At 40.3% G+C, this 72,089-nt stretch overlaps 1 protein-coding gene across 1 annotated transcript; it reads left to right on the top strand.

Annotated features, from left to right (window-relative positions):
• The first annotated feature begins 29,227 nt into the window (after positions 1-29,227).
• Positions 29,228-56,896, top strand: Abcd1 (ATP binding cassette subfamily D). Its single transcript, XM_071594221.1, has 11 exons — positions 29,228-30,212; positions 30,397-30,578; positions 31,698-31,870; positions 33,598-33,784; positions 35,609-35,721; positions 36,867-37,071; positions 39,848-40,094; positions 44,151-44,381; positions 44,898-45,023; positions 48,079-48,181; positions 52,569-56,896. The coding sequence occupies exons 1-11, from the start codon at positions 29,539-29,541 to the stop codon at positions 52,593-52,595; spliced, it is 2,268 nt and encodes a 755-aa protein (XP_071450322.1). The 5' UTR covers positions 29,228-29,538; the 3' UTR covers positions 52,596-56,896.
• The last annotated feature ends 15,193 nt before the right edge of the window (positions 56,897-72,089 follow it).

The raw sequence follows: 72,089 nt of genomic DNA, 5'->3' as shown, positions 1-72,089 counted from the left end.
GCAAAGGTGATTATTTTTTTATTATTTTACAGCTTTATATTGAGACTAAAATTAAAGCAAAACTTCATTTTTCATTTTTTTGTGAGAGGACGCCTCGGTAGCTTTACTGGCTAAAGCACTCGTCCTCGGGGATGCGGGTTCGAAGCCCGGTCAAGGTGAATGCTTTTTTACACTGTTAATTTGTTGCGTTGCAATGGACACTTAGCGGATGACTCCGTTAAAAGTTGCTGTCGCGGCATCTCCCGCAGTTTCTTGGGATTGATTTTTGATTTGATGTTGCAAGCCAGGTGCAATCATCCCCTGCCACACACCCTAGCGTTGGCATTCAGGAACCCATATAGAAATAGAAAATAGAGAGCTTGTCGACGACTGGATGACTTCATTAAAAGGAGGCGTAAGGAATTCGAGAGTGCCGCAGAGATTTATTCTGGGGCCATTACTCTTCTTGTGATATATTGGCGACCTAAGCTCCCACGTTAGCAGCAATCATTTGCAGACGACAAAGACTTTTACAAAGAAATAAGGCCACCGGCAGATTTCGGGCTCCTTTCTAAACATTTAGAGAAGACAACGGAGCGTTGGGAGGAACAAGGGCTAGAATAATACGTCAGACAATTTCCAGTACTAATGTTTTGGAACAAAAGAAAATATAAATAAAGCATACATTCTAAAACAGATGGGATCGTGTGTATCATCTCAGATCAGGTCAAATGCTTAGAGGGTGTTGCAGGCGGGCATCTAAACCTTTTATGGTGTAAACACAGAGGAATACTGTAGAGGCATTTCAAGAAGGTGGTCAGGTCTCATTGTGCGGGTTGTAGGAAATGAAACGAATGGGTAAAAGAGAGGGAGAGAGGCATTATTCCACATTAGTTAGGTCCCAGTTGAGCCGCGTCCGCAATTATTTGTTAATAATGAAAGGATGAAAAACGTTAATTGGAGAATAGGAAATGTTTGAGAGAAAATCGGCTAGATTTGTCGATAGTTGCTACGAGAAGTGAGCAAGTGCGAAGTGAGCATGTTGGAGGAATCGGGCTGCTGATCGGAGGGTCCCGGGGTTCGATTCCCGGGCAAGGCACTCTGGGCACCTGCAGCTCCACCCAAGCTGAAGTGATTTTTCGGGTACCAGATCTTCCTGGGAAACCATAACCGGCACAGGGAAAGGAATGGGCCCCCCTACCCTGATGTGTGAATTTCACACGCCGTATAGGGCTTAGTACTGGGTGATCTCTACCATCACCTACTAAACCGACCTTCGGGTTGATTACTGTGTTTATGGTTTATATATATATATATATATATATATATATATATATATATATATATATATATATATATACACATACACACATACCTGTATACGTGTATATCTATACTAAAAGGCAAACATTTAATAGTTTAGTCAGTTATTGCATGACGTTCATAGGCATGTTTGTGCGAATGTGTGCTAATGATTTTTGTTTGAACTGATATTATTTTGGAATGGATGAATGAACTAAAAGATGTGCACTGTCGGGCGTTTTGCTCACATCTTCGTTGAAGTCAAACTGGAATTAAAAAACACGGGGTTTGTCACTCGAAGTTATCATTTACACGAGAAGAAAGTTGTCCCTCTCTGACGAAGAAAAAAAGGAAACGCCATTTTGTGAATAACATGCATGGAGATTAATGTTATGCGTTGTTTAGCTCGGTAATTTATGTTTATGAGTTTGTAAGGTTTTATAATGGAGGCAACTGGTAAACGGAAGTACATGGAGGCTATTGAGACGCGGGTGTGGCGGGGAATGGAGAAAACAAGTTGGGCAGAGGAACGGTGGACGACAGCAGATTAAGTTTCAAATGGGGTGGGGGGCAAAAGAGGATGTAGCCGGGAATGATCCGAAGGGGTGGGAATACATGGGCGGAGTAAATGTTAGAAGGTGGAGTGATGTGTCGAAGGGCGTGTTTGAGGTTAGAATGATGAGGTAAGCAGGGTGGAAGAAGGGGCAGGAAATAAGTTCTTTGGATGGGCAGGAAGAAGGCGGGTAGGTGGAGGAAGATGCGAAGCATTGAATTAAGAAATGACATTTCGTAAGCAATAGGAAGTAAAGGCGTTGTGTAGCACTTAATAGTCGTCAGGGATGGTCCAAATCCTACTTTTCTTAGGTTTATTGATTCGAGATGGCCTATTACGTAGCAGCACAGTTTCCCCCAATTCCCACTTCCGCTGCCTCCCCCAATAGGGCCTCCTCTCTCTGCCCGTCCTCCATGTGCAAAACCACCGCCGCTCGTTTCCCTGTCCAACTCATTCTCCATCGATTCTTCTCCAGACACCCACATCTCAACAGCCTCCGCTCTTCTCCCTCAAAATGCCAGGTTTCGGTCGCTACATGCTCCATGCCCTCAATTTTACACTAATCTTTCCAGTGCGTCTTGACTTACCTTGACGCCAACCCTTGTCTTCTTGCAAATTCTTCTTTCGCCAAAGATATCCCTCATCTAGCGTCTACACACACACAACACGCCCATTTCCCTTAGAAATTTTTAAAAGAAACTACTAATGAATTATTTTCCAGGAAGAAATGCTTACTTTAACACCAACCAGCTGCCTTCGTCGACTTATTTCTTTTCGATTGAATGTTTTTATCTCGCTCAGAGATCGAATCCGAAGACCCCCGGCAGCATGCGAATGGGTTCCGCGAGCAAGTTCGTATCGGAATAAACATGCGGAGAAACCAAAACGAGCTCGCCAGCGAACGCCCAACGACCGACAATATCGAAGAGGCACTGGTGCGAAGGTGACAGTGGGTGCACGGCACCCTTTTGGGAACTGGTGCGGCGGGGGAATCCTTTTGGGGTCAAAACCTTCCAGTGTTCCGCGAGCGCCCTCGAAATCATTGTGGGGCCGTAAGTCCGAGTAGTGAGGCTTTGACGCTGGCGAGAGCGTCCTTCCTTGTTGGCGGGACAAGTGCCGCCTGACATGCGCCTCCTGACATGCTACCCCCACGGGTCCAACCGATTTCACACTTGCAGGGTACCCTGCAAGCCACCACCAAGATGCGTGGCAGGGATTGATTCCACATTAGAAGCACGCAGCGTCGAAATTACGTGTTGCTCTAATCAGTTGAAAATCGAAATGTTGATCGATTAAATTTACGTGCACCACGACATTCAATTGTTAATTACTTTCGAACGCATTCCAGATAAGTTCTTAGTAGTAAGGAGAACAATGAATTTAAGAGCCATTTCAAAAAAAGAGCACTCACCCGCACACTAGGCTACTAAACGTAAAACAATTATATTTCCTTGTCGCCGTCGTGGGATTTTTACTGTAAATCCTAGTCGTTTTGTGGAAAAATGACATCTTTAGGCTGTCGACTCCACCGCAACTGACGAAGGGGATTGGCGATACATGTCAACATCCTCTGCTCTATCCCGCGACAAGTAACTCGCGTCTCTCCGCAAAACAACGCCAGCATTCGACGAAATATTGGGCCTTAATGTGTCCGCGCGACATAACCCGCCGAATTCCAGACACATCCGCCAAAGCATGTAAGTTGAAAAATATTATTAAAGGGTATTGGAGGTGGAAGTTTGGGTGGCGCAGACTAAACATCGCCGGCCTCGGTGACGGCGGGGTAACGCCCTCGCCTGCCAACCTAGAGGGCGCGGGTTCGATTCCCGCCTGGGTGGGTTTTCTTTCACTTTGGGCATGGGTGTTTGTGACTGTCTTTAACTCAATATGTATTATGCGTTGTAATATAAGTTTAGTAAGGTGGAAGAAGGGTCTGTTAAGTCTCAATCTTGCCCCAATAGAGTCATAAAATAAAAAAAATATCAGTACATATCTTGGCTTCTCCGAAGAAATCAAAAATTAACTGCCTAGTTTTAAATAAACCCTTCTCCAATTCTACATGTGGTACTTCCTCCGTCCCTTCATTCCGCCCAACGTCCCTCTCTATCCTATTCCTCGTTCTCCCCTCCATCAATCCCACACTTCAACCCGCACCGAATCCACCTTTCCCGCCTCCTTAGGATTTCTCACAACCATTCCTCTCCTTCTCTCTCGCCATGCCAAGTACTTCAAACGAAGAGTAAAAAGCTCCAAAGAGTTTTTTCAATGCCCCCAATCGTAAGCACGTTACAATGCAATTGGCGGAATTTGTCGGCCCAATCGGCCAAACAAATACTAGATCGGCTGCGCAGATGCCTCGACGGGTTCCGAGGGGAGCCAACCACGTGAGAGTGTATCGTAATCGTCCGACGCCATCCATTGCTACCGCCACCAGTCTCCCGCCCACCCTCGTATCATCCTCCCCCGCGTGTGCGCGCTCCGCGCACCCCGCCCTGCACTCCGCCAGAGCATCTATCGCGGTGCACCAGCGCCTCCCCTCCACACTGCCCCCTCCCCACTTCCTCCCCCGTCGCACATCCCAATCTCCTCTCTCACTCCCTTCCGCGTTCCCCTTCTTCACTATGCGAGTGGTTCTCTTCTTGAAATTATGTGGGGGGTCGTGGTGGTGCGGTGGCTAACCTACCGGCTTCCCATCCAGAGAGCCCGAGTTCGAATCCTGTAGGAGACATTTTTCAGTGGTGTCCCGATGCCTACTTGAGGTGCTTTGTGGAGGGCACTTCGAGTAAGTACGTCGTCCGTCGGATGGGACTTTTAACTGCAGACCCCTTGGCACCTTTGCTCATTAAGAGTAGAATAATGCGCCAACGCCGGGTTTCTCTCCACCTTTTATCATTTCCAGATACCCAATGGCCCAGCAAATGACCTTAGCTTTCGGTCGCCTCCCCTAAAAACTACTACTGCTGCTTGAAATTACGTCTGCTTTTGAACTCATGAATGAACTCGTCCCGTCGACGGCAGTGTTTCGTCTACGGTGAGATAAGAAGTCTCTAATCCAGTCGGTCACTTTTTCGTTAATACCATAGCATCTTAGTTTGTACTGCAGATCAAGTTCTCCTCGGAGACTTTGTCGAAGGCTTCCTTGAAGTCTATAAATACTTCTATGCTCGTGATAATACGGTCGAGTCGCACCGTCGAGAAAGGGCACCATAGGGCTAGCATTGATCGATTCTAAGATTTCCCAGGGCACTTTCAATCCTTCTATGCTGCCACGACCCTCCAATAGTAGTCGATGCATGGCTTCTCCTCAAGGTTCATATAATTGACTGAATAAAAACGAGAGCTACGCCTGTTCAACTAAATTCAAACACATCTGAGAGCGATTGCTACAAGGTCGCTCCCTCCACACACAACATTGATCACCACAGTGGTGTTTTTTCTTCTGCGGGATAGCGTCATTGAGTTTGGGATAGAATTTCAAAATTTCTGTAAAAACGTGGTTATGTAATGTCAATGTAGACAACTGTATGGCATTCATTTTGGTTAGTGGCGCCTTGAGTAATTTTTTTGCCCATAATTCCTCGGGCCTTGGTTCAGTCACTGGTGAAAGAATGGCACGATTCCTCCGTTAGTGCAGTGTCATTTGCAGCGAATATGGGACATTTTCAAGCATGTAGATTTTCATTCAATGACATGCCTCAACTTAAAAAGTTTAGATTTCAGGGAAATAAGGAGGCTATACTCCGCAACATACGATAAGTGAAAATAACAGAGATATTCTGGGGTTTATGATAAATTTGGGCTCCCCCTAATGCTCCCGCCTGTCCGGCGAGCATATTCAATGCACAACAAATCCTATACTTTTTTCTTTACCTTATTTACGATATGTACCCTGCAAGCCTCCGTTAAGGTGTGTGGCAGGGGGTGAATACACACCAGAATAATTTGTACCTGAACATGACCCTACCATGGTCGGACAATGATATTCTTATCCCCTATCGTTAGTGGAATAAATGACATCTTAAATTTATCTGTTCTATCCTTAGTCTCTCTAATTTTATTGACATGATCTATTCTACTGTAGTACGATGGGGGTAATAATACATTTTCAACATCCCTGTTAAAGAGATCTCTTTCCAATTTATGCAAGAGCTTCAATCTGTAATTTAACCTTCGCTCCATTGAGTGATCCCCAGCCTAGCTGCTGTAATAATATTGATACGCCACTAAGTTTATCATTACAACTTTTTACAAATACGAGGGTCATCCGGAAAGTAGTACCCGTTCGTGCCGCATGAAGTGCTGACGACGCGAGTAGCCGCTGGACGAGGTCAGATAGCTTCAGTGGCTTGTCTGCCTTCTCTGAGCCAAGTTGCGTGACGCTAGCATTGCCTGTGTTGTTTCTGTGATATTTTACAATGTTTAAAAAAATTGAGAACGCCGCCAGTTGTGAAGTGAGGGCAGTGATTAAATTCCTCAATGCAAGAAACGTTCGCCCATGTGATATTCATCGCCAATTAAAGGAGGTGTATGGAGACAATGTAATGGACGAGTCGTCTGTTCGGCGGTGGTGTCGCAACTTCAACATGGGGAGGGGGAACACACACGACGATGAGCGTTCGGAGAGACCGTCTGTCATTACAGACCAACTGGTGAGCTCAGTTGACGAATTCGTGAGGAACGATCGGCGCGTCACAATTGATGACATCTGTGAGCATTTTCCCAATGTTTCTCGAACAATTGTTCATGAAATTGTTAAACACCATCTGCATTATGCAAAAATTTGTGCAAGATGGGTCCCTCGCGTATCTCAATGAGCTGGCGGCGAAGGACTATGCAGCAGGAATAGAGAAACTTGTCACACGTTATGACAAATGCCTTAATTTGCTTGGAGATTATGTTGAGAAGTAGTTTAAAGTATCCTCTTTCAAATAAAATTTTTTATGTTTGTTAATATTTACTTTTGTGTCTTTATTTCACGAACGGGTACTACTTTCCGGATGACCCTCGTATATGCCTCCTCTGCGCTGCACGCGATCCAATTCGGCAATCGTTTCAACCTCGCGAGGATCTCATATACTTATAACATTTCCTCTATAAATGAGGCCTAACCAGCGAAAGATAACATTTCTCTTCGACCTTTCAATCACATTTCCCCAATACTCTTCTAATAAATCCCAATTTTTTGTCAGCTTGTCCACGTATTCCCCTGTATGTGTGTCACCCAGGAGGGATCGTGAGTGAGAGTAATGCTTAGGTATTTAATCGAGTCTTTACATTCCATTTCGGTGTTCCCGATGCAGAAGGCGTTCGGGAGGGAATTGCTGATTTTCCAAAAATTTATCACTTCGCACTATTTTAACATTAATTGTTATTGCCAATGTGTCGCACCAGATTGGATGACGTGGCCATTAAATGTATTATCTCTCCAGGTTTGCTGCAGAGGAGACTAATGTGAATTTTATGCAGCGAATCCGTCTCCCATTTGTTTCGACTCCTTTCGCATCTCTTTTCGTGGCGACAGCTGGTTCCCTCGACGCATGGCGTGATCAGAGCGATACAGGGCAGCATCCCTTCCCCACCTTGACTTCCCCTTCCTCCCTGCTTCTATTTCTCCGCACTTCAGTGGACCGTATTAAACGCAGAATCAGAAGGACGACCTCCCTGTTCGATCGATCCCAGTCTTCCTCGTCACCCGGAAGAGAGCTCTCCTCACTCTCAACCCGTTCATCGACGGAAGTGATGTAAGTCTCCTGTTTAGTTCCAGTCGCCCCGCGAGTACGTGACTCTGCCTATCGCACGCGTCACAGAAGGCCAAAGTCTTTCCGAAATGATGTACGTTCATTGTGAAATAAATAACGTCAATCCACTGCAAGCAGTTATCTTGGTTGGGGTTTCTATGGAAGAAAATACCTTTTCTTCCGAATACTGTTCGTTAAAATGGAATGCTCTCAGTGTGTCAGCGCAAACTATCTCGTCGAAGGTCGACGGGTCAAAGATCAGTTAAATGCAGCCTAAGGGCCTTAAATACATCTGTTTTAGCCGTTGCCACGTCGACCGCCGGGAAAAGTTCGCCGCGGAGGAAATCGCATATGGGAAGCATTTCAAACAATTTAGGTTAAGTTTTTTTTCACGGGAAAATCACGCATTCCGCGTCGAGGCTAAAAAACTGTCCATTCTCGAGTACGGTGCGAGACCTGATTCTCCCGGCACATCGTGCCCCGCAAGCGTGTTCATCGGCGCTCGACTGCGATGGAAGAAGTCGCGTTTCGAAACGCGGCTTCCCGGTTTGGTTGCGACGAGAGAGGCGCACGTGCCCTGCCGCTCCGCGAGACGGCGAAACTCCGCGACGGGACTCCTCCGGCCGCACTGGTTGAGCGTCATCGCCCTGCGCTGGAGCTCCGTCGCCCGCGGGGTCGCCACCACGTCACGTTTCGGGCTGGCCGACTGCTTCGGGCTCCCTTCTGCCCATCCACACGCCCCCCTTCCAACTTCCTTTGCTCTCACCCGAGGCCCATTTCTCTCCAAATGTCCTCCTACGAATCTCGGGAGAACGACGTAATGGAACACAGCGGACCTTATGACCGCTTATGGGCGCGCTCGACTCGCATCGGCGGTTCATAGCACGCGTCCGAGTCATCTCGTCTCCCGGAAGCTTGGTCCCGGACTCCGGAAATTCCCTGAACGCAGATGCGCATGCGATGCCAGTGAATGGGACTGCCCGAATGGCCCTGAAGGGCACGAGTCGCCGCTGCTGAAATGCCAATGCTCCATTCGGTCGGCTCTTCCAATGATTAAGGACCGGTTCCTCCGACGACAATCAACGAACGATTGATCGGAGATCATGTCTCGGTTCGACGAGTGAGAAAGAGAACAAATAATGGGCGGATGAGGTTTTATCGCCTGATGAGGAAATTGATGTTGTACTTCATTACTTTAATTTACGAGACCACAGCAGACCCGTTGGGATATGTGTACAATTAATGCACATGTTGTTTTTCATGTGGTATTGTTCCTTTTAAGCTGCGCAGTTCGCTGATGACTTCTTCGTAGGGAGGAGAAATCGAAGTGATCCCAGCATCTCCAATGAGTCACTAATTATTTACACTTCCATGCTTCACAACGGTGACCCTTCCAGTCAATTGTGCTATGCTCACACGCGATGGATTGCAAATTACCAGGCGAGTCCAGAAAATGTGTGAAGCAAAGAAATAATTCCAGCTAATGGTACTTGAAAGAAATAATTCCTGCATTTCACTTAACATACATACGTAAATGGTACCTTGTAAGCCACCGCTAGGGTGTGCGGCGGGGGGTGATTGGGGGGACCAGACTTGACCCAAAACAACTTTCCCTCCTAGCGCGGATAGCGTTTTTCCGTGGCAAATTATCGCTCGTGGCAAAAATGACATATTTAATCCATCTCTTCTACACTTGATCTCTCTAATTTAATTGACATGATCTCTCCTGCCGCAACACAATGGCGGTAATAAAACATTTTCAACATCACTGCTAAAGATACGTCCTTCCAATGTATGCAAGAGATTTAATCTATATTTCATCTCATTTCATCTGTACCCAGCCAGGCTGGGAATCATTCCGTGAGTGATTCCCAGCCTGGCTGCTCTAATATTTGTAAGTTTATCATATTCCCTATCATACTACGGTAGGCGGGATTATGTCAATAAAATTTGAGAGATCAAGTCATTGTTACCAAGGTATCAAGGAACGTTGTTTCCACGCTCCTTTAGGCCTCATTTAGAATACGCGTGTAGCGTATGGGATCCGAGTGAAAAAGGTCTCATTCGGGAAATTGAGAAAGTTCAACGCCCGTTTTGTTAAAAATTCCTACGATAAAACGCAAAGCGTCACCGAAATACTTATGCAATTGGGGTGGGAATCATTAGAAGAGAAACGATTCAATGAAAGATTGAAGTTACAAAATAAATTCAGATCCGCATGTTTCATCACCGAGGTCTCGCAAATTATTCGTTCTCCTACATACATTGCCCGCTTGGATCATGCATATAAAATTCGGGGAATAGATGCCAGAACTAGCCGACTCAAGGACTCCTTCTTCCCACGGGAGGTATGGGATGAGAATCAATATTAATGGGATGAGAATCAATATAATCATTCTCTCTCTGGCCCTCAACCTGAGCGGACCTGCCTACTGAGCGCTCCTGATAACCGGTTTGACCCTCCAGAGACTACCTGCCTGCCAGCTTGATTCTTGGTGCTTTTGGTTTTAGTGAAGTGTAGTGTAGTGTCAACGTATACGTCTAGCATAGCGTGGGGTTCTTGGCATGAATCTCGGTCTCTGGCAGATTTTCCTACACAGCACGTGTCCCATTCAATTGACGGTAGATTTGTATCACCAGCGATTATAATAATACTATTGCTATGTCTGCTGCTGAGAGTGGATATTTGTTCGTCGAGCTGGTGTAGAACATCTGTGTTGGAATCTGGGGGTCTATATAGTGAACACACGAATAGGCTTCTGCCGTTGCAGTCTTTAATGTTGCACATCAGCTCATATAGCTTCTTCCTCCCATATTTTCCTAAATATTTAAGTAGTTCCGCAGGAATCTTGTCTACCCCTACCACCGTATTTAGTTTAATCTCCCTCAATGCACTTTCTACCTCAACGTCGAGTATGCCTGGAACTAAGCTATCTTCCTCTGCGTCATGTCCCTTTTCTATGTCGAACCTTGTTGGCCGGAGTTCTTTACCATGCAATTATTCTTTATATTCATTCCATCCCTCTTGGTTCTTTTATGCGTCAACTATTATATTACTCGATTTATCTCTCACTAAAAAGAGACGTTTCAGGCGTGATATGGTGGAATATCATGATTAATTAAAAATAGCAATTTGCCACAAAAATATTTTTGTGGAAAATTGCTATTTTTAATTAATTATCTCTCACTGTTTGAACAACTTTTCATTTTTTACTTTCCGATTGTGATTTAACATTGCTGCAGAGTGCACCAGTTCACACGCACACTTCTTCTGCAAACTCTTTCCATATCCTCGCACTGCGTCTTTCACCATGGTTCTTATGTTCTATTTGTTACATGTCTTGATTTAAAATTTCACTCCTTATACTTCCTTCTACCTGACTCAGTATTTACCTTCCTCCATTTCCTTCCCTCATCTATCTTTCTAATCATCTCATCCGTGATCCATGGTTTCCTTGTCCTTTTCCTATTAGCAGTCCCTATAGTTCCTTTTGCGGTCTTTGATATCCTTTTTTAATATATATATATATATATATATATATATATTCACATTATCCCTCCAGAGTACGCGGTTCATTTCCCTTCACCTATGGTTTTCTCTACAGCCTGCTGATACTCCTTCCTCTTCAACCATTTAATGCTTCTACATGCTTTTATTGTTTAATTCTTTGTACTTCATTTTGCCTAATTCTGTATTTATATTCTTCCATTTTCGCCGCTCATCCATCTTTGTAATCATCTCATCCGTGATCCATGGTTTCCTAGGCCTTTTAGCGTTAACGGTTCCAATAGTGTCTTTTGCGGCTTTGGACAACCCTTTCTTGAAACTTTCCCATTTTTCTTCGATAGTACTACGCTCTTTACCATCCTCCATGAGTTCCTCTACTGCCTGTTTGTATTCCTTCCTTTTCAAACCATTTAATGCTTCTACATTCCATTTTCTGACTCGCCGCCCCTGCCTTATCTTTTTGAAACGGACTCTACATTTCATAACAACTAAATTGTGGTCAGAGTCCGCACCCGCTCCCGGGAAGCTGTGCGAATTTATCACACTGTTCCTAAACCTGCGCCTAACCAGAATATAATCTAGCTGATACATTTCTGGGTCAACTGGCATTTTCTATGTATACCTGCATCTTTTGTGGTGTCTAAACCAAGTGTTGGTGATGACTAGCCCATGTCTCCTGCAGAACTCATCTGCTTTCTCCCCGCGGTCATTCCTCGTGCCTAAACCATAGTCCACCAACTCATCACCATCTCTCCCTTAGCCATCCGTCGCATTCTAATCCCCCATCACTATCAAATATGAGCCGAGCCGAGTCCCGTATTTTCCAGGACACATATTCTCTGTAGTATCCATCACTTTGATCTTGGGAATGATAATTGAGGTGGTTTCCCGTTGCCTTCCTCAATAGTGTTTTTAACGTGACACCATCACTTACTGGCCGCCCCACTGGGGTCAGACGCCATTGCAGCCGCCTCACTGAGGAACAGACGCTGCGTGGACTACCTTTCGTCTGGCTCCTAACCTTCGACCTATCTGGCATGGGTGACCCTGCCAGGAGCGATTATCATTACCAGCAGAGCTCTTGGAGTCATCAGAGCGCATAAGCCCTTCCACCACGTCAAAGTGGCAGTCAATGGGAAGGCCCATGTTCGTCCACAGAGAATACTGCCGCGTTTCACATTTAAAAGAGGATTGGAATTTATTTTCAGAGGGTGAACTATTTTCAGCGAGTCGATGAAGACTAGAAGTGGGTTATTTCTTCTTCAAATGCCGCGTTATACTGTAAATGACATAAGCTGCAAAAATAATGCAGTGTGCCCAGACATCTAATGCAGGTAATATGAGTGGTTGAATAATCCTCGTCAAAATTTGCAATAAAAAACAATGTTAAGGAAGCCATTACGTTTTGCCGCTGCGGAAAAGGTATATGAAGCGCTATACAATTTTTCACAGCCCTGACTATCTTTGCTAAATTTTCGGTGACCAAAGAATATTAATTCATTGGTTCGCCAGGGGGAAGAAGAATGGTGGCCAATAAAACTAATCAACTCCAGGGTGCGTGATTGGGCGTTCATCGAAGGGGGTTCTCTTAATCAATTATTGCGAGAAATCGTCGAATTGGAGGAGATGCAATCAAAATGACATTATTTTATTCCACAATTAGTTGCTACCATCCAGCTGCAATCTCAATTGATAACGAGTGACCAAGAATGATTCTTCTCATTTGCGCAGGGCACACTCGGGTGTTCCTCGCAGATGGGAGGGAACACTTCCGCGGTCCCTCATCCATTCCTGGCCAAGATTGCACCGTTTTTCGAAAGAGCAAATGGTTTGCTGTTTCCGCCCTCTTGGCGCCATCCCGTCTTATTCCACGCGCTCCCGTCCGCAAATTCACTTCGGGAGCGATCGCCATTTCCCGTTCTCTCCTTTCGTTCCTCCCTCTACGCATGCAATCATTCAATCATCACCTCGCCCTCCTCCATCCAGCATCAGTCATGAGAGCGCCCCACCGCCTTCGAAGGATTCCCCTCCATCATCCCGCTGCCAAAGCGCTGGCATAAGTGTATCTTGATGGGGACTACCTCGATGGTGATAACGTTGATATACCCGACGAATAAATAAAACCCTTTCCAAAAAAAAACCCAAATTTCTGTTGTTTATGAAAAACACCTCGTACACACGTTCTAGCTTACTCGGGCAGTAAAGCATTCAACATGTCTACTTTTCAGGGAGGGAGAGGTTCAAAGCGATCAATAATTCAATCGGAATGGGCCTGTTGCTTTGAGAAACGAGTCCAAGACCTTCCGCAACCATTCTCATCCATTTTGTTGCGGTTCCATCTTTGCGAACCGGATCTGGTTAAATAGCCATTCCTCATTCGCCATGCTCGTCTCCTCCCCCCCAGGGGGCCCCGCCGAGCGGTTCCATCCTGTCCAGCTTCCTCGCCACCCATTCCCCCTCGCAACTTCCTTCCGCATGCTGCCTTCTAGGTCCTTCAGCAGGGGGGAGATCATCTATGGCGACCACTGCATCGTCCGATAATAAACGTCTATTATTATTGACCACGGAATTAACGTCATCAACGTGTTTGCACTTTGTAGTACCCTGAAAGCCCCCGCTGGGGTGGGTGGAAAAGGGGGAGGAATAAAAGAGGTTCCCATGCACCATTCACAACCAGGAAAAAATTTAATGAACATTGCCTTTCGATAATGAACTTCGAGTCGGTTTTGTTCGCTTGGCTTCGCAAGGGAAAGAAGGCCAAAGATTGAGCTCCAGCTAGCCTAAACACGGGGGAAGGGGTAGTCCAGGGGAGGGCTGACGGACCGACCAGATGGTACGGGTTCGATTCCCGGACACGCCTCTCTGTTCACCCCCGCTCCAACCGAGTCTAATTATCGGGTAACAGGTATTTCTGGAGATATACAAGGAGTGGGTAAATAAGGAGAAGAATTGCACTCATCAAAGAGGGTTTAACCAGGAGGAGGAAGTTGATCACCGGTACATTGAGTAAGGGTGTTAAGAAAAGGTTCATTTGACATGGAGTGTAGTTATGTACGACACGGAAATATGGTCACTGAAGGAGGAGGATAGATATTAGTAGCAGATTGGAATCTCTTGAGGTGTGAGTGTTGAGAAGGATGGAGAAGGTGAAGTGGGCAGAAAGGGAAAAAAACGAGGAAATGAGGAAGGTATGGTGAAAGGGGAGGAGAGGGGATTATTGATAGATAGATGGAGGTCTTTATTTGGACGAAATTAAGACCTAATGGTCCCTTCTTCCATTTAACCCATAATGGGATTATTGGGAGAAATCCTAAGGTGGCAGGAAAAATGGATCAAAAGAATAGTGATTGGCAAAGGGATGTCAAAGACTGTAATAGAGGGGAGAATGTTAGGCAAACGAGGAAAGGGAAGGAACAGGATAGGGATGTTGGATGGGATGAGGGGAGGAAGAAATTACTCAGAGATGAAGAGGGACCTGATATAGAGTAGGATGATGGATTTTGTGTTTTGTTAGGAGTAATAAAATTTTTGTCACCTACTGCATTGGGAACACCGAAATGGAATGTTTAGACTAAATTATTATTGCAACTAAGCCTTACCCTCACTCACGATCCCTCCTGGGTGACACACATACGGGGAATATGTGGGCAATCTGACAAAACATTAGGCTCTATTAGAAGAGTAGTGGGTGAATGTGACGAAAGGGGTAAAGGGAAATGTTATCTTCCGCCGGATAGGCCTAATTTAGTATATGCTGCTAGTATATTATGGGATCCTCACGAAGTTGGATTGATTGCCGAATTGGATCGCGTGCAGCGTAGAGGAGGCATATATTTGTAAAACGTTGTTATGATAGACTTCGTAGCGCATCCAAAATATTGAAGGAGCTAGGCTTGGATTCACTCAATGGAGCGAAGGTTAAATTACAGATTGGAGCTCTTGCATAAATTAGAAGGGCGTCTTTTTAACAGTGATTTTGAAAATGTGCCATTACCCCCATCATACTACGGTAGAAGAGATCGTGTTAGCAAAAGATCAAGTGTAGAACGGATAGATTTAAGATGCCATTTTTTCCCCGAACTATAGGGGATCAGAATAACACTGTCCGTCAAGGTAGGCGTAAAAATATTCAGGTCAAAATTAGTTTGGTTCAAAACTAGTTCGATTCACCCTCTACCACACGCCCTAGCGACGGATCGAAGGGTACAAAAAAATACAAAAATGCAGTCTCGATGGGGACGGGCTCGCCGTACGCACGCAGTTGCGCGCCATCGCCTGAAGCCGAGGTGTCGAAATCAACTAGCTGCCATTCGGCAAGCTGCTGATTACGCCACCCGACTCTCAGTACAATGTGTCTTCTCAAGTCAAGCACTGAACAGCGACACATGATAAACGCACCGCTTCATAAGACTTCGCTTCCCGCTTGTGAATTCCTGAATGTCGGCCACCTGAGTGTCCTCATTCGTCGCGCCCTGAATTGCGTCAGTCGCTCTACTCTTGTCAGCGACATTCATGATTTGCACAGTCGGGTGGTGATTGGCGGACCCGTCATGTCCAGTGGCGATACTGACGGTTCCTCTATGAAGCGCCGGCTGTTATGGATTGCGGAACAGTGCTTGTCGAGTCGCGGTGAATACAATGTGGCTCGGCCCTTTTGTCGAAATACTCGAGAATTCTGAAATTTTCACCAAATCATCCATGGAAAAACAAAGTTTCGTGCACATTAGAGGTTTTGATAATTTCTCTTCATACGCGCTAGTTTCCACTCGACCTATTTCCGAAAAAGTATGGTAAACATGGATTCCCTTGAAGGAAGATGGCATATTCAATTAAATACATTTTTTTTAATGAAAGAATATTCCAGCTTATAAAAACTAGTTTTTAAGAAGGTTGTTTATCAACTTTATTTTCTTCCTTCGAAAAAAATCACGCCTTCGCACGATACCTTGGAAAATTTAGTGGTTATATTGGTGTATTAGTATTTTTAGTACCCTACAAGCCACTGCTAGGGTACGTGGCAGGGAGTGAATACACGCAGGACTAATTTTGACCCGAATATTTTTACCCTTACCGCGGTCGGACAATGTTATTCTGATCCCTTATTGTTTTCAGGAAAAATGAAATTTTAAATCTATCTGTTCCACACTTGATCTCTCTAATTATATTGACATGATCTTTCCTACCATAGTACGATAGGAATACTAATACATTTCCAACATCACTGCTAAAGAGACATCCTTCCAATTCATATGCAAGAGCTTCAATCTGTAATTTAACCTTCCCTCCATTGAGTGATCCCCAGCCTAGCTGCGCTAATATTTCAGATACGCCACTAAGTTTGTCGAAACAACGTTTTACAAATCTACCTCTACACTACACGCGGTCCAATTCGGCAATCTATTCAACCTCGGGTGGATCTCATATACTTGTAACATGTTCTACATAAATGAGGCCTAACCAACGAAAGATAACATTTCTCTTTGACCTTTTCATCACATTTACCAAGCACTCTTCCAATAAATCCTAATTTTTTGTTAGCTTGTCGACATAAGTATTACCCTTATGTGTTTCACCCAGGAGAGATCGTGAGTGAGGGTAACTGCTAGGAATTTAATTGAGTCTACTCATTCCATTTCGGTATTCCCGATGAAGCAGGCGTTCGGAAGGGAATTGCTTACATTAAAAAAATTCATGAATTGGCAATTTATTATATTAAATTCTAATTGCCAAATGCCGCACCAGCGTTGTGTAGCATTAAGTCCGTCTGATAAAGCTGCCCTGTCCTCAGGATCACGGATATCACGGCAAACCACTGCATCATCGGCAAATAAACGTATCTTACTAGTGAATGCGGAGTCAATATTGCTAACGTAAAGTAGGAATAAAAGAGGTCCGATAATACTTCCCTGGGGAACATCTGTAGTTACTTCTTCCACATTTGAGCTTACTCCATCTCCACCACTCTTTGTGCCCGACCATTCAAAAAGTGTTTAATCCAACCCCAGATAATTTTATCTACGCCATATGCTGTCAACTCTGGGAGTAATTTTCTATGAGACACTGTGTCTAAAGCTTTCCTAAGTCTAGAAAAACCGTTTCCACTGGAACATTGCTCCTTCCCGAAGTAAGAATATCATGAACGAAAAGCGCAAGTTGGGTTTCGCAGGATTTACCCTTTCGGCAACCGAGCTGGTATTTCATCAATAGGTTAACCCCTGACTATCAAGGTGTATCACGATCAAACTAGCAACTATATGTTTCATGACCTTACACGAAATGGATATGAGGGAAATAGGTCTGTAATGGCTCGGTTCCTCCTAGTCTCCATTATTATATGTTGGTGTTTTATTAGCCGTTTTCCATTCACTGGGAACCTTGTGGTCCACCAGCGAATTCTTAAATATTATTTCTAGATACGGCGCAATTTCTGACGGTAGATCCTTAAATATATGAGGGAGTATTTGATCAGATCTGTAGGATTTATTAGGTTTAATATTTTTCAGCAAACGTTCTATTCCATTTTGAGATTTCAATATTGGGCATCGGTTGACGGTTGCATTTGGTAAGCTACTTATGACTGACATTCGGGGAGACATTCAACGAAGACGTTTCGAAAGAAGGAATTTAATAAGTTAGCCTTTTCCAAACTACTGGATACTCTTTCGCCTTTACCATTTTTGAATGCATTAGCAGTTGACTTATTTCCCCGAATCTCTCTGACGTACGACCAAAATGCTTTCCGGTTCTCTGTCAAATTTTCCGCGAATATTTCCTTTTGAATTCGCTTAACGCTTTCCGAAATTCCTTCACGGCAGTAGCCCTATGTACTGTATCTTTTAATCATAATTAATCTCATTCCTTTTGTCGCTAGAGGTATAATTCCTAACATATAAAAATCTTTGGCTTGACATAGCCATTGACGCCGTAACGATTTCCTTAAATCCGCTTTGTATCTTCTAAGTGTAACGGTATATTTTATAAATTTACTTCGAATGTACCTTGCGGTGGTTCGTGGCGGCACGTATCCTCAGTATTTCGGTGATTACTAACTTTCTTAACATTATCAATTTTCCTCCGTAACACGAATTTTAAGGCATTATAGTCCCCTCCTTTAAACTTGTCAATTTTTCTTTTAGGCTTCCTAATTCGGACCCCATATATGGAAAACTTAGCAATCACCGTCCTTTGGTCATTCATTCCTTTTATATTTTCTATAGTTGAAACTTTTTCGGCAATATTCGTGGCTGGAAAATCAAGAATATTATCGCCCCTGATTGGTGAAATGATAAGCTGATGCAAGGAGTTCAATGTCAAGGAATGTAATTGAGACTCGCAGGTATCTTTGTCTTGGAAATGAAAAATAGTAACTTTGTGATTCCACTGAAAAATATTTACTGCGAGACGACCCGGGTTTCGACGTTCAACGTCATCTTCAGGTGATGGTTCATCTTCAGGTGACTGAAGATGACGTTGAACGTCGAAACCCGGGTCGTCTCGTAATAAAAATTTTTCAGTGAAATCACAAAGTTACTATTTTTCATTTCCAATATGAATCGATTCCATAAAGTTACGCCGGAAACTATCAATGATATCTTTGTCTTTACCCACCCGTTTTAAAACTATATGTGTTCCAATCAATTGATGGGCCATTGATATCTCAAACGACATTTTCCGTCAAAATCATTGTATTGGGATAAGAAACCTACAGATTTACTGATCTAATTCTAGTATTGAATTATCTTTGTCGTCCGGCGGCCTGTAAATTGCGCATACATTAATTCTTTTGGATTGAGGACTTTTAAAAGAGCACCAAACGCTTTCCAAACCATTACACGGAATTATTGTACCTCAGCCCTGCTGACGCCAGAATTTTTATCTGCTCGAAGTACATGTAATATAGCTTTTAATATCTCCTTTTGCGGGGAACACGCGTCCTGGCTCAAGTATATTAGGCAAGAATTGATGCTTGCCTTATTTCAAGTCAAAGCGATCTGATAATTAATTGCTGAGACAGAAACACTGGGGTTTTTATTAAATCTCACGAAGAGTTATGCACGCTTGAAGACCAACTTCTATTATAATACAGTTGGACATTAATTTGCACAGGCCATGAATATTGCTTTCTTCCCAATCGAAGTGCTTTCTTAACTACAGCTAACATTCACCCTACCCGCCATTAATTCTCCATTAATTACATGTTAATCGACTACATTTCAAGGATAAAGTTGTTTTAATGAGTAACATTATAAAGGGAATCTCATGGCATAGATAAATATATCCTCGACTTTGCAATGATCGCGTTCAATGGGCAGTCCTGGATGGCGTTTGTATTTTTTTGTATTTTCTATTTAAGTAGCCTGCAAGCCACCGCTAGGGTGTGTGGCAGGGGATGAATACCCGTCCGACTAATTTTGACCCGAATATTTCAGATACCTTAAGGGCCACGCATTCACCGGCGAAGGCCTGCATCGTGACAAAAGGACCCAGTGAAGCCATCCTGATTATTGTGAAAATGCCAAAATTTTAAACAAGAACTAGGTTAAAACAATGAAATAATGATAAATTACCATTTCTAATTTAATTAATAATAATTCCATTGGCTTAGCGAGCGCTTCTTCATCGCGCAAATTTATGTCACTGACCTGCCTAACTAATAAAAAAAATCCACTGCCTATTTATTATTATGCGCGAAACTCAAATTTAGTTGAAGTCACTTCGGGTGTTCCCCAGGGAAGTGCTGTCGGGCTTCTTTTATTCCTTCTTTACATTAACATCATTAACTCCGTGGTCAATAGTTATATGCGACTGTTTTGCTACAACGGGGTGGTTAATCGAGATTTCCGTATTCTTAACGATAAAGTACCTTAAGCAGGTGACCTAAACGCTATTAAACGTTTTTAAATGAAAGAAGTAACTTCGTAATTCCGCACGAACTTCATTTAAACCACGACCTAGGTTTTGACGCTGGACATTATCGTCCGGTTGCCTGATTATAACGTCGAAACATAGGTCGGGGTTTAAGTGAAGTTCGTACGGAATCACAAAGCTACTAATTAAACACACACACACGAATTTATATATTTTAATATGAGGTAATCTACCGGTTAAGGTAGGTTTTAATGAATGGACACAGCTACTAAATATATATTTTGTGACTCCTAATAAAACACAAAAATCCAGCATCCTTCTCTACATCAGGTTCTTCTTCATCTCAGAGTACTGCCTTCCTCCCTTAATTCCGTCCAAAATCCCCATCCTGATACTTCCCTTTCCTCGTTTGCCGAACATTCTCCCCTCAATTACAGTCTTCAACATCCCACTGCCGGTCGATACCCCCTTCAGCCACTTTTCCTGCCTCCATAGGATTTCTCCCAACAAACCCCTCTCTTCGCCCACCATACGAAGTACTTCCTCATTTGTTTTCCTCTCTGCCCATTATACCTTCTCCATTCTTCTCCAAACCCACATCTGGTGGGCGAGGAAAGGGGATTGTTGGGGGAAATCCTATGGAGGCAGGAAAAGTGGATGAAGGGGGTATTGACCGGCAGCGGGATGTTGAAGAATGTAATAGAGGGGAGAATGTTAGGCAAACGAGGAAAGGGAATATATATATATATATATATATATATATATATATATATATATATATATATATATATATATATATATATATACATATATGTATACATATATATATGTACTCGTATGTGTATATATATATATACATATATATATATATATGTGTGTTGAGTAAATGCCGTAAAGTAATTGCCATCTTCGTTTTTATATTTACTTTAGTTCTCCTAAATACTTTTCATAGTAATGTTATATACACTTTTTTATAATATAAATAAAACAACGTTATCAATCTGAAGCTGTTTTTTATCCGTTGTTTTACACAGAACAGGTGGTGCGTGGCAGGCCTTTCCACTCTAATCCCAAATCTTCCTGCCCCCTTCTTATATTGATGCTAGCAATCTTGTAATCTACTACCTTGAACAAAAAGTTCCCGGAATAACCACCGTGTGGCGCTCCCATCGTTCCGATTTGAGTTCTGTTTTTTTTGTTAAATTGGTACATCTGTTGTTGATATTCCCTTTAAATCTTAGTGTCATAACTTGACATTTGCAAAAGTTACGTAGCCAAGAGTACATCTATCTCTGTGTGTGTTGGCGATTTTTTACAATTTCAGAAATGGATTTAAATTTGCAACAACGAACTTGTATTAAATTTTGCGTAAAAAACGGATTTAGTGGCGCACGGACGTTGGAAATGTTGGAAAAGTGTTTCGGCAACGATTCTCTAAAAAAAACGGTCGTTTACCAGTGGCACGAGCGGTTCAGAAGTGGTCGTGAGTCAATCGAAGATGATGAACGCAGTGGCAGACCATCGACATCGAAAGTCGGTGAAAAAATTGATAAAGTAAAAGAAATGTTGGTCAATAACCGCAAATTAACCATCAGAGAAATAGCGGAGGACTTGAACATTGCCTATGGATCCGCCCAAGACATTGTGGTTAATGATTTGGGTTTCCGTCGTGTAGCAGCAAAGTTGGTGCCTCAATTTCATGCAAAAAAGAGACCGTGTTGACGTCGCAAAAGACATGATTTGCGAGGCTGAATCCGATCCCACATTCATCAAAAGGATCATTACTGGAGACGAGACGTGGGTTTATGAGTACGACACGCAATCCAGACATCAGGCAAGTGAATGGCGTTCACCAAATGAGCCGAGACCAAAAAAACCACGTCGTTTTCAGTCAAAAAAGAAGGCAATGCTGACGGTTTTCATGGATTACAACGGTGTAGTGCATCATGAATTTTTGCCAGAAGGCCAGACAGTAAACAAAGAGTATTATTTGGGCGTTATGAGACGTTTGCGTGAAGCAATTCGCCGAAAGAGACCAGAAATGTGGGCAGAAAACTCGTGGATTTTGCACCATGATAACGCACCGTCGCACAGTGCTATCATTATTCGTAATTTTTTGACGAAAAATGCAACAAATACCATCCAACAGCCACCGAATTCACCTGATTTGGCTCCCTGTGACTTCTTTCTGTTCAATCGAGTTAAAAAACCATTACGGGGAACGCGTTTTAGCAGCCGAGAGGAAGTAATGGAAAAATCGCAGGAAGCACTGATGGACATACCGAAAACCGAATATAAAAAATGTTTCGAGGATTGGATCAAGCGCTGGCATAAGTGTGTTGCAGTCGATGGGGATTACTTTGAAGGGGACAATATAGATTTAGATGTCTTGTTAGAGTGTTTGAAGAGGTGAGCAAAGGGAAGTACAAGAGGGTCATCGTCGGCAGTGGCAAGGACTCGGACTCATGGGACGAAGGCGAATCGAAGAAGACCCGCTCTGTCCAAGCTGCTGGGCTCGAGTTTGGGCCGGATGGTCAGCCTCTCATCAAGGGTTAGCAAATATTTTTGGTGTTTCGTTTTATCCTCCAGCTCAATCATGCAGGATTATGGAGAAGCTTCCTTCCGCTGCTGCCGCAACTTAATATATTCTTGGATGAATGACCTTGATGAAATATTTTAATTGGTGATAATCTTTTTTTTCGTGGTGTTACTCAGTTTGGTTCAGAAACACATGTTGAGTAACAGAGGGATAGTTTTGGAGGGCTTTGAGATGTGGGTGTGGAGGAGAACTGGGAAAAATAAAGTGGACTGAAAGGAAGACTGTGATGATTTGGCATGGGATAAAGGAAAGAGAGAAGGCAGGAAGAGTGAATGCAAGAGATTACATAGAGTATATTTATAAAAAATTGGCAATACTACCTTGATCAAAAATTTCCCGGAATTTATTCAGAAAATTAAAAATACAAGTTTATTCATCTAAATCTATATTGTCCCCTTCAAAGTAATCCCCATCGACTGCAACACACTTATGCCAGCGCTTGATCCAATCCTCGAAACATTTTTTATATTCGGTTTTCGGTATGTCCATCAGTGCTTCCTGCGATTTTTCCATTACTTCCTCTCGGCTGCTAAAACGCGTTCCCCGTAATGGTTTTTTAACTCGATTGAACAGAAAGAAGTCACAGGGAGCCAAATCAGGTGAATTTGGTGGCTGTTGGATGGTATTTGTTGCATTTTTCGTCAAAAAATTACGAATAATGATAGCACTGTGCAACGGTGCGTTATCATGGTGCAAAATCCACGAGTTTTCTGCCCACATTTCTGGTCTCTTTCGGCGAATTGCTTCACGCAAACGTCTCATAACGCCCAAATAATACTCTTTGTTTACTGTCTGGCCTTCTGGCAAAAATTCATGATGCACTACACCGTTGTAATCCATGAAAACCGTCAGCATTGCCTTCTTTTTTGACTGAAAACGACGTGGTTTTTTTGGTCTCGGCTCATTTGGTGAACGCCATTCACTTGCCTGATGTCTGGATTGCGTGTCGTACTCATAAACCCACGTCTCGTCTCCAGTAATGATCCTTTTGATGAATGTGGGATCGGATTCAGCCTCGCAAATCATGTCTTTTGCGACGTCAACACGGTCTCTTTTTTGCATGAAATTGAGGTCTTTTGGCATGCTACACGACGGAAACCCAAATCATTAACCACAATGTCTTGGGCGGATCCATAGGCAATGTTCAAGTCCTCCGCTATTTCTCTGATGGTTAATTTGCGGTTATTGACCAACATTTCTTTTACTTTATCAATTTTTTCACCGACTTTCGATGTCGATGGTCTGCCACTGCGTTCATCATCTTCGATTGACTCACGACCACTTCTGAACCGCTCGTGCCACTGGTAAACGACCGTTTTTTTTAGAGAATCGTTGCCGAAACACTTTTCCAACATTTCCAACGTCCGTGCGCCACTAAATCCGTTTTTTACGCAAAATTTAATACAAGTTCGTTGTTGCAAATTTAAATCCATTTCTGAAATTGTAAAAAATCGCCAACACACACAGAGATAGATGTACTCTTGGCTACGTAACTTTTGCAAATGTCAAGTTATGACACTAAGATTTAAAGGGAATATCAACAACAGATGTACCAATTTAACAAAAAAAAACAGAACTCAAATCGGAACGATGGGAGCGCCACACGGTGGTTATTCCGGGAACTTTTTGATCAAGGTAGTATATGTTCCTTGCACGAACTATGATAAGATTGACGGTCATTGATGTAGCCGTTCATACTGACTTTTTCGTATCATATCGAGACCATGAAAATTCTTCCGACTCTACTTCTCCATTTGAGCAGTTGCTGTACACTCAATTAGGTCCATAGCAATTCTTTGCCACAATTTAATAATAATTAATAATTCTCAGGGATTTCTCCAGGGCACACAGCTCATCCATTTGTCAAGGATTTAGGGGCTGTCTGATGTCACTGCATTTCACGACTATAGGCGAACCGACAGTAATGGTGCGTGAATATGCACTTCATTTTCGGGTTCTTTTCTGCCTTTTGTTATACAATCATTTGAAGTCTGACTCCCATTCCTCTTTGCCAACAGCTCTCCCTTTCTCCCATTCCTCTTCAATAATTTTAAGAACTACCAACTTTATATACTGCTGTTTCTCCATTCTGAATGTTAACGTGACTGCATTTCTTTTCCCAAAGAGCATTCTTTTTTTTAGCCATGTCCATACTTTTGTACGTATCCTCGATCTGCGTCGGTGTACGCGGCCTTATCATTGCCTAGTTTCGTGCTCACTTGTAATTATGCCCTCTCTTCTCCATTTCTCTTTCCATCTCGAGTATTCCCTTTTTCTCTTGCAATTGCTTTTCCTGGAAGACCTTTCCTTTTAACAGGTGATGGTCAACTGACATATTTTGACATCCAGCACGTTTTCCCTCGTGTTTTCTTTTGCAATGAGTTACTCAATGTTTGATTTAAGATTTATAGTCTGCCGGACCCGTGAATATTTGTCTATACAGGTGTATATTTACTGTATATTTTCACATGTATATTTTTACTCATTAAATACGTTGAAAATTCTTCGAATACTCTGTCCACATGGTGTAAGTTTAATTCCATTTTAAAATGAACTTTGGTCTATTGTGAGATCATTTTAAAAGTAATCTTAAAAATGAAATAATTTATTTTGTAATTCCACACACTTTGTGTGGAATTACAAAGTAAATTATTTCATTTCAATATGTTATGCAAATTCCATAAAGTTACGCCTGAGACAACAAATTTTTTTATTAATCTTAATTGCCTAAATTTTAATTTTGTCGATAATTAACCGCATTAATAAATTTTAAACTCGTTTAACAATATGCTATTGAACTTCACTTTACATGACGGAGATTACTTTAAAAACGGATTGGCCAAAGTCTGGTAACTTTCACCATTTCATTAGTGTGGGTAATAGTCTTGACTTTCCCGCAAGAATGAATAGGGCAGTGTCCTACCCCTGAGAGCATTGTTTCGTGAATATTTCAAGGAGGATATAAATGCAGTTGCATTCCATCGTCTGCACTTTCGGTTAGCATTCTACCACTGGTGAGCCCTTCGCCTGACCCACTCCACTGCACACACAACTTCCTCGGTCAATCATTGATGTTGCAGAGATGGGAATGTTTCCGTTTTTGCAGTAAAGCTGGGAGTAAATAACGCTCTCGCTATCCCGTTAATGGGCGAAAAAATTCTGGAAATTAGACAAATGGTGCTATTTAAAGTCGGAGAAAGAATATAAAAATTGGATCCTGCGCCATCAGTATTTACGCTCGTTGATTCGAAATAATTTCCAATTTAACACCGTTTCGCATTTTGAGACTTGAATCGAAATCATGCTTTTATTTGAAAATTTTCAGCTTTCAAGTAATTCCAAAATATAACATTTATTTATAGTCTTGCGGAGGAACGACTTCGGATCAACCAGACGCTAAATTTAAGGCAATTTTAAATGCTAAGGAAGCGACACTGATATGCCCACACACCCCCCACATGCCCCGTATAACCTGCTATCCGCCGCCGCGGCCTTCCCACATGTGATGCAGTAAAACGGCACTAAAGTCCCATTTGAGAACATAACTGCAATGAATTTGAATGCTTGCATGCATTCAGTATGGTAGGATATCAATTTGAATGCTCTATATATAATTAATTATATCAGCATTTAGAGGTCACAGAGAGATTAGTTTATCTGCTCAATAAAATATCGTCAATATATGAAACTACTTATTTCAAAAGATAGCATAATTAAAAAATGAGGCGTGGTACTAATGTGTGGGAAAGAAAAACTTTTAGTTATTCCAAACAAATATAAATTTGCTGAGAACGGTTTCTGTACAGCGTGTTATCATTTGTCCAGATTCGTTGCATCTAAACCGGTCAAGGTAAATAAAATATTTATTTACTTGGAATAGTATGGTGTTTTTCTCTTCCATACACTATGGAGATGTAAGATTTGGTGCTTTCCCGGCGTATTTTCTTCATGAAGATGTCTCGCAAAATTCCGTCATCCACAATTGCATGCGTTGTGCTAAAATTAATGCTAATTATGAGGCCATGGGTACATTTCAGCATGGCATTCAACCGTTACTTCCAAGTTAATAGATACTAGGCATAAATGAAACACTTGCATGCAATTGCTGCAGAATCATGGCTGAAATTTCTTAGCATAGAAACGATTTGAAAACGAGGAAGAAAAATGCTTTAACCATTAATTCAGCAAGTGCTCATTATCTTCGCCTGTGTTTGTATGTCACGGCAAGAATAGCATGCGTTTGCGTTTTTGCACATTGTTGAATAACTCTCAAAAGGAAGAAGCATGAGCATATTTTTTTCGGAATTTAAAAAATACAAACGGGAGAGCGTCTTAAGGTAAGAGTAAATGCGATGGCCGTTACGTTTTCCAAATATAATCTTAAGAGTGAATTTAGCAAACCCCAAAGTTCTCCTTTAGATCATCTTACATCTCCTGGGTAGCAGTAATCGAGGGAATATAGGGTAGGGTATGAGCTGTTTTCGAATTTGAAGAAGTAATCTTTACATATGTGTACATTAAGTTGGTAGAGGATTGCGTGAGCTTTCCTTCAGACTGCAAGAGCAGATTTCGGGAGTACGATGGCAGTCCGTCATCGCGGTTGGCTCGAGCAAGCTCCTCCTTCGACCGCTTGTGGTTCAAATGCTATGTCAAACAAGATAGAAAAAAGAATAGATGAAGAAACGGTAATCATCCACCTGATTGTCAGCTCCTGTCTGGCAGGGGCTTCCTTCCCTGCTGTACAGGGTGAACGACGGAAACCCAGTGCTCCGCAGCGCCATCCTCTGGGACAATTGAAAACTTCGCCGGATGCAGGAGCGAGTCTCGGGAACAAGTCGTCTTCAATGGTCGTTAGAGATAGAAATGCCTTGGACTGGATTAAAGACTTTTTGAATGGTCGCGTGCAAAGAGTAGTCAAAGATAATGTTTGCTCTAATGCAGGAGAAGTCATTTCAAGTGTCCACCAGGGAATTGATATCGACCTCTTTTATTCCTTCTTTACGTAAACGACATTAACTCCGTTGTTAACAACAAGATATTCATTTGCCAACGATGCGGCGTTTTGTAGAGATATCCGTAATGCCGTGGATGAAACAGCTTAAGCAGATGATGACCTAAACGTTACACAACGTTTTTGTGACACTTGACAATTAGAATTAAACTTTAAAAAGAGCGTAGTTATGATTTTTTGGAATAGGAGTAGTTCCCTCTCGGACGCCTAAAGCATCAGGAACTCCTAAATGGAATATGTGGGCTCAATTAAATACTTAGTACTCGCACTCAGGCGACTTCTCACGACCTCTCCTGGATGAAACACGCGGGGAATATGATGATAAGCTATCAACACAGTAGGATTTATTAGAAAAGTGTTGGGAAAATGTGATGAAAAGGTCAAAGTGAAATGTTATCTTTCGCTGGTTAGGCCTTTTATTTAGAATATGCTGCTAGTGTATGGGATCCTCACGAAGTAGGATTGATTCCCGAATTGAATCGCGTGCAGCGTAGAGAAGCTAGATATGTAAAACTAGATATGTAAAGCTAAATACAGGTAAGTATCCAAAATATTAGAGCAGCTAGGCTGGAATCCACTCTAGAAGTGAATGTTAAATTACAGATTGAAGCTCTTGCATAAATTGGAAGGGAGTCTCTTTAGAAGTGATGCTGAAAATGTATTATTACCCACATCGAAGGAGAGATCATGTAAAGTTGAAGAATACAGTTAGAGAGATCAAGTGTTGAACAGACAGATTTCAGATGTCATTTTTCCACGAAAAATTAGGGAAAATAATAAAAGTATTCGATCACGCTTGGGTTGGGGGGAAGCATTATATTAGGATGCCTCTGCAGGGTGCAAGAGATGTTTCAGTTTAAATCCTTGGGACACAAACGGGCACGTCAATGGACGGAGGCACAACAACAGCCCTTCCGATTGACATTATTTTAACCCGAACACAGAATGATTATTTTTCCAATTTATGTTGGCAATAGTTCCTCGCGACGAGCGTTTTCCTCGAATGACGAAATTTCACCAGCATGCGGCACTGAGAAAAGATCGGTCTCCTTCTACGGCGGCACTTCGTTTGAAACTTTCAGTAACACTTCTTAAACGGAAAATAAAGTCACTTTTACTGAGGAAGTCCTACTTAACACGGCTCCATGACGAAGCTAGGTCAGATAGAACGAGTCTCCTTTAAGGCTTTCTCTACTTTCTTATATCTTTTATGTCTTATTTTTTCGGCGCATGTACATACATACCTTTCTCATCGTCTTCATTTCTATCCAACGATTGCATGAATCGTGAGATATATTTAGCATTAGGGACATTTGGGCCAATTCGTTGATTTCTTTGTTGGAATATTTTAGTGATTGCACAATCAAAGGGATGAACTTTGATATACTTAGTCATTGCCATTTGAGTTTGGAGATAAGTTGGCAATGGCTTCGATAACAACATCATTTTTAGGCTTCCTAAAATTAACGGGACGAACAAACATGCGAAGGGCTGTTACGCGCAAATGATTGCAAAGTGAGAGAGCTAATTTTCCAGCAGGCGTACCTAAAGGGCAGAGGCGCTCCTTTTTCTAAGTTACATTTTTTCCAACTATGTCCCGTTATGACTATACCTATGCAGTCGATTGGCGACAGCGGGTGGCTGCAGTCGCTTGTCTCGACCGCAAACGTTAGGTCGACTCGTCCGGTCGGGTAGTAGTGGGGGCAGTAGGGGTAGGAAGGGCTTATCGTTCGGGTATGCCCTTGCCTGCTCCGTATCAGTGAGTGAGTGTTATTGTTACTGCTGTGGATTTATACAGCTATGGGGCGAAAATGATTACTCTTTGGCATCTTCATGGGCAAATGTTTCCTTTTTTGGTGCAAAAATTGTGTGTACACAAAATGGATCGTGTGTGTGTTTAGATTTTTGTATCACCCAAAAAAGATTATTACATACGCCTGAGGCGTTGTTTCTTGACGAATAAGGAAACCTACTTGCAAAATGCCGACTGTGATATCGAAATACATTGACACCACTGCTGCCAAGTACAATATCCCTAAGGAGCACTTCACGCGTAGTGTTGTTGTGGTAGCAGTATGTCTGTATGGATTGAAATTTGGTTACCCGTACCTGCAGCAGTTTTACAAGCCAGAGAAGCAGGGCGAAGGGAAAATTTCGTCCACAGCAAAAGATGCAGGAGAGTCCTTGAAGACAGCCCTTAAAGTGGAAGTAATCGATCCTAAGGAAGTTCCTTCCGAAATAGGCGAGAAGAACTGCAACTCGAAACAGCAGGATGGAGCAGAGGCGAGGTTCAAAAAATCTCCCAGTGTTAACAGAGAATTTCTAATACAGCTGCGTAAGCTTGTACAGGTGATTGTTCCTGGAGTGTGGACTGGTGAAATGGGTCTGTTGACTTTGCATACACTCTCTTTGGCTGCCAGGACATTTTTGTCAATTTATGTGGCGACAATGGAAGGGCAAATGGTGAAGCACATAGTTAGACGCGACATCAGAGCCTTCGCCGTGATGCTTTTGTGGTGGCTTGGAGTAGCAGTGCCAGCTACGTTTATTAATTCCACTATTCGTTATTTGGAAAGCAGACTTGCCTTGGCATTCAGATCCAGACTCGTGGCCCATGCCTATCGCTTATATTTCAAGGATCAAACTTATTACAGGTGAAGAAACATGGAGTTTGGTGATAATATTTTCCAAGGAATGTCGTCATCTTCATTTAGAGGCACAAAATTTTTGCTGTCTTGTTTGATACGCAAATGATCCCTTGGTTTGACTGAGTGCAGGGGACAGAGGTAGTTGGCATGTTTTTGTTCAAGATTTCAGCATATGTCTTTTTCATTTCAGAGCTTCAAACCTTGATGGCCGTATAGAAAATGCTGATCACTGCTTAACAGACGATGTAACAGCTTTCACAGCATCGGTGGCGCACCTGTATTCACATCTGACGAAGCCATTGTTTGACTGTGCTCTCATTGCCTTAACTCTGGCACGAACCTCCCACAGAATGGGTGCTTCTATTATTCCTGGTTTGTAAAGAGCGACGTGTTCAACCAATAATAAATAGCTAATTGTCATTGAAATAGTCACTGCATTAATATCTGAAATGATGATTCATGTCAACTCATTTTCAACATGTATTTGTGAGCCTCAGCACTTTAAGCTTTTATCTAAATGCATTTCCTATTGCATGTTTTTCCATTTTAAGATCTTATTATATGAAATCAGGATTGATTCTATGGGATTTTTGTTTCAAGTTGCAGAGTACAAATATCAGATAGTATGAAGTTTAAAGTAATGATCATTTAATTTTTTAAGCACACATTGAATAAAAGCTTCATTTCTCCTCGACATGTATATTGGAGATAAGAGCTTTTAAACAGAAGAATTAAAAACCTCATTGCACTTTTATCATCCCAGCCTATCATTAGTCTGCATTTGATCAATTTTGTTTGTTTTTTTATTTCTTGACATCCTCTGATTGCATCACTGACCCTAGATCACATTCATTGAATTTTGCCTGTGCCTTTCCTCTCCCACCCAGACTTCTTATTCACAATTCCAAAGTCCGGCTTTTATTCGCATAATGCTTCCTTTGTCCCCCCCGCAATTCCAGCTAGATAGTCCAATAATTGTTCGCCTCAGATTGCCATTAGCCTCACCCCCAAAGCAGGGCCACGTCAAGTTTTCATCTCTCCTGAATAACATTGAATATGCCAGCCATGCTGACCTGTTATTACAAAGATCAGAGCATGCTTATGAAAAATAAACTGGGAAAACTGATTATGGAATTATGGATGCGGGTAACCATAATAGTGGTCATTCTTGAAGACTTCTGTTTAAGTAAGCTTGTAATTGTCCGAGCCAAATTGCTGTGAGTGTTCTCTGGTAAGAACTGTGTACCCTAATCCCAGATCTTCAATTTGTGGAGGAAACACGCAAGAGCATGCAATATAACGCATGAATATGAATCATTTCTAATTAAGGCCAATTGTGAAGTGTTGTCTTGCTACACTTATTGTTTTTCAAACTAATTTAAAAATTTTCTTCTAATTTTAAACATGGGTAATGTTACTTCAGTGATTTCTAAGTCGACTTCCTGTGCAGTGGTACCTGTGGAATGAATGAAAGTTTTCGATTGTTTACAGGTCCCGTGCTGGCTCTTGTGGTCATCATGATCACTGGGCAAACCTTGAAGGCTGTGTCACCAAAATTTGGCAAGCTTGTCGCCGAGGAAGCCAATCGTAAGGGATATCTTCGTCACATACACTCGAGGATTATTGCCAATGCTGAAGAGATTGCCTTCTACGGTGGACACAAGGTAGTCACCTATAGCAAATCTATTTCATTTCCTTAACGTGGAGCCAAGTACATGTACAGGGGCCCCGTGGTGGGGCTTCAGGGAGGGAATGGAATTGGGGAGCAATGTATCAAAAATGAAAGTGGTCGCATTTGACCAGGAGAATGGCAAGTATGATTGCATAGATAGTGTATACAGTGGAATAACTGAATGAGGGGATGATTTTTTCATTACCTTGGATGGAAAGTTGATGGGAGAGCATTGAAAAATGTTGTTAAAACATGAATGTTTGTCTAAGGCAGCAAATATGGGGAAGGGTATGAAGAGTGCAGTACTACTTTGTGTGCACTTATAGTACTAGTGAGTGTACATTGCTATACGGAATCCAAACATGGGTATGTCAGAGTAAGGATTAATGTTGAATAAACCCTGTGGGCATTGGGTACTTGAGAGAGAGAGAAGTATTCATAAGCAGTAAAGATAGGAGAGGAATGAGTGTGCCATGTGTGAACTGAAAGTAAAGTGGTCAGTTAGCCGTGCAATTTAATGTTACTTCAGGTATTTCAATGCGATTGAAGTGAAGATGGGATGAATTGGCTTCAATTACTTAATGCAAATTTTGTAAAGATATCAGTCATGCTTCTTGCTCAAGTAAGCTAGCTGCCGACCAGTATTTTCAGAGCAAAACTGTCACAATGATTCCGGAGTTAAAATGCTGGTGAGGTACTAGCGTTAATATAATTATGAAGTATTTCATTCTCTTCCTGGATCAAAATCAATGCTCAGAGAGAAATTGTTAGAGTTGGAAATGTTCAATGGCTGGTGTTGTGATCCGACTTTGTTTTTTGGGCCTAAGGAAGTGCTTGACATTGATCAAAGTGCTAGGGCAGCACTAATTTGGTCTATTTCAATGGCTAATTGAAATGGTGAAATATGTTTTCACATAATTACGACCATCCATCTCACATTTATTGAATCAGTATGCAATTTAATTTTTGCCAAATTAAATCTCTTTGCAATTGGTTCAAAGTGCAAGTACATGGGATAATATTTAGATAAATTTAGTAAGCAATGCAAGGTATGCCGTACTCGTATTCTATTCCTGCATTTGTCCTAATTACAGTTCACTGCCCCATCCATTCTCATGGGGCAGTGAATGCTCTATCCTTGATTCATTATCGTTTGACTGTTTAGACCCTGAATACATCAAAACTTTAACATTCCTATGTTATCAAGCTTGATATGACACATGAAGACAAATGGATAAACAGGCCAAGAGAAATCATTAAGCATTCTTTGAAGTACAAAATTTATTAATAATGCAAGTATTTTCTTAGTTTTCCCGGAGGACTCTAAGTTGATGAAGCACGTTGAAATTCAGATTGCCCAGAAATTTGATCGAATAGTATGCTTAAGCCATAGTCAAACATGTCCAGTTCTAAGAATCTCTCCAATTGTCCTTTATCTTTCATTTTGTTGTTCAAAAGAAGCATTCCCCAGGGTCCATCCCCCCCTTGGCTGTTGATTGACACTCTAAATAGCAGGTGTTATCATTGAGTTATTTCACTGGCTAATTGGCATGCCCTTGTGAGCAACTGCTGCTCTGTCCGAGTGTGTTCTGCAATGCCATTTTTGGTTGATATGGAAGTTACTGGAGTCATTTCTGGAAACAAGGTTTCTACCTCAAGGAGGCTGCAATCTCCAAATGATCCTGGCAATGAGCTAAGTTCTCCTATTCTGTTGCACAGGTTGAACTTGGCTATCTGGAGAGAGCTTACAAGTCCCTAACGGCCCACATGAGGAAAATCTTCTCTCAAAGACTGTGGTATGTCATGTTGGAGCAGTTCCTGATGAAATATGTCTGGAGTGGCACTGGGATGATCATGGTGTCCCTGCCCATTCTGATGTCTGCAAAGAGTAAATCGGGAGACTCTGGTAAGCATCTTAAGTAGTATGTTGTTCTGATTTTTATGCAAGACAAATTATTGATTCTTGCAATTAACAGTTTCAGGTTGATTTGAGACTGAGTAGTATTTTCCATGCTTTTTGAATGGCAGTTTGTCAGGATAAAGCAATTGTGAAAATGGCCATTGAAATAGATTCAAAATTGTTTGGAGTGTTGTTTGTTTCACAAAAAACAGGGATGATATCATGTTGATGGATAGTTTAATGTTGATGTCAGGAAAATATGCATTTCATGCTTTCCATGGAGTTGAGACACGTTTGGGCGGTAATTAAATTGCTGCACACGCATATATTTAATGAGTGAAGGTGTAGTGCTTATACCTCGGCAACAGTTCCAGTATGTCGCATAAATGATCGATGGAAGTCAGGTGCTACTTACCACTGATTCAGGAATTCATAATAATTACAAGTAAGCTTTTGCATACAGGTCTGTTAATATAGCTCGTCACATTGTTTCCATGTAGTCCAGATTAGTATCATCAGTGCCCATTGTGTAGCAGGCTGAAAATGCTGAATTGTTGTGGGACTCTTTCAATTTGCTTGTGCAGTAAGAAAAAGGTGCGTGTTCAGCCCTCAGTGTTGATGGGTATTCACGGTGGAGTGTGGCCACTCCGGTTGGCCACACTAGCCCTGACCAAGCGCCCTTGTTGCTGGGCCAAGAAGAGACTCACGAGGTGTGGTCAAAAAAAGACAGGACTGATTTTATAACTTGTTTATTTGGACGGATACAGCTTAATCGAACTTGTTACCCTCAAAGTACATGCCTTGGCCAACACACTGGCTTGGCTGATGGCACGCCCTGGACAACGTTTCTTCCAGCTCTTGAACCCTGCCTGCCTGATCCCCCATAGGGATCCTCTTCAGGTCTGCCGTACAATTAGTTTTAATGTCCGAGTTGGACAAACCCGAGAGCAAACCCAGAGTTGTGACAGTTCTCTCAATGCAGCAACTGCCAAGAAACTGTCATAATTCGGGCTACCCATGTCTTAGCTTTTTCCATGTTGGTGATCCTATTTACACAAATAGTTAGTTTCCATATTTCCAAATAGTTTTTCAAGTATTTTGAAGTTTCCACTTCTTTAAGTCCTCACAGTCCCTCTTTTGTGTTGTGTTGAATCTTGTACTGCAGATTGATATCTTCCTGTTAGTTTTGAACACGTCCTAGTTGTGTTCTTTCATCACTCTCACCTAAATGCCCAATTTATTTCATGTCATATTCTCTACGTAGGGGATGTGGTAGTTCAGGGATAGAGCGTTGGACTAATGACCGAGGGCCCGGGTTCGATTCCTGGGCAAGCCTCTGTGGATTCCCTCAGCTCTCCACCCAAACTGGGTGATTTTTCCGGTGTTAGATCCTCCTGGGGAACCGTAACCGGTGCAGGGAAAGGCACTGGCCCCTCTTGATACCCTGCTGACGCGTGAATTTCACACATGTGCTGTGTAGGGCTTAGTACTGGGTGACTACCATCACCTACTAAACTGACCTACCACCTGAACCCCCTGCCATCACCCACCAAACTGACCTTAGGGTTGATTACTGTGTTTTTGGTTTTTTTATTCTCTACTTATTCTTTCACCAGACACATATCGCCCACCACAAACACAATGCGCTGTTTTTCTTAGATTTATTGATGCACAATTTCAGAAGCATTGCCTTGAATTCAATTCTTCATTTTCTCATTTGAACTTATCATGAATTGAATAATAATTGACAATTGCATAGAAAGTTTACTTTTTGTATTAGCATTTTGACCGATTGCAAGCTAATTCCATTTTTTTCCACCAAATTTTCAGGAGATGACAGAGAAGAATTGGGAGTCAGCGAAAGAACTCAGTATTTTACCACGTCACGGAATCTGCTAGTTTCGGGGGCAGATGCTGTTGAGCGTCTAATGTCATCCTATAAGGTACACGTTCAGGGTTCTTCAATTGGATGAAATAGTTATTTTCATGTTATGGGTACTGGTTGAGTTTCATTAGTGTTCCTGCACTTGGAAGTAATATATTGCTTGTCATGATAGCTCATTTCCCTCCCTGAAATGGAAATAAAATTAACTCTGTGCTTCCTTGCAAAGGAGAGGTTGGTATTCCTCTGGTGAATTGGATGAGATGGCAAGACAAATCTCCAGTCATTTTAAGCCGTCCAGATGGTGTGGAAGCTGTGTGAATGAACTGTAATTGATGGTTTCTGGCGTAACTTTATGGAACCGATTCATTATAAATAAATGAAAGAACTAACTTTGTAGTTCCACACGAACGATTTATTCACACGACCCGGGTTTCGAAGTAAAACTTTGATAAAACCTGATGATGAAGTTTTACTTCGAAACCCGGGTCATGCGAATAAATCGTTCGTCTGGAACTGAATGAACTGTGTTGTGCAGAGTGATATGTTGCTTTTAGCTTTTTGGTAATTCTCTGAAAAGTTTCCAATTGGTCTTTGCAATAAGCTTTTCTTGAATGTTTGCCTAAGTCAATTCTTGATTTAACTGCCTGATCGGTCACTTTTTTAAGATCCCAAGTTTTAAGAGCCCCATCTCCATCATTAGAGCCTTATGACCCCTTCCCATATAAATAAGTTCCAGAGGTGTGTGGAATAGGAACCGTCATTTGTTTTGAATGTCCTTGCTTTTTTCACCCTCATCTATTTTGCTCACTCGGAATTTCCTCAAATTCAGTTCGCAAAACTATGGACTCCGTAGCTATGCGAGTCCTTCAAGAGGCAACCAATTACGTCACTCGCATCTTTTGAGGTCACGCGTAACATTTTTCATTTTTTTTGACAAATATAGATGTATTAATCCAGCTTTATATGGAGGATCTTTTGTATATTTGATTTTCAGAAAGATGGATTCATTTAACACACAAATGCACAAATGAAACACTTTCTTCATCAGGAAATTCTTCCAAGGCTGATTTCCCCTGAAGTGTCCCCCAACATTAAGGATATTCACCCAGGAGTTTAACGCCATTCTAATGGTTTGATTCTCTGCTCTCCGTGTGGTTAGAAGCCCTCGGATAAGGCTGTCCTACGTGTGTGTATATATTACAGGAAGTGGTGGAGCTTGCTGGCTACACGGCAAGAGTGGGAGAGATGTTGGACGTGTTTGAAGAGGTGAGCAAAGGGAAGTACAAGAGGGTCGTCGTCGGCAGTGGCAAGGACTCGGACTCATGGGACGAAGGCGAATCGAAGAAGACCCGCTCTGTCCAAGCTGCTGGGCTCGAGTTTGGGCCGGATGGTCAGCCTCTCATCAAGGGTTAGCAAATATTTTTGGTGTTTCGTTTTATCCTCCAGCTCAATCATGCAGGATTATGGAGAAGCTTCCTTCCGCTGCTGCCGCAACTTAATATATTCTTGGATGAATGACCTTGATGAAATATTTTAATTGGTGATAATCTTTTTTTTCGTGGTGTTACTCAGTTTGGTTCAGAAACACATGTTGAGTAACAGAGGGATAGTTTTGGAGGGCTTTGAGATGTGGGTGTGGAGGAGAACTGGGAAAAATAAAGTGGACTGAAAGGAAGACTGTGATGATTTGGCATGGGATAAAGGAAAGAGAGAAGGCAGGAAGAGTGAATGCAAGAGATTACATAGAGTATATTTATAAAAAATTGGCAATACTACCTTGATCAAAAATTTCCCGGAATTTATTCAGAAAATTAAAAATACAAGTTTATTCATCTAAATCTATATTGTCCCCTTCAAAGTAATCCCCATCGACTGCAACACACTTATGCCAGCGCTTGATCCAATCCTCGAAACATTTTTTATATTCGGTTTTCGGTATGTCCATCAGTGCTTCCTGCGATTTTTCCATTACTTCCTCTCGGCTGCTAAAACGCGTTCCCCGTAATGGTTTTTTAACTCGATTGAACAGAAAGAAGTCACAGGGAGCCAAATCAGGTGAATTTGGTGGCTGTTGGATGGTATTTGTTGCATTTTTCGTCAAAAAATTACGAATAATGATAGCACTGTGCAACGGTGCGTTATCATGGTGCAAAATCCACGAGTTTTCTGCCCACATTTCTGGTCTCTTTCGGCGAATTGCTTCACGCAAACGTCTCATAACGCCCAAATAATACTCTTTGTTTACTGTCTGGCCTTCTGGCAAAAATTCATGATGCACTACACCGTTGTAATCCATGAAAACCGTCAGCATTGCCTTCTTTTTTGACTGAAAACGACGTGGTTTTTTTGGTCTCGGCTCATTTGGTGAACGCCATTCACTTGCCTGATGTCTGGATTGCGTGTCGTACTCATAAACCCACGTCTCGTCTCCAGTAATGATCCTTTTGATGAATGTGGGATCGGATTCAGCCTCGCAAATCATGTCTTTTGCGACGTCAACACGGTCTCTTTTTTGCATGAAATTGAGGTCTTTTGGCATGCTACACGACGGAAACCCAAATCATTAACCACAATGTCTTGGGCGGATCCATAGGCAATGTTCAAGTCCTCCGCTATTTCTCTGATGGTTAATTTGCGGTTATTGACCAACATTTCTTTTACTTTATCAATTTTTTCACCGACTTTCGATGTCGATGGTCTGCCACTGCGTTCATCATCTTCGATTGACTCACGACCACTTCTGAACCGCTCGTGCCACTGGTAAACGACCGTTTTTTTTAGAGAATCGTTGCCGAAACACTTTTCCAACATTTCCAACGTCCGTGCGCCACTAAATCCGTTTTTTACGCAAAATTTAATACAAGTTCGTTGTTGCAAATTTAAATCCATTTCTGAAATTGTAAAAAATCGCCAACACACACAGAGATAGATGTACTCTTGGCTACGTAACTTTTGCAAATGTCAAGTTATGACACTAAGATTTAAAGGGAATATCAACAACAGATGTACCAATTTAACAAAAAAAAACAGAACTCAAATCGGAACAATGGGAGCGCCACACGGTGGTTATTCCGGGAACTTTTTGATCAAGGTAGTATTCCACAGGATAAAATTTATTAATGCCATGGTTTGAATGTTACGACGTCATCGTCAGGTAACAGTCATCAGAGTCCAGAGTATATATGCTGAAAAGTAAGTAAGGGCAGGGGGGTGGAAAAGAGGGGAAGAGAGAGGGGCAGCAAGGGCGAGTACGTGCATCGATGGCGGAAGGGAAGGGGGTGAGGAAGACAAAGTAAACAGGTGCAAAGTCCTTCAAAGTCCAGAGAGAATGTCTTAACTGGATGGAGGGTGACTCCTAGGTCAGGGAGGAAAACAGGTGAAGTTGGTGGGGGGGGTTGGGGGGTTGACAACTATCACAGGGGAAAACCAAATGAGATGAGAATAAATGCAATAGAACAAAAGTTATCTAGTTTTTGAGAAAGAGGAAAGCTAAGTTAAATATTAAATTAAGGGGTCATAAACTGGAGTGGGTGGATATGTTTACAAACTTCAGAAGTGTTTTGGTTGAAAATGGTTCATAGTAGGGACATAAGAAAAGAATTTGCACTAGGCAAAGAAGCTTTCACAAGAAGGAGGGAATTGATGACAGGGACATTGTGTAAGGATGCTCAGAAAAGGCTCATTAAAAATTTGATATGGAGCGTAGTTATGTACAGCGTGGAAACATGGTCATTGAAGAAGGATGACAGGTGTGGATAGGAGGATTTTGAAATGTGGATGTGTAGAAGGATGGAGAAGGTGAAATGGGCCGAAAGGTGGAATACAAATGAGGAAGCACTTGGTATGGTGGGCGAGGGGAGGGGATTGTTGGGAGAAATCATAAGGAGGGGGGAAAAATAGGTGCAGGACATATTGATCGGCAGTGGGACGTTGGAGACTGTAATTGAGGGGAGAATGTTAGGCAAACGAGGAAGGAATATGATTGGGATGTTGGATGGAATTCTGGGTGGAAGGAAGTGTACAGAGTTGGAGAGGGGCTTATTATAGTGTCAGCTGTGATGTTGTATTTTGTTACGAGAGATGGTGTAATACATGTACTCTCGTATGGCATTTGTCCAGTCAACCATACGTTGACCGGTAGAATACTGATAATGCCACTTAGAATATGTTGACTCTTCTTCCAGGGAAGGTGAAAGAATCAAGTATAGGAGGTGCTATCATATTGGAAAATGTTCCTGTGGTGACTCCAAACTGTGATGTCGTGGTTGCATGTCTGAGCCTCCAAGTTTCCCCTGGGATGCACCTGCTTATCACGGGGCCGAATGGCTGTGGGAAATCATCTCTCTTCAGGATATTGAGTGGTCTCTGGCCTGTTTATGCTGGCACGTTGATCAAGCCTCCAGATTGCTCCATGTTCTATATTCCTCAAAGGTAATGCAATCACCCATCATCTCTCATTAAAAAAAATTTGTTGTCTCAGGCGTAACTTTGTGGAATTTGCATAACACATTGAAATGTAATGAAATAATTGACTTTGTAATTCCACACACTTTATTTAAAAACACGACCCAGGTTTCGACGTTGAACGTCTGATGATGACGTTCAACGTCGAAACCGCGGTCGTGTTTTTAAATAAAGTGTGTGGAATTACAAAGTCAATTATTTCATTACATTTCAATCTCTCATTAATCTGGACTGTATATTGTGAGGGTTTGTCTGGATTATCTATGGTTTTGGTACACATAATGCCATGGAATATGTTCCATCTCTGATTTTTTGCGCCATTGAATGCCAATGACTTAGGATATGATATCATCAGAATTATAGGATAGGACTGGACACAGGATGTGTCTTTTTAACTGTCAATGCTTAGAAATACTCTTCTAACTGCTGTCAAACTGCCAAGGCTGCACCTCAAGGGCCCACCTTATGGCCTCTATTGTTTCCAATTGACATAAATGATCTCCCAGTGGCCTTGCATGTGATGGATTAAACATTGAACTGTTGCTATGTGCAGATGATACAAATTTCATATTATCATCATCCTCTAGAAAAGGTTTCAATAAAAATGCCAGACTAGATATTGTAGTAGTCTGATGACAATCATTTGACCCTCAGCATAATTGGAAGCCACATGGTCTGTTTTTCACATATTAACAATCAAATGGTCAAATCAAATTGATGCTTATTCATGGGAAATTAATTGAGCCAGTGCTAAACTGTAAGTTTCTCAGTAACTTACCTAGGATCTAACCTCTCATTGGGACAGCAAATTAATGTTTTACATCACAAACTTAGTAATACCTGCTGCCTTCTCTGACAGCTACAGCACAGAGTAAGCAATCTCTTGAATTTAAACTCAGGTGAATTGGAGACATGCATTATTTGGGTTAGATAATTCCCTGGAGGGTCTTCACGGCTTTCCTCTAAAATATGCAAGTTTAGCTTTGAGGATTATTTCTCACAAACGACATGATTCCATTCCTCAAGTCCAATTTTCATATATACACCTACTTCATGTACCACGTATTTACATATTATCTAAATTCTTTTATGTAAAAATAGCTTGCAGGATTTTCCTAGTCAATTCAGTTCTTCAAGATCACTTTCCCAGAACAAGTCATTACCTATCCGTACTTTCAATTACAATGAAGACTTGGAACCCATAGTCAATTGGATCTGAGACTATACAGCAAATTACCAGCAAAGATTAAATGTACGAACGCATTAAACCCCCAAGTTCACGTCCACTTTTTTCTTCGTTGTCTCGGGCAACTGAGTACTGGGGTACCCACTTACCATTTTTTTATTTTTTGTCTATTTGCATGACTCATATATATTCAGTGGTAAATTTTTTAATGAATGAATGTACCAAATGTATTTTAATGTGATATTAACTTCTACCACTTTAAGTTAAAAAAATGAGAGTGACTTTTACGAGACCAGAGCAGGCACCGATGCAAATACTTATGACCTGGGAATGCTTATGATTGATGAGCAGGGACATTATATCAGACAGATGCACTATTCACAATAGATATGTCGAGCATCATCAAACAGCACACTAATACAAAGGCCAAGAAAGTCTCTGCAGAATACAATGCAACAAATCTAGATACTCAATGGTGTTGGAACCCTGTTCCCATTCAAGAAATGTAAGGGTTAATTGGTATTTTGTTTAGCGCTGGTGTCAATAACGTATAGACCTCAATCATGTAAGTGAAATGTGGAGCCCAAATCTGTATCTTATTTATTAAGCAAAAATGGTAATCAACAGGTTGAATAGCATCATGCATTAAATAAGATTTGACAATGCCAAAATATGTGAGCGCCATAGAAAACAAAATACGGCTGCTCCATTGCGTAGTCTCTGTATGATGATGAATGCTAATTTAGTGTTGATGTACAGGGTGTAGTGACATCACTTCCTTTTTTGAAGGGGTTTTTCCGTATGAAAAAGGAAGTTGTGTTGCCACACCCTGTATAAACCATCAGAGAATTTGACGATCAATGAGCAGCTTTATCCTTATCGAGGCCGTACGAGATTTACCCAGTAAACACCATCAAAACCAGCCAAATATGGTGTACAAATTTGGTTTATTTGTAATGTCGAAAATGCATTTGCTTTGCAAGGTAACATTTACACCACATAAAAGCTAATGCCGAAGAAAAAAAAATCAAGGAGAAAGGGCTGTCGGAGAACTTGCAGGTCTATTCCGTGGAACTGGCAGAAAAATATGCATGGATAATTATTTTACCACCCTACCACTTTCTAAATTCTTGCCTCCATGGAAGCTAACGATTATTCCAAAAGTAATGACTCTCTACCAGTCAAGAGCGGTATATTCTACACTATTTCGAATTCAGACAAAGTAATGCTCTGCTAATATTTGCCAAATGAAAATAAATCAGTAATTCAATTATCAACATGCATGCAGATATGACTGTTCCCAATGACGTCAAAAAGAAGACATGCAATAAATAGTGAATACATATCATAAAAATATGAAGCTGGTGTTGATAGAATGGACCAAATGATTACCAGGTATACTCTGCAACTTTGCTCATTGAGATGAGCGCAAGTCATGTTTTTCATTACACTCAGTATTAGTTGTCTGGCTTCATACATTACTTTTTATGAAAATGATAGATTGTTGCCTCAAAAAACCAACCAGCAGTGTAAATTGATGAGACAGCTGTGCGAGGAGCTTGCAAGACCAGCCATTGAGAACAGATTTCATAATGTGCGGGGGACACACCATAACAACACTGAAATTGCAAGGGAATGTATGACCTGGTGAGGATCGTTCCTCTAGCTGGTTCGGGTCATTGAAATCCCAGGGATACATCTGGGAGGATCAAAGTTTAATGGCCGCTGTTACATTTGTGCAAATTAATCAGTCAGAAAAAGAAGGCAAACGAACAAACGTTACAGTCAACATCCGATTACTCTGTGAATTTCTTAATTGTCAGCATCTATTCATGAACTAGTGTTCATTAATAACAAACTACTGTGTAAGTCATTGTCGAGTGTCACCCTCCAATTATTTCAATCATTAATTAATCACTATTAGCAATTATGACATGAAAATTGCATTCTTTGAATGTTGGCTATCGTTTGTGGCTGGGACTTCACAATCTTTAAAAGGTTCTAATGTCCATAGAATAAATACTAAAAATTTGTTCTGAGCATTTTCTGCTTCAAAAAGAGATAAATAGCGACCATTAGGAGGTGCAGGGTGGAATTTGCATTTTTCAATTAGTTTCTATCACAAATCTACCATTTTAGGTACTCGGGTATGAACGCAAGGGTTGATAATTTTAAATTAAACCTGAAAAATGTATTATTCTGTGAGTGCCTATGTAAGTCCCAAAATATAAATATAATTCTTTGTATGATTCAAATGCAGTATGACTGTTTGCTAACCTTTTTCTCTCTTCGCGTCCACTTCACTCACCTCATATCATGCATTTTTTCCCATTACTTTGGTCCCTGGGTGAATGAATATCATGATTGTGATTACTTTGTCTTTGTCTCGTTTCTGCCTGCCCTTATAAGAAATAATGCTAGGCCTGGTGTAAGACAATGTTTGAGGGGGGATTATATTGGGACTGTCACCAATTATGTTTCTTAACTATTACTCTATTTTCTATTCATAATATTCCTTGCAATGTGCGATGCTATTCTGATGACTGGTTCCTAGCCGTAACTCGTACATACTCGTCCTTCATTCTTACTTCGTTGTGTGATACAGTGTTTCAAAGTCTGGATTTCATGTGAACACCAGTCTACTGTATTCCAGTCCTTGGATTGGTATTAGGGTATAACCTTCCCCTGGTTAATTGGAAACAAGTAGGAGGCTTGAAAATCATCAATTCAGATTTGTGCATGGAAGAAGTAGGTGAGGTTGCGTGGTGGTCTCATGATCCGCTGCCCCATCTGCCTAACTCTGCAGCTCTTCTCATCTCTTTATTTGTGGATTTCAGGCCATACCTTTCCCTTGGCAATTTGCGGGAGCAGGTGATATACCCCGACACGGTGGAGGACATGAAGGAAAAAGGCTTAACGGACGATGATCTGGAAGTGTACCTGGGCAAAGTGTCCCTGAACCACATTGTGGCACGTGAAGGCGGTTGGGATGCCGTGGCCGATTGGCGGGATGTCCTCTCTGGTGGAGAGAAGCAAAGGATGGGAATGGCTCGACTGTTTTATCATCGGTAATGAGAATGCATTTGCTTTGTTTTCCATTCGGGAGTCATTGCTTATTTAACCACAGGCCTCATTTTGGCATAAAATGCCATTATCCAGTAACATTTTAAATTTAAAAAATATCATTTGCCATATTCAGTTCTCATTACTATTGATGTGCTTTTATAATAACTATTGAGCCAATTTCTATAATTTCATGGTATTACGTGTATATCCATCCATCATTTTGGGTACTTAATGTCCCAGTTATTATTAACTTCAGAAACTATTAATGGTTTGTCATACATTTTTATAAATTTAAATGATTTTCATAGCATGCATTTTATATTGCATTATAAAATATCTTCTGTATCTAATATCTTCTGTAAAATTATGTTTTTTCTAAAATCACAATTTCATTTTGACACATGATCTTAGCCAAAAAAGAAAAGTCACCTTTCTTTAGTGAATATCATTGCTCTTGCTAATTTTACTATTATGTAGGCCTAACCTTTTTAATCTGATGTCCCCTCTCTTCTCTCTAGACCACGGTTTGCATTATTGGATGAATGTACGAGTGCTGTTAGCATAGATGTGGAGAGTGCCATTTACCAGTCAGCCAAAGATGTTGGCATCACTTTGCTAACGATAACCCATAGGCCTTCCCTTTGGTAAGTGTTTCATTGTTTATTATTTATGTATTTGATTATTCCTTCATCTTTCATTTAAATAACATAACTCTACATTCCAAAATTTTCTGCCAATACTGCAAGTTTATTCTGGAGTTGTCTGGCATTACTGTGCGGCCATGAATTGTAATGCCTTTGTGGTGACCTTACGTACCGTGAAATCTGCTGCCATTACTGCTACCTACTAGTTGCAGTTTTGTCATAAAGATATGAGCGGGAACATCAGATATTGATATTGATAGAAATGAGCTCTTACGGCTAGTAATATATAATAAATTTGAAACTCCAATAGCCGTAAACAGTTTACCTTTCTAAACAAAGTGAAAATGAAATTAAATGGCTAGCGCCACAAGTCAAAAAGGGGTAAAGGTAAAAAAGGATAATGAGGTAGGTAAAAGGGGTAAAAGGTAAAAAGGAGAGGATAAGAAAGGTGAATACGAATACGCGTATTTCGGCCACAAAGTAGCCCTCTTCAGCGTACTGAAGGGTAATCGTCACTACAACACAAGTCGAAGTGAGAAAGGGTAAGGGCAATCCGAAGAATATATAGTGTTACATGTGTGGGGGAGGAGGGGGGGTGGTGAAAAAGACAAGAGCCAATGGACGAGGCTGATAGTGGAGGAGTTTTGGAGGAGTGGAGTACCTTTACCCCTTTTTGACTTGTGGCGCTAGCCATTTAATTTCATTTTCACTTTGTTTAGAAAGGTAAACTGTTTACGGCTATTGGAGTTTCAAATTTAGGGAACATCAGATAATGGCAGCCATAGCAATGATCTGGCTATATCAAGAATCGTGTAATATTTATAACTTAGGCTTAGGACCAGGTTTGTAAACAATAATGGAAATCACCTTGAAATGAAGGAAATCAATTTTAAAAATTGATTCCATTTTGTGAAGAATATTGAAAGCATTGATCAAATAATAACTTTCATGTAATGACTTCTTCCTATGAAGTGTATTATAGTAAATGAGAGTATATAGGATCATTAAATAACAAGTAAAATCAACAAATAAATGAAATCGCGTGATATTCCCTGGCATTCTCAATTAAATATTAAAGTTAAATAGTTTCATGTAAAAGGTGCTGAGGTAGATGTGAAAGTATAGCCAATATTAAGATGTGCCATTATATAAATTCTTTCATTCATTTCCTTCTAACCTTTCGCGCATTCATGTGTACCCTGTTATATTTCTAAGGGAATGATGTAAATAAATAAGGTGTTAAATTATGAATGTGCAAGTATTTTTTCATCCATGTCTTGACAAAATGGAACATACTTGCAAATGGTTAGAGTAAGTTAACTACTAATATTAAAAGGATAACAATTACTAATCTTGTGTAGTACTATGTTACTAAGAATAGTGAATAGAGTGATTTGAACTAACTTTGTCATTCATTTTGGACCATACAGCTTCTATGGTGTCAAAATTAACAAGTTTACCTCTTCCACTTGTTCAATATGGCAGTTGTTGGTTTCCTGTGCTACAGGGAAGCAGCGTGTGGTGCTGGGCAGCAGCAAAGATGCAAGGAGATATTCGCTTCAAATAGAGTGAAGATTATCAATGCAGTGGTTAAGTGTTTTCAGTGATGTTGAAAGGTTGCTTCTCGTATGCATAAATGAGAAGCAATTGCAAATGAGATGCCATTTATGAGAATGTAATATTTGAGAAGGGAGAAGTGATTTTCACCAACCTCGTTAACAAGATGTCAGGATCATCAATGGCCATTGAGAGTATTTAAGGGGGTTAGAGCAGGATAAAGGAATAAACCATGGTTGAAGAATTTGAAGAGATGATCCCCCATCCACGGCATTGTGAAGCCACGAGCTGTGAGTCCAAGGCAGCAGAGAACTTCATTGGTGGCTTCAAAATGCTCGTAGATTCTGAGGGTCTACCACAATATGTTTTTATTTGTGGAGGTTCTCTTTGGAAAGAAGATTCCGAAGCAAACCTAAATTTGTGCGCATAACAGTAGATGAGAATGCTGTGAAGTACACCGCCAGGCAATGAAAGGTCAGCCCACGCACACATTTTGCACAAATGGGAGGAGCACTTTGAAAATCAACTTGTTTACCATTCAGGAACTTCTCGAGCCTCCAAGAAGTTCTAAGCCCAAGACAAAAAGGCTAAATGAGATGTGGAGATCACGGGAAACTTTTGCATCGTACAAACTGTATGAGGCATTGCCCTAATGAGGCAGTGGCAATGCCGGTTGTAAATTTACTTCACCATCATTCTGAGTCTCATTTTTACCAAATTTTAAAGCATCGAGGAAAACAAATGTCTCCTCAACAGCTTTCCAGTGGAAAGGAATTAGGAACGGGTCAAAAATAATTAACAATGCATTTTCATTCTTTTGTGCTTTTACAAATTGAGTTCAAATTCACTGTTCCCATTCCACAACAGAAGAAAGGTAAACGCGATCTATGATCCTAAACAATGTATACATATATTAATTTCAGATTCAGGCGTGGTGTGGTGGAACTGTTCCATGATAACAGAGACAAAGACTTACAATTTTCCACTTAATACTAATGAACAATAATTAGTGGAAAATTGTAATAGTTTTTGTTTTTGACATAATGTATACATAATTTTCTTTGAGTAAACCTTTTGCATGATGTATTTTTTTAGGCATGGAATGCATTATTGTATTTCAAATTAATTTATGCTTAGAAAGTTGTTTCACAAAATGAGTCTTTTGCTTTATGAGAAAGATCGTGGAACGGACAATGCTTTTATTATGAGGTTCCACTGCTCTAAAACTTCACCTTGTCTCACAGTTTTCACTAATTTTTTCTTTACTCATGTCCCTGTCATCTACATCGCCCTCTTTGTTCAGCTTCTTTGCCCAACGCTATTCTTCTCATAATGTGATGTCAGACACTATAGATATTTGAAGTGTCCTGCCGACTCTAACTTATGAATCCCAAATTACATGTGTAACTAGGCCCTCGGCATTAAAAGAAAGTGATTTAGTTTCGTTTGAACACTTTCAGTAATGCATTTAAAAAATAATTCCCTTGATTACTTACAGGAAGTTTCACACTCACAAGTTGCAGTTTGATGGTGAAGGTGGATGGAACTTGGAGCCAATGACCTTTGTTCCAGAGAGCAACCGGCAATCTAAGAATGCCAAGGTGAGCTGTAAATATGCATAGAACTGTGGCCCACCTCTCCCTACACAGTCTCGCTTCTGTGGAGGTCACACGTGCATAGATGTAAATATATATAATATTCCTGCATGGTACGTATGCAAATTTCTTACATTCATCCAACTTTCCTATCACGGAATTTTAATCTACCGTGATGGAAAGCAGTCTCTTGAACTGAATCTCTCCCAAAAAGAGGTAAGAAGTTAATTAAAAGGTGGATGGGTATCTAATTATTATGTTGGTTTTGATGCTGACCTACCTCTATTTAATTGTTAATGAAAACGATTGAGTTATTGCTGTGTGACTAATAGCACTCATGCTTGAAGTATGGGATGACCAGAAGCCATAATACAGTGAACCCCCCTCAGGGTAATAATGGTCATGTTCTCTCAAGCCGTCATTGGTTGTGAAATCTCGCTCTTTGAAAAACAAATCAATTGTAGACGACTGAGTTGTTCTTTGACGGCAAACTCCACAATGTATTTTAAGAGGATGAGGCAATAACCTACCTTTCGAAAGCAATTTCATGCTTAAATAAGTGGGTAATGTTAATCTTTTTGTAAAATGGATATTCTATTTGAGTTCCTCGTCATTTTGAAGCTTATGAGGGTAATCCCAGAAGTACCCAACCCAACTAAGAAAACACAAAAATTTTGGAAAATAATGTGCTCCTATAAATTTTTCAACACTATTTCCTTTCAGCTCTGTGAAACACTTTTCCCAGCGACATTCTATAAGTTCGATACCCTTTATATAATAAGAACTGTCTAGCTCCTCAAAATAGCCATTAACTGCCGACATCACTCTTTCAGAGTTGGAAAATCTTTGACCACCGAGCCATTTTTTCAAGTTTGCAAACAGAAAATAATCCGAGGGGGCTACATCTGGAGAATAGAGTGCATGAGGTAGCAGTTCAAACTTTAATTCATGAATTTTAGCCGTTGCAATAACGGATTTATGAGCTGGTACATTTGTCTTGATGAAACAACAATTTCTTCTGAGCCAAATGCGGCCGCAATTGCTTGTTTAATTAGCTTAAATGTTGCGTAATACTTGCCGTTGATAGTTTTTCCTTTTTCAAGATAGTCAATGAAAATTATCCTTTGCGCATCTCAAAAGGCGATGCCATGACCTTGCCTGGAGATGAAACGGTCTTGCGAACGAATTGACTTTGTTGCCGTGAAACTTTGCCAGACACTCAATTGAAACATCTTCACGACACTGGTTTTGCTCGAGTGTGAGCAAACGCGGCACCCATCCACCACACAGCTTTCTTATGTCAAAATTTTCAGTTAGTATGCCATGTACCACACTTCATGAAATGCCTACAATGTCTACTTGCTCGTGCACTTTCAGTCGACAATCATCCTGTATCACTTTGTGTATTTTCTTTGCCGTTTTTGGAGTCGTCACCTCACCTACAGGCCGACCAATGGGGTGCTCATCTTGACAGCTCGTATGGCCTCGTATAACTAACTCTGCTACTCAATATTTTACTGTTGTAAACGACAGAGCAGACTCGGCCAGAGTAGAATCCAGTTCAGCCTTTAATTTGGTTGGGCCAAGGCTTTTCCAAATAACATTATTGCATCACATAACAATGGCCAATTTTCTCCATTTTCACAAATTCACTGGAAACGTTCACTAATGATGGCTGCCAAACAAATACTAAACGAGGTGGCGTCTTCAAACTTGAAACATATGCCTTATAGATTGCATACTTTCTAATAGTGATAATTTATAAACAACTACCACCCTGAATTCATTGGATTGACTGAATATCAGCAGGCTAAAGAATATCAGCAGGCTAAACAGAAAATCATAAATGAGGGAAAAGAGCTGAATACTATCAAGGATAAATGGAAAAATATCCCAAAGGGAATATCAGAAGCCGCAAAGGAAACTATACTGACTGTTCATAAGAAAAGGACGAGGAAACCGTGGATCACTGATGAGACGATTAGAAGGCGGATGAAAGGAGGAAATGGAGGAATGTAAATACCGAGTTAGGCAGAAGGAAGTACAAAGAGTTAAACAATAAACTGAGGGGTAAACGAACAGATCGAAAGAAGGGTGGAAGCCTTTTGCTTATTCGCCTGTTTCGTAGATTTTGATTAGGCATTAGAGAGGCTAAATTGGGAAAAGCTAATGAATGTATTGCAGAAAATAAGCATAGATTGGAGGGAAAGGAGGCTAATCAGCAACATGTACATGTCTCAGACTGCTCAGGTGTGAGTGGGGAACAGGGAGTCTGGATGGGCAGTGGTAGTAAGAGGTGTAAGGTATGTTTACCCATTATCACCAATGCTGTTCAACATTTACGTGGAGGAAATGATTAAAGAGGCATGGGAAGAACTGGAGGCAGGAATGAAAGTCTGAGGGAAGTTCGTAAATCCGGTTTGTTGATGACCAAGCTCTAATTTGCCATTCAGCCAAGGGGCTGCAAGCATTGCTGAGTGAATTGGAAATTCAGTGCAATAGATACGGGATGAGAATCAATATTAATAAAACAAAGGTTAGGTGATTTAACAAAAAGAAAAGGGCTAAGCTTAACATTAAAATAGATGGGCAAAAAATAGAGCATGTGGAACAGCTTACGTATCTAGGAAGTTTTTTGGAGCTAGGCAAAGAGGCTTTCACAAGGAGGAGGGAGTTGATGACGGGGACTCTGAGTAAGGATCTTAAGAAAAGACTCGTAAAAACTTTGATATGGAGCGTAGCTATGTACGGTGCGGAAACGTGGTCATTGAAGCAGGAGGATAGACATAGATTGGAGGCTTTTGAAATGTGGGTGTGGAGAAGAATGGAGAAGGTGAAATTGACCGAGAAGAAAACAAACGAGGAAGTACTTGGTATGGTGGGTGAAGAGAGGGGTTTGTTGGGAGAAATCCTATGGAGGCAAGCAAAATGGATGAAGGGTGTATTGATCGGCAGTGGGATATTGAAGACTGTGATTGAGGGGAGAATGTTAGGCAAACAAGGAAAGGGAAGGAACAGGATAGGGATGTTGGACGGGATGAAAGGGAAGTACTCAGAGATGAAGAGGAACCTGATGTAGACTAGGTTGCTGGATTGTGTTTTGTTAGGAGTCACAAAATAGTTATTTGGTAGTTGTCTCCATCCAAAAACTTACCTTTACTGGTAGATAACTTAATAATAATAAATGGCTCTAATAAATGGAAATATTTACTTTTAAACTCTATAAAATATGACTATAATGTACTATAAGTGTTGTTTTAATAACGTTTTGTAACTTTAGTGGTTTTATTGCAGAGGTGGTATCTTGGTGTCTAAATTTTGCTCTAATGCCTAAATGTTGTGGCTTTGGGTGTTAAGAAGACACTTAAAACCAAGTTTTCTGGGAAGACTACGGCATCATATGAAAATGGCAAAGGTGAAGGGCATCTTGGTGAAATCATGTCGTTTGAATTCATTCCGTGTGGGGTTTACAGTGTTGAGATGTTGAGGGAGTAGATGGGAGAAGTTGAGCCTTATGGTAAGAGGAAATAACCAGGTGGAACAGCTCATGCATTTGGAGTTGAATCTTTAGAAGGAAGATAGACAGCATGACTAAGAATGCTACGTGAATAATTGAGTTAACAGAGAAATATTCATTAAAAGGAGGAAATGGAGGACTGGCATATTATGTCATAATATAAAGAAGAATAGATTAATGAAAAGTTAGAAATGGGTTGGAGTATTATGTTGTCCGGCAATCTTGTCTTTGAGGAAAGCGATAGGTGAGAGGCTTTCTCAGCTGAGGTTCAAGAAGAAAGGATAAATGGAGAGAAGGCCACGTGGAGGAAGCAGGATTGGTGACTGTAGTGACTAAAATGAAGGCCTGGTGGAGAATTCAAAGACGGCAGTGAGTCTGGTGGAGATAGGAGGGGAAAGCATTCAGAGGAGGAGGAGAAGGTCTCTGCGATTACTTGCAAGTCAGTGAGCATGTATTGGAGTGCCCAACTTTTCCTCTGTACATTAAACTGTCCAAAATGCATGTGTTAGCTTGAAAAGAAAACACTCATTCAATTTAGATTTTAATCCACAATATATCACACTGCATCACAGAAGCCAGGAAATATTGCTGCAGCTTCTTAATGAGAAATCCCATGTGAACAGAAAACTGTGCAATGGAGATATATAAAAGCAGCTTAGTTCTATGATGTGTCAATGTTTTGTGGCCATTAAAATTTATATCTTTGTCTTAAGTGTATTATCTTCATGTAGCCTGTATCTTGGGTAGACATGAGTACATTATATAATTTTCATTTGGATTACTCATCACTCTAGAATTGTATGCATTGGTGCACACAGCAATGGGTGTGTACTCTGATGCTTGCCTGCATGACACATGGATTTTATTTCATTGCAGGAAGGTGTTTTGACTGGAGAATCATGAAGATATGATATTGTGCTGCCATGGATATTTGTATCAGTTCCTTTGAGGCCAAAATTAATGACGGAAATGTCCCATCCTCATCTGGGAGTGTTTAATGTGGGCGTTGTTTTGCATGAATATTGAATAGTTTAATATAGTTTTTGTAGTCGTGGGATTTTGAAACCACACGCCACTGGAAGAAATGTTAAGCAAGAAAAATATTTTCACTATCCATAGTAGACTACTTGGTATATGGCGGCACACCTAATGTTGTCAGACTAGATCTTGATGGGAAAATCTGTCCCAAACACTACTGCAAAGACATTCTATCTGTGCACATTATAGTTGGCTCATTTTCACTTATAAAGAATATGAAATATTATGGAGGAGGATCTTTACTCTGACTTAAATAGTCTTTCTACACTTTAAGGAAAACTTCCATAGGGTATGCATCTTATGAAAACTTAAAGCAGCTTTATTTATATGAAACTGCAAAATATATTGTGCCCAGCCATCCTATGTGGCCAGTTCATCTGGATCAAACTGGAAGTTGGTGGTGTTTTTGGCAAATAAGCCAAAGCCCGATATTTAAACTCAATGCCATGTTTTGAAATGATGAATTTCGTAAATCGGAACAAGTTCAAAAGATGTGAATGAATTGATGAAAAATCTACCTCAAGGTTGTATTTGCAAGTTTTGACTCTCTGTTTGATCGTAAATATTTATACTGCTTGAATTAAATTCAGTATGCAGTACATTTATCAAAAAACAAAGTTTAAAAAGATTCATATTGTTTATCGTACTAAGCATTAAGGAATCACATTTCTAAATGTTTTTAAAAAAATCACTGCATTCTTCCTTACTCTTGTAATTCTCAAATAACTTTGAATTTAGTGCTTTTTATCAGAGAGAACAATGGGCTGAAATAGTTTATGGCTGATCGGCTTTAAAATTCAGTAATCAATCATAACCTAAATATTAGGTTTATTTGCACACTGTGTTGTAAAATCAATTCTTAATTGTATAAAAATATCATTTTATATTTAATATATGTCTTTGCACTAATTAGGAGTATCTCTCATTTGGTAGCTCTCTTTCTCATAGGCCACAATGAGTAATAATTCTTGCTGGAAAACAATTTCATTCATTTCTTTACTTGTTTCTGGATTGATGAGTCTCCAGTGGTTTGATTGCTCACAAAACCATCCAGGCCTTCCTTCCTGCCGTTCAATATCAAGTATCCGTAAGAAACGTACATTTGATTAGCCAGAACACAGATGTTATGCTCTATATAAGATACTGAATTTTAGGTGCTTGCTCCTAGATATTTTGCCGAATGGATAATAATTATTTCAACAATAATTACTCCTGCGTGATTGCATGGCGGTTGATTGTTTACACTGAAACCTCAGCAACTGTGTCTTATCTGTTGGGCACCACATCAGTCACGGATCAGTGTGTCTTTGGCCGACAAGAGAAGGATCAGGGAATTTTGAGTGCGTCTATGATCATATTTTGAGTCATGCAATATTTTAATTTCCCCATTTGGTTTGGACATGTTGGTGCTTCTCCTTGGTCATTTAATATGAATTTTGTTTCTCTATTCAAGATTCATGCGACAGATTGTATGTGACCTTTCGAATTATTGGTAAATTTTTAGTTTCAACATGCATATCATTATGAATATATTTATTTTCACACAATTCCATTCACGAACAAGTATCAATATGTTGGCAGATGTTTGGTTCAGCAGGGTTTTAAGCAATGCAGAATAAATGATGAACTTTGAAAAGCTGGAAGAAGAGAGAAATGAACGTTGCATATGTGACCTAAAATTTGGCTTAGAAAAAATAACTCTACACTTTTATTTCTACTTCCATGTTTAGTGTATGCATGTAATATATTTTTTCAATTTTTGGCATTTTTAAATACAGCAATCTGACAATTTGATGAAGAAATCTGGAAATGTTGCGCAGAATTGTCAAGTGAAAATGGCATGGGTTGCATTAACTTCTTTCTCCGCATTTTGAAGTGCTTCATAGCCTGGAGTTTTCTCATGGTATAAAGCAAAATTTTTATCCATGTAACCTTTTAAAATATTAGGTCACAGTGTAATGCATATGCATTGGGTTTGACTTCTATTGGAACTAAGTGTAAAAAGAACAGGGAAGAAAATTTATGCTTATGCTCAATGGGGCAAAACATTTAAATCAAGTTATGTAGGGAACTTTGCTTAAGACCACCTCCGTATGAATTATTTATTAGAAGGGAGGCTGGGCTTTATAACACAATGAAAGGGACCTTCCTACCCATCCACGTCTTCCCACTTAGGAACCCTGTCAGGGAAGTAATGAAGATCTCATCATAATATATTTAGTGAAATTTATTTCTAAATTTTAGAGCAAGTGCATTCCAGACCAAAACTAAACGAATACCTCAAATTATTTACTCTACACAAATCATTGGTCGAGAAGTTTAGAGAGTTGTTTGTCATGAATACTTATTCTCAAGTCAAAATGTATAGTATAATCCACATTACTTTCCGGCAGTTTAAATCAGGTAAAGAAAGTTAATGCCCAGGTGCCTAAGTTCAATGTTTGACCAAGAAACTGCAAGATGCAAGATCCCATATCCAGAAAGTTAGAACACCGAATTAGCAAATCGACTTTGAAACTGATGCCATGGGATTGTTCAGCTTGTCATATAAAAATTAGAATCAGTTCAAGGAATAGTTTTTAACTTTGCATAGAACGTTCACGTGAAATGAGCACTGTTCCGCTGATTGAAAAGATCACTCTGGATCTCCGAGCAAAAGGGACGATGCAGGTGCTTCAGAAGAAAACAAAGCAATCGCCTTGCCAAGTCATGATAACTGTCAAAAGATGGCTGAAATTAAAACTTGACTTCCGTTAAAATTTTCCAACTGCATTTGTCTTGTAAATCACAATAGGAATCACCGAGTCCCAAGTTGTTTTACTTGAGATTCTGCAAAAATACATATGTATATGTCAATAGGTATTATATGATTCAATAAAAATATAAGTAATGGCAGAGAGTGATGGAGTATTTGTGCGGGTGAAATCAAAAGGCTTAAACACTGAGTTTACCAAAAACACTTCATTTTGGGTTTTCTGTTGATGGAGTAACATTTTATTCAAACTTGATTGTTGCAATCAGGATACACAACTTATTCACTCAAAAGTATGATTTTCAATGTTTGCCATTTGCACATATTTAATATGAGGGAAAGAATAATTCAACCACATGCAGCATGTTCAACTGTAACAAAATTATTCTTTAAATTTACATTTTGTGCTTGTTTTAGCCAAAAATTTCAATATGAATTTCCTGAAGCAACTTTAGTTTTATGGAGTTGTGTTTGATGATAGCTTTTATAATTCCCTTAAATTGAAAACAAACATTTTTGTTGTATAATGAATTTTTTATCATGGGGAATGTGTGTTATTAATATAGCTATATATTTTTTGATTGTTTTATGTGAATGAGTGGACTTTCCTCATTTTAAATTTTAGCATGCACAAAAACTGCTGCTTGAGGAACATGTGAATTGTTTGGATATTTTTGACGGCAAGATTACACATAAAGGATAAAGAATGCTACAATTGTCTCAGTTCCATGACATGAGGTATCTTTTGACCAATGGCAGGCAGAGAAGAGTATATACGGAATTTGTTGTTTTTGGTGTTGATGTGGATTTCCGCTGCTCCTAATTGACTGGGAAATGCTCATTACGAACAATTTCACAATCTCAGTGTGCCCAGCAGATGGTTTGATAGAGATGTTCATCTATCAATTGAGGCATATCAATTGAGAATTTGTAAAACTCGAGGAGGAATCGTTGGATCAGTAGCTCTTCTCATGAATTTCAAAACCTATTAATTGCATTGTTGTGAGTGTACTCGCGATAAAAGTCCATTAATATTATGGAATTCTGTTGGTTGTGTTTTGTTATGAATGCCTTTTGAAGGTTGTATACTTAGCATTTTTCTTTAGAAGTTTAGTGACCTAAAAGGGTGTGGAGGTGTAACCAAAGGAACAATTATCCACCTCAGGGGATATTAGATTCTGACTATGTTTAAACTAAAAACACATAGTGTACTATTTTCTCATATCTTTGTGAAAGTTTCAAGGTAATCAATAGTTAAAAGAATTATGGAATTTAGCTTTAGGGCCCAGTAATGTAATTTGGCAGCGTAGGTGACTCAAGTATTATTTCTCTTACAAAATGATGTTGGAATTGCTGTGATAAGGTTGTGTGCTGTCAACATTGTGGGAATTGTGTTAATAAAATGTTGTCAAAAATATTGCAGAGTATATTTTTGTTGATAACTGAATTGGAGTGTATTTGACCAAAACAATGGGATGCATGTGTTTTTAGACTCTCCAGATCAATCTATTTTGACACATTTTTTGGAGATATTGATTGCAAAGATATTTCAACTAAAAGTTATTGTATTTTACTGGCTTAGGTTAAATCTTTTAAGTCCAATAAAATACATTTTGTGCAAGGTAAATCAGAATTAACATTTAAGGTATTCTGCTAGTTAATTTAGTGAAAGTTTTTCCCTCCTTCAATACCTCCCGTCACAAGCTGTTTTCCATGCTGCAAATAGAAATGAATTATAATAGAAACTAAAAAACAACAGTTATATTACTCTAAACAGGAGAAAATAAGTGCCTCATTGACATTTTTAAGTCCTCCAACCTAAAATATTTCTTTTGAGGATTACCCTTTGTTTGAGAGATGCGATTTATGAGTCAAGTTTTAATGCCAAGTTTTTCTTATGAAAAAAATGCATTGTTTATAAAATTCAACAGGAAAATAACTAAATGACATGAGGGAATCAGTAAAATAATTACCTTTTTAACTTAATGTATGACAGTAATCAACCCGAAGGTCGGTTTGGTAGGTGATGGCAGAGTTCACCCAGTAGTAAGCCCGACGGCGTGTGAAATTCACACATCAGGGTAGGGGGGCCAGTTCCTTTCCCTGTGCCGGTTATGGTTTCCCAGGAAGATCTGGTACCCGAAAAATCACTGTAGCTTGGGTGGAGCTGCAGGTGTCCAGAGTGCCATGCCCGGGAATCGAACCCGGGACCCTCCGGTCAGCAGTCCAACGCTCTACCCCCTGGACTACCCCGACCTGTGTTTTGGACCAACACGGTCAAAGTAGTAGGGACGTAAGGCGAAGAATTGCGCTAGGCAAAGAGGCTTTCACAAGGACGAGGGAGTTAATGACGGGGACGTTGAGTGAGGATGTTAAGAAAAGACTCGTAAAAACTTTAATTTGGAGCGTAGCTATGTACGGTGCGGAAACGTGGTCATTGAAGCAGGAGGATAGACGTAGATTGGAGGCTTTTGAAATGTGGGTGTGGAGAAGAATGGAGAAGGTGAAATGCACAGAGAAGAAAACAAATGAGGAAGTACTTGGTATGGTGGGCGAAGAGAGGGGTTTGTTGGGAGCAATCCTATGGAGGCAGGAAAAGTGGCTGAAGGGGGTATCGACCGGCAGTGGGATGTTGAAGACTGTAATTGAGGGGAGAATGTTAGGCAAACAAGGAAAGGGAAGGAACAGGATAGGGATGTTGGACGGGATGAAGGGAGGAAGAAAGTACTCATAGATGAAGAGGGACCTGATATAGAGTAGGATGATGGATTTTTTTTTTGTTAGGAATAATAAAATGTTTGTTTGGTAGTTGTGTCCATCGAAAAACCTACCTTAACCGGTAGATTACCTTAAAAAAAAACAAAAAAAACAATGTATGTATGTGTACCTTAGTCTACTTTTACATAATGTTGGCAAATGTATGCCTCTATCAAGTGAGTTCTTCATACTCAGTCAAATGACTGTCGTCCACTAAGCCACCAGCACAAAAATAGTTCAGTAGTGTTTAGCTCAGTCAAAATCCACTATCACTGAAGTTAAAGTATTAATGTATCTTTCTACTCAATTTTCAGTTGGTACAACTAGTTTAGACGCATTGGCGTCATTCTCAAGTCAACATGAGGGCGCGTCAGAACTAGTTGTACCTACTGAAAATTGTGTGGATGGATATACATTGGTATTTTTACTCCAGTGATAGTGGATTTTCACAAAGTTAAGCCTGAAAACATTGAATAATATGCACTCAATACCCTGCACACTTCTTAATGTTGCCCTGGGTTGATGAATTATCTGTGGCTTTGATTGAAGTTTCCTCAGCAATCAGTGTTTTCACTGTGCAATATTTTCAGGATATCCAACTGGGGGATGATCATATTTTCTACAAGGATTCTATATTTCATTATTCCCACACAGAATGTCAACTTGGACTGTGGAACAGTTTTTTTCAATTGTCACCCATGTGTGTGTGTTTTACTGAGATGACCGATGACCATGTAAAAAACATTGTTTGGTATCAATTGTTTCTCTATTACTCATATATCATACATACGTATTTACATACATACATGGTGCATTCCGAAAGTATTGCAATTATATTTGTAATGTGATTCATCAAAGAGATTTCCACAAACACTTAAAATTCTTCAAAGTACGGTCTTTGGGCCTCTACACATTTTTTCCAGCAACTCTGCCGTGACTGGTAAATACCCTGGAAGGAGTCTTTGGGGACCTTTCGCTAGTTCTTCGTCACGGCTGATTGGAACTCTTCCCTGGATGAAAAACGGGTTCCTTTCAGGGTTGCCTTAATCCGAGGGAACAAAAAGAAGTCTGTCGGGGCGACGTCAGGACTATAGTGGGAGGTTGGGGCAGCGTTGGTGCGTGATGTTTGGCCAGGAACTCTAGGACTCGTAGTGCGTTGTGGCAAGGAATGTTGTCGTGATGGAGATTGTCGCGGGAAATTAAATTGCATTACTTTCGAAACGCATCCTGTATATGCTCTTGTAGAAATACTGAGAAAGTCAAAGTTCGCATTGACATCTCTGGGCAGAATGTGAGTGAATGCATCCGGAGAATATTCACTCCTGGTTAAACCTGAATTGATCTGTTACCAAATTAGGCAACCAGGTTGAAAAATGAAGGAGCTGAACCACCCAATTTTGCAACATTTTAACCAAATATGCCAGCATTGATAAAACCAGCAAATTTTATCTCTATTTATATGCTTATTTCTGGCTCTTTGATGAGTGAAGTCAGCTAATACGAATTATTTTTCGATAGTCAGCTATTTAAGATAGGTTTTTGGTGAAAATAGACTTTATCATTACATTTCTTGGCTTTGGCTGACAGGACACATATAAGCTGACATCCAACTCTGTCACAAGCCCCTCTACATCTCTGCATACTTCCTTCCTCCCACCATTCCATCCAACATTCCTATCCTACATTTTCTCCTCTATCACAGTCTTAAACATCCCATTGTTGGAATCAGAATGCTCTGTATCCGTCTTTCTTGTATTCTTTGGATTTCTCCCAACAAACCCCTCTCCTCCCCCACCATACACCTCCTCATTTGTTTTCCTTTCTGCCCATTCCACCTTCTCCATCTTTCTCCACTCCCACATTTCAAAAGCCTCCAATCTACTTCTATCATCCTGCTTCAGTTGCCAAGCTACCTCACTATTGGAAACACAAACTTCATATCAAATTCATAACAATGCTTATCTTAACATCCTTAATTGATGTCTGTCATCAGTTCCCTATTTGTGAAAGCTTATATGGCCTAGGCAATGTCCGCTCTTATTTCTGTAATTTGATCATTTTTGTCCAGAACGCTTTCAATACAGGTAAACTTTTCCACCTGAAACAGTTTATGACCTTCATTAAACTCTTTAACTTAGCCTTCCTCTTTCTTGGAAACTGAATAACCTTTGTTTTATTAATTTTGATTCTCATCCATTATCTCTCGCTCTGAAATTCCAATTCACTCAGCAATTCTTGCAACCCCTTGGCTGACTGACAAACTACAGCTTGGTCATCAGCATACCGAAAATGATTTTACGAATTCCCCGCCCACTTTCATTCCTACCTTCAGGTCTTCCCATGCCTCTTTAATCATTTGCTCTATGTATAGGTTGAACAGCAACGATGATAATGGGCAACCCTGCCTTACACCTCTTCCTAACACCGCCCATCCGCACTCCCTGTTCCCCACTCGCACCTGTGCAGTCTGAGACATGTACAGGTTGCGGATTAGCCTCCTATCCCTCCAGTCAACTCTTATTTTCTGCATTACATTCATCAAACATCCTGGCCTAATATGCTTACCATTTAGAATCCCTATGCATTCCTTCCATCTCCTTTAATATTCCTGTCTTATTTCCTGATAGTGCTTTCACTCTCATGTACAGCCTTTGATTTCATCCTTCCCTTGGAAACTTTCCATATCCTCCTCGTACTGGATCTTCCTTCAACCTCTTTTGACCTCTCAATTTTAACTCTATGAACTTTTCTCTATCTAATGCTGTGCTAATATTCTATAATTTCCTTCTCTCTTCTTAATGATCACATGTGCAAGCCATGGTTTCCTAGTCTCTCTCTTTTCACTGTTAAATGATTTAATGCTGCCTTTCATATCATCATGGTTAACGCTTTTACGTTCAATTTCCTCATCCCCATGTATGTTTTATGCCCTAGCATTTGTTAATGTTATAATTTTAATTTGGTGAATTACATTTTGTTTTTCGGTTTTATGCATGCTCACAAAACTGTTTTGAGAAGATTCGTGGTTAACAGAGGCAAAAGAATTACATTCACTCGCATTGCTATCTGATGTGTATTTAGAGGCACCAAGTTTATTAAATTTATGTGGGTTATATGTTGTTTTAACGCGTGTTTGTTTGTTCCATTTTTTTGGGGATTTGAGAGGCATAACCTGATCTGAATTGGCAGAAAGCGCTGGATTCTACTTTATTTATTCCAATATATGACCTACGCACTTGCCTACCAACTATTCTAAACCCTCGAGATGTGTTCGTGTAACCTACGCGCTACATACTGCGATGCCGCGGCAGTATAATGGACCCCGGAGCGAGGAAGGGGTACCCGACACGATGAGAAATACTCATTTTACGAAATAGGCGAAACCATTTCGTAAAAATTAATAAATTTTGTGTTTTAAGATTCTTTTGTAAGCTTAAACCGCTACTTAAGTCTAAAAATGCACCAGCGTAAACAAAAAAAAACAATTTGTTTAGATATTAAAACATCTGAACTAAAATTGAAAGAATGAGTGTAAATCGCGCAACCATTTCGCATAAATTATCCATTTTTTGTTTTAAGATTCTTTTTTAATCGTAAACCGCTTTTTCTGGTTAAAAATGCACCAGTGTAAACAAAAAAACGCATTTTTGGAAATATTATAAAATCTGGACTAAAATACAAAAATAGGTAAAAGGGGATACCATTGGGTATTTAATACTTTTGTTTTTGTTCTAAATATTATTTTGTAACCTTTAACATCTAGTCTTGGTTAAAAATATACCAGTGTATACCAAAAAAATGTGGCGAGAGACTACAAAATATGAACTAAAATACGGAAAATGAGTTTTACTTCGCAATTATTGAGTATTCAATACTAAAGTTTGAGTGAATAGATAATTTTTTAGGCTTTATTATCTTTCTTGGTTTAGAATGCTCCAAGGTATACCAAAAACGAAAATTTCCGAGACACTACAAAATCTGAATAAAAATTTAAAAAAATTGGATTACTGAGATTCTATCGCGCATGCATTTTGTATTTATTACTCAAATTAGAGTTTCAAGATTACATAGTAATTTTTTTTCGCTGCTTTTGGTTTAAAATGCACCAGAGTATATAAAAAAACCGAAGTTTTGCGAGATAATACTACATTTGAACTATTGTACGAAATTTTGAAAAAATGAGATTCAATCGCGCAACTTTTTTGTATTAAATGCTCATTTTTGAGTTTTAAGATTATTTTGTGAGCTCTAATCGCTCCTTTTTGCTAAAAATACACCATCGTAAACAAAAAAAACGCAATTTTTTGAGATATTAAAAAATCTGAACTAAAATGGGAGATGAGATTTTTTCGTGCAGCTTAATTGTGGATAATCCTTAAATTAGTGTTTCAAGAATATTTGGTAAAAATTGCACCAGAGTAAGAGGTATGTTCAAGAAGTACTGCGAATTTTAATTTTCACGGTGACGGATATTTTTAATTTTCGATTTTTCGTGGCGTTATTTTGGTACATATGTCTTCCCGTTGCCGAAAATTTCAGCCATTTTGAATGTTCCGTTAATTTTTGACAGTTACTTTGCTGGAACACGTTATGGCTTGTCATCAATGTCTTCAACCTGTTCCAAAAAATGGATCAAAGTATCGGTATCAAATTGTGTCTGAAAAAACGAAATTAAGGGCGTGAACGCATTATGAATGTTGGATGAGGCATATGGAGAAGCTAATTAGTACCGAAGCAACGTTTATTGGTGGTAAAAAAAATGTTCTCAGGGGGCCGAGAAGATGTGAACGACGAGGAGCGTGCCGGACGCCCGAGAACTTCGACAACAGTGAAGTGATTAAGTGAATTAAATTACAGATTAAGTGAAGAAAATAGAAGTGGCCAATCGTCGAATCACTGTTAAAGAAGTTGCTGAGGACCTAAAAATATCGATTGGCTCGTGCCATTCGATTTTTACCAATGATTTGGGCATGACACGGGTCCGTTTGTACCAAAATTGCTCAAATTCGTACCAAAATTGCTCAATTTCGACCAAGAACAGCAACGCATTAACATTGCTAATGAGGTATTGGGCTCTGTTCGCGATGACCCAAATATGCTTATAACTGGTGACGAATGACATGGGTTTATGGTAATGACGTGGAAGCTAAAGCTCAATAATCCTGATGGAAGCTGCAGCACGAGCCAAGACCGAAAAAAGTTCGCCAAGTTCGGTCGAATGTGAAAGTTTTGCTTACAGTTTTCTTCGATTGCAGGGGTGTGGTGCATCATGAGTTCTTACGACAAAATGGTAGAACCTAGGTAAATAAGGAATATTACATGCAAGTGATGCGCGAGTCCGCGAAATTTATCTCGCGGCAAAGGAGCAATACCGCCTCGCCACGGCGAAGTTTATCCTACGCTTGAACAAATCGCACGTGGGATTCTTTGTAATGCAAAGTAGGACTAAGGTACTGTCAACATACTGAATATTATTTGTTGAATACTGTTATGTAATAAAATTATTGAACATTTTCCCGTATCGTCGTCTACATTGTTCCTGTGTTTCCCTCTCTGAACCATCCTAGGAACTAAACTAAACCATACTCGTATAGTGTATACCATGCTAGGTAGGGCTAAGGCACAGTCAACAGACTTAGTATTTATTGAATGATATTGAACGGGGATTGCCTTGTTGAACCATCTTCTGCAAAGGATTCAGTGACAATCGGTACAAACGACAAAAATATAATTTTCCTTAATTAAAATCATCATTGCCTCATCCTCCGTAATTTTTTCTGTAATCTCAATGAAAAGGCCGGCATATTGAAATGAAGACCTTTCCTCCAGTTAAGATAGATTCCTTTCATCAATGCGACTGCCTTTTATTTGTACGCCTACGTGGTATAGAAAGGAAATGCGTGTACCGAGCAACGCATTCTGTTTGTGTGTTTATTATTTCATGGCATTGTGTTCACCTCCGCTAGGGTATGTGACATGGGGTGGTTGCAAGTCAGACTGCCTTTTACACAAAATACGTTCCCCTTTTTGCGCTCAGAAAACGTTATTCCCATCCCTTATCGTTCGTGGGAAAAATGGCATCTTAGATCTGCTTTTCAATTAATGTATTGACTTTTATTGACATTATGTCTCCTACTAACAACGCGATGAGGCGAACAGTTTCACTGCAACATCATTTCTAAAGAAGTCCGTAATTATCGTTTGCCTAAACTTAAAGAGGGAATACGTCTGATATTAATGAAATATTTTGAAAGTTGAAGATGAGTTTGGTAAACTTGTTTGTTCTATTCCGTGTAGTATTGTTTCTATCTCGGGAAATATGAATTTTCTGGGGTTTACGGGTAAAACACAGAATATTGTATTACTGACAGTAAACATTTTACTGAACTTGAAATTTCCAAGAGGATACAGCATAAATGTTCTATCATATGCTTCTTTTGGCAATCGCTGGCAGCCATTATGTGATATTTACTTAATTAATGCAATTTTATTGATCAATTCAGTAATGTTATTCATAAATTGATTTTCTAAAGATGTGCATTTAAAGAATAATATAAATACAATTTCAAATCAGTCATGATTTCTATGGTCCATTACCGATTTAGCTGTCATAGTTCCTTTGCACAATGAGTTTCTGTTTGGGAGAAGAAGATTTCGTTTATTCATATGGAAAGGAATATAATTTCAATACTGATTTTTTCAATGTTTATTTGATTTTTGAACGGGAGTGACATTTGGCTTGGCATTCGCCCGCCCGGGATGAAGGGAGCGTGCTCCCTTCATCCCGGGCGAATTGCTCCTTTTATACTATACTTCACAGGTATTAGAACATCACCTTGCTTCTATACCAAACATAGTAGCAAGAAGAAAAATGGGACGAAGAAGAAGTTTGCGAGTATTTTGACAATACATTGGTTTCCCTTATTGCCATTTTAATGCAAGTCAACCATTAACTGGTTCCATTCTAGCATTCCATTTTTATATAATTTCATCACGAAGACATTTCTACCAATTACTTTATTTACGTCTGGCTACATTTGAAAAATAATCGTAGAATACATCAATTACTATGCAAAATGATATTTTTAGAGATCCAATGCATTTCGTTGAATATATTTTTAGTTTAGCTATTCCTGCATCTGAAAAATATGCACACTTTTTTGCATGTAAATTCTGAAGTCCTTTTGATTCAATATTTCGTCACTTCAGTCCGGTGGTTTCCAAACGCCATAATTTTTTATCCGGCACCCAGGGTCACAAACATGGCGTTTGTTCACTGTCTCAAAAAATGGACAAAGTAGTGGCCATTTTTGTATGTAATTTTGATTTTGTCTTAAGAATCATCGGTAGAAAAGTGACAACCCATTTTAGTTTCTTCTTGTCCTATTGTGAGCAGTCTGTAAGAGATTTAAAACATTAAAGTCGACAGAAACAAACGAATACTCACCCTTAAGTTTTATAAAATTAAGAGGAAACTCCTTACTCTCTAATATTCCCAATTTTAAGTCATTGTATTGTGTAAGATTATGCCATGATCAAGAATTTGTTAGTCTTTTGTGTTACCTGTTTCTTTTTGCTAAAGACTTTTGTATAAAACTATTTTGTTATCATAAAATACTGTCCCATACACGAGGGCATCGCTTTCTCTGGAAAAGACTTTCCTTTGATTATTAGGAATTATTAAAACCTATTCATTTCCTTCATATTTAAAAAAATATATGATTCCACTTGAAAAAATCCTCTAAACATCAGTCGTTGAAACAACTCTGTCTTTATTTTACTGTCTACGATTTAGAAAATGAAAATTTTAACTTAACTTGCCGTGATTATAATTGAAAACAGAATTTCATTTTATTCAACATAATTATATCATAACATTTTGCCATTAAAATCGTTGAATTATATGACTTAAAAAATGAATTTATTTTAAATATGTAACATGTATATGGTTATTATACCTTTTTGTTGATATATTTTTTGTAATTTTGAAGAATTGTAGACAAGTGCTTTTATTCGAAAAGTGGTTCATTTGACATATTCATTTGATTCCTCCCACGAGAAAAAAATATTATGTGGCAGTATGAATCTGCAGTGACTGTTGGTATGACGCCACACACAGCAGCCCCCCATGCGGAGAAGAGGAGCCTGGGAAGAATTTGTACTCACTTTTGTATCTTTTAAATGCAATGTTGTGTATGTTTCAAATGTAAAGGGTTCTATGTATCGTGGGTGTAAATATGATCACTCGAACACTTCCAATCACTCTGACACTCACATTTTAAGACGTTTGCCATCATTTCATTTTAAACACTCGTAGGAAAACACATTGTGTGCTTGGATGAGAGTGTTTAAGAGTGTGTGTTCGTGAATGCATAGGTAACTAACTAACGGATTTATAATTGGGTTTCGGAAGACCCAACCAGTGTCACTAGTATTAGCACCCGTGGTGACTATTCTGTGTGAATGTGTACGGGTTGAGTGTGGTGCTTGGTGGGTACCAGTCACTATCAACACACTGCGGAATTACAAACACGTCACCTGTGTACTTTGAGTATGTGTTTTGTGATGATTTAAAATTATTCATTTTCTAAGAATATCCACTCTATGTACATTGATATTGCAGGAAATTGTGTTTCTGTCTTTTGAATTGGTTTATAAGGCGGCCTGTGAAGGGTTTTACGGGTTTCCCTTCACCCGGGGCGAATGCCAGGCCCAAGGATCAAGCAAGCATTGGAAAAAATCAATCTTGAAATTATTTTCCTTTCCATGGCATAAAAAGTTACTTCGGAATAATATTAGGCAATGTCTGTCAACAAAAGAATGCCTTAAGTAACCACCAGAAATCATAACTTTTGAAATTGTAGGTATATTTTTATTATTTAATAACTCAAATATTAATATAATTCAGAAGGCAGTGTCCTAGGGCCATTACTCTTCCTAATTTTCGTAAACTATCTACCAAATAATTTACGTTCCCAAGTAAGAATGTTTACTGATAATTGCATTATTTAAAGAAGGGTAGAGCATGTAAATGACTCGCGAGGGTGACAAGTTTAATTAAGCTGTATCCGTCGAAATAAACAAGTTATAAAATCAGTCCTGTCTTTTTTTATCACACTTTGTACATACCATCTGATCAGGGGGAGGGGTTTTGTCAGAGAGGAAGGGGAAGGGAGGATTGAGGGGTAAAAAGGTTAAAATGTAGCTGGGAGGAAAAGATAATTACATATTTCGGTGTGGCTTCTTTGGTGTGAACTCGAAGGCGTATTGTTGAAAACCTGGCCAAACCCCCCCCCCCCCCCGCCCTCCAGTGACCAGGGAGTCGATGGCAAGGTCGAATTCCAGCGAACCTTTTAATTCAATTCCGCCACGAAGCGTATGACTTGCGTCTCGGGCCATTGCGAAGGGCTGAGCTCCACGGAAAGATTCATTCCCTCTGGGAATCTCCCTTTTCTCGGAGGGCGCGCCCGTCCACCGCTCTAAGCATAAGAATAAGTGCCCTCATGGCAATATGGATATGGCTTTGGGATCCACGGAGTCTCAGACCCCCGTTTGAATCCATGGGGCACCTTGGAAACGGGACACATCCCCTCGGAAACGGGAAATTCAAAAATTATGATTTTTCGCGATAAACATGTACAAGCCTGCTGGCCTACTGTCTTTACCATACAGTTTTCCTATGTATTCCTTCCTTTTCTATGCCCTCTCTCGTGGTTCAACTAATATATTTTTTGACTTCGATTATATCTTCGATTATTTGCATTGATATTCCCCATTTTACATCCCGACAGTGCTATTACTTTCCTGCTCAGCGCACCAATTTCCCCTTCTCTTTGTAAGCTTGCCATATCCTCGCAATGCGTCTTCCACCGCCCTTCTTTTACTCGGTTGGTTTTACGCCTCCGCTTATTGCTCAGTTCTTTCTAATTCTATCTATCTGTACGTGTTTCTATAGGCATGTGTATTTTTGTGTAAGGAATTTATTTTTCTCTCTCATTTCTTGATAAAATAACAATACGAGAACGCACGCGGAACAAGTTGCGCTTGTCGAATATATGATGAGACGGAATGCCAATGAACAGATTACTCTGTTGCTGGTGACCTGACACCCTCTGCCACACATTTTCGTTTAGAGATCGCTTTGTTTCTTTTGAATCCCTCTTCGAATCAAGTTGGAAGAGAGGACATGAACGCTCCTTCCCGTCTGTCGCGAGCTAGTACGCCCTTTCGCCAACAGGTAGAGCGGACTGCGCAACGTGTAGCTCGATTTGCTACCGAGTAAATAACTCAGAAGTTATTTCAAATCGCGCTCAAATTAACGAAAATATGATCGGCTCTTGGTACACAACCGGTTTTAGTATTAAGTATGCTTTGTGTCATGCTTAAAAGTTTATTCTCGCTGTTCTTAAAAAGTCTGATATCATTTTATGTCAATAAACGATTTCACCAGTTCAATAGTCAACGAAATATTGCAGTGTAGGGGGAGTTATGTCATTTTAAGCCGACTTTTTGAGCTGTGATTTGCGAAATGAGCAGAAGTTGGGGCTGTACCTCACACTTTTCGTTTCAATTTTCAAATACATGGGTCATCAAATGTATTCACTAATGGAATGGGTGAAAACTATGAATGCATGATTGAAATTGAGTTTAATGCATATTTTAGGGGCATAGGTGCCATGCATGCTACAAGGAGGTCATGGCATGCAAATTGGCTAGATTGCTGATCTTCGTGACGCGTGTGGTCCGGCTGTCGTCGTGGCGAGAGGAAGTTCAGGCATCAGGTGACTGGGCCACGAGTAATTGAACGAGAAAGAAGACCACCGCATTTGTAATGCAATTACACCCATCGGCCATCTTGTTTTCATTTACTCCGAGTCAATTTATTGTTTCGCAACACGATCTTTTCAGGGTTGCAATTGCTCTTCGACGGAAAGTGCTCACAGGGGGCACTAGTGCGCTACCTTCAACCAGACCAATCTATGTACTATTAGTTGCAGAAGCAATGCCTATCATTACACCACATCGATAAGACGGCCGTGAAAACCAAGGCCAGGCGAAAATCCCGGATTACCCAACCAACTCCAGTGCTAAGCTGTTCCCGATAACAAGAAAATCAAGATGGATGCGAGAATGTCATCAGTTACAGCAAATAGCTTCCCTTTATGTTATCTGTGAAAATTTTACTTCCCAGTCATCGCAGCATTTTTTTTAAAGAAAGGAAGCTTTGACACTCATATTATTTTCAGAATGTAAATTTTCTGTTTCAGTTGCATGACCGTTCTTTATGGGAGGCGACCGATAGCTGAGGCCATTTGCGACATTTAGGGATGGATGGGAAAGGATAAAGGGTGGAGAGAAACCCGGCGTCGGCATTAGTTAACTCTTTGCGAAAGGCGCCAAGGGGTCCGTAGCTTAACGTCCCATCCGACGGACATCGTACTCACTGATAGTGCTCTCCACAAAGCACCTCAAGTAGGGATCGGAATACCACTGAAAAATATTGTTGTCTTCAGGATTTGAACCCGGGCCCTCATGGTGGGAAGAAATTACGTTAGCTACCAGCTATCCCGATCCCCGATGACCGTGTGCTGCTGTAAAGATTTTCAGAAATAATAGCGACAACAATGACTTTTAATTTTAACTTGTGGAAATATTTCGGTGGTTCTGAGGCATGTTTAATGCATTAATCGTGATGAGTTTAATCCACTCTTCAGTAAACAGGTGATGAAAGAACTGATTGACTAATGTATTCCTGATATTGTCTTCAAGTTTTTTCTTCCAATTGCCTTCTAATGGAAGAGTTGAATAAAAAAAACTGAAAAACGCGTGTATTTCTTCAATTCGGAATTGACTAACAAAGTTTTTTGGAAAAAAATTAACGACTGCTCACTTGATTTTGACATTTTAACTTTTCGTTTAGCAGTAAAAATACACATATTTAATTATGGGGTGGGCCACTCAGAATTCATAATTGTGTATGAACATACAGTGCACACCAACCGAATGGCGGAAGTGTAGACCGGATTAAGTTTTGAATTCCTCTGAAGCATTAAAACACGAACATTGGTCGTAAACAAAGTAGAAAAACACCTTCAAAATGGCTAAATTAATTTCTTAGCATCATTTCTCCAACTGTAAATTGATCAGAATATATGTATGTTCGAGGAGACTGCGAAGTAATTTTTCGAAGGAAAATTACTACAGATTGAACTTCAACTTGAAGAAACTCTTCAATTAATCCATTGTTTCAGGCACAACTTTGTAGAATTGTTCCATGATGAATAATGTTGAAATAAAACTGTAAATCAAGATGAAAAAACTTAAAATCGACCCAGGTTTCATTGCGGTGCAGCATCCCGAGTTGATCCGGCGCCTCTCGTCTCTTCTTGTTCGTCGTCTCCGGCGGTGGATAAGCGCCGAGGAAATGTTTTGGACGTTGCATTAGACGGAATAATATTTCAATTTTACATTACTTCCACTCCAAATTTTTTCCTGCTCAATTATGCTGGCCTCTGATCTGCAAATTACGTATTGAGGGGATTCTTTTCCGTCGAAGTTCCTTCTCCTTTAAATTCGCTGTCCTCGGACATCGAAATCGCGCTGTGCATCGACATTTGATTATTTTTCTTCCATTAATTTTTTATGTCTTTCGCGCATGGAATGTGCGATGATCGCTGAAGTCCACGTACTAGCTGGAAGAACCTAGGATATTGCTGAAATATTATAGGAACTAGTGCTATGAATCGTAATGGTCAAAGTAGTAGGGGGAGGTAAGAAGAAGAATTGCACTCGGCAAAGAAGATGTCGCAAAGAGGAGGGAAGTGACTATAGGGATATTGAGTAAGGATGTTAAGAAAAGACTCGTAAAAACATTGATATGGAGCGTAGCTATGCACGGCGCGGAAACGTGGTCATTGAAGCAGGAGGATAGACGTAGATTGGAGGCTTTTGAAATGTGGGTCTGGAAAAGAATGGAGAAGGTGAAATGGACAGAGAAGAAAACGAATGAGGAAGTACTTGGTATGGTGGGCGAAGAGAGGGGTTTGTTGGGAGAGACCCTATGGAGGTAGGAAAAGTGGATGAAGGGGGTATTGATCGGCATTGGGATGTTGAAGACTGTGATAGAGGGGAGAATGTTAATGGCAAAGGAATAGAATAGGGATGTTGAATGGAATGAAGGGAGGGAGGATTTATTCGCAAATGAAGATGGCTTATTGTAGCGTAGGATGTCAGGTTGTGTTTTGTCAGGAGAGGAAAGGTAAGGTATCATTATTTCGTTTTATAGTCTGTGACCAGACAAAACTTAACATTAACCGGTACCAATAATAATAATACGTTATTTATGTCATACTACTCTCAAGAAGTAAATTTTTTTGGTATTGTCTCATATACAGGGTTCGTCCAGAAAATAAGTGTACTGAGCTCAGGAAAAAAAATGTATTACACTTTTACATATCTTAAGCTAATATTCCTCAAAATAGGACCCTTGTGAGTCGATACACTTGTTCCAGCGGCGTTCCCATTCCTGGAACGCTCCCGCGAAGGCATCATCGGGAACCTCTCGAAGACACGTCGTCACGGCCTCTTTGACGGCGTCCAAAGTCCCGTATCGCGTTCCTTTCAAACTCCTCTTTATCTTCGGGAACAGAAAGAAGTCCGGTGGTGCCAAGTCCGGGCTGTAGGGCGGGTGCGGCAGCGTTGCCACGCTGTGCTTGGCCAAGAAGTCCGACACGACAAGCGCGGTGTGAGACGGCGCATTGTCGTGATGCAGCCGCCAGATGTTTTTGATCGCTGGCCGGACGCGGGCGACTCGTGCACTATTTTTTTTGGCACATTACACTGCTCTGCTA

Source organism: Hetaerina americana, unplaced genomic scaffold (genome assembly GCF_022747635.1).
Source record: "Hetaerina americana unplaced genomic scaffold, ioHetAmer1.1.p SCAF_6, whole genome shotgun sequence".
NCBI lineage: Eukaryota > Metazoa > Arthropoda > Insecta > Odonata > Calopterygidae > Hetaerina > Hetaerina americana.
The sequence above is the reverse complement of the archived record's forward strand: the minus strand, read 5'-3'. Positions and strand labels throughout refer to the sequence as shown.

Coding starts and splice junctions, on each gene's coding strand:
- Abcd1 (XM_071594221.1), top strand. CDS start 29,539: ATGCCGACTGTGATATCGAAATACATTGACACCACTGCTGCCAAGTAC. Junction 31,871..33,597: donor CCTTCTACGGTGGACACAAG/GTAGTCACCTAT, acceptor TCTGTTGCACAG/GTTGAACTTGGCTATCTGGA. Junction 40,095..44,150: donor ATGTTCTATATTCCTCAAAG/GTAATGCAATCA, acceptor TGTGGATTTCAG/GCCATACCTTTCCCTTGGCA.